We start from the raw sequence: 71,292 nt of genomic DNA, 5'->3' as shown, positions 1-71,292 counted from the left end.
AGTGGGAGTGTTTCCTCTGAATTATCTGGGCTCTGACTCTCAACTTTACTTTACATTGGCTGTACTATTCCATCAGCATTTAAAGACAGTGCTGCATTCCCAAGGAGAGGATTTGTACTCATAGCCAAAGACATTGCAAAGGAAGTGGGAGAAATCAAAAGCAGTTGCAATCGATTTTCATTGAAGGGACTAAAGCCCAGGGACAGTAAGAGTTAGACACAGTCACTTAGGAAATCTATGCCAATGTGATGAAATTGATCTATACCTTCCATTGCCAAGCCAAGCTCTGCCTAAACAAAACTGTAGATTGCATATCAAGCTGGAATGGTCTATCTGTGAATCTAACGGGCGTTCAGTGTAGTTCCCTTACACTCTGTACCTAGGTTTCCCTCTTCTAGAAAGGCTGCAAAGGGTGGAAGTATATGCCTAGGCTGAACTAAGAATCATTCCTTCTCTCCCTCACCCCTTATGTGACAGCACAACAGTGATACAGGGTCTGGCAACCTCAGTTTTGCTAAGATAAACACAGTGGATTTGAGCCAGAGGGGGATGTTACCTCCTTTTGATTCTTTACTCCGCCAGGTCTGGAAGTGTTTGCAGGTTGCTGTAAAACCCCATCAAAAGTAAAATTGTGAAAATTTGTATTTGAAGCACTGAAAGTACTTCCCTCTGTTAATGTGTTGGGCCAGCACTGGAAGAGACAGCCCTTAATTAGAATGTAGTGAAAAATACTACTGACCATGCCTATTTGTGCAGTAACTGGTAAATCTAGAGAGGAGAGTGTTCTCCATAGTGTACGTTCCTTGCATATACAAAAGCTTAAGAGACAATTACTCAACAATTTCTATGTACCTTACAGAAAGCATTCACCAGAAAACAGTGATGGGAACAATCAAGCTCCAGGCATGGAGCCAATATGCAACCGATTTTTACAGAGTGTGGATCAATTGCTGAAAACCCCATCTATAGAAAAAAAGGCTTCTGAGCACATACTAAAAGCTCTTTACATGACTTGACCCATGATCTAACAACAAGCAGAAATGGAAAGTTCTATTGTTTGTATCACAGTAATTACAGAGGCTTGGCCATCTCTGTGCTCTGTATGCAGACAAAGAGACAGCCCTTCCCCCAGTAACTTACCATTTAACAGACATGGTACAAAAAAGGAGTAATGCAACACATCGCTGAAACCAACTCACTGGATAAGGTGCTGTTTACTTATTGCGAACAGGTTGATAAGTTGGCTCCAAAGCAGAAAGCTGTTTTCCAAAACCATTCAGGCAAGAAAAACAGATAGAGTGATTTCAGGGAATGTGGTTTCACTGTGATTTTATTGCCAGCTCTGTCTGTATTTCAAGGTGCACTGCTTGATTTCCAACTCTGCATTAACATTCAGCCAACATCCGTATCTTCAAAGAAAGTATTTCAGCCAAAACCATAAGAGTTAAGGCAACATTTCAAACATTTCTTTGCTCAAGTGTCAATTTACTCTAAAAAAGCTACAAAACCTTCAGAAAAAATGTAAGATTTGTGGGATGTGGATTCTTCCCGCTCTGTTTTGTGTAATACCCTACACAATGGGCTTTGGACTCAGCCAGGCCTTACTGTAACATAAGTATGAGAAAAAATTCTTGCAGAACAGGCACTTACAAAGTTTAACGTGTAGTAGAAGAGTTTATCTTCCCTCAACATTAACATAGTTTGACATCTAGTAGTAGTCCTAATTCTATGTATAAAAGGTGTCTGCTTCAGGTATTGATTTTGCTGGGACTGTTCATATTCATGGCATCTGTGTTGAAATAAAGCATTAGCACAGTGCATTAAAAATAAATACATAAATAAAATCCCCATCCTTCATAGACAGAAGGATTGGCTCCTGTCAACTGGCGTTTGACAGCACCTCAGAGACTTGGAGCTGACATGGAATCTCTGTATAGAAGATCCAAGCATCCATTTATTCATGTTCCTTCCACAGCATTTGGAACAAACAAATCAGCATATCTGTATGTCTTCCCTAACTTTTCTGGAGCTCTGAGGTGTTTGTATCTAGCCAGATCAAGCTTTAAAATTATAATATTCCACCCCTAAATTAAATTCCTGGCATGACAGAACCTGAAAGCCCTTAAGTTGGTGTTGAGAGTCTTGCATTGCAGAGAGTATTTTAACTGGTGGTTTTGATGCAGTGGCACAGTGAGTAGTTCTTGAAATTAACTTCTTATGCTCACTGGTCATTCTTTAAAGTTTTATATTCAAAGTGGGACAGCTTTCTGTAAAGGAGAAGGAAAACATGCTGCATACATGGGTGAACATGTAGTGAGCTCAGTGTGTAGAAGTTCACATTAACCTAATGTGCTTTTGGCTTCAAACTCTATGAGTCAATGAAAATAATTGCTAATCTGGAGACATTTCATTTCTGAGTCACTTCATGGTGCCCTTTTCTTTGCCAGCCATTGAGCCACTGTAATGTGATAATTCCACTGAGCCTAAATGAAGCCAGCCAAGTTATAATGTGCAATATTATTTCCTGGAAGCTTCCTTAGGCTGTCCCCATTTGTAGAGCTAGAAGTCCAGATCTCACAACTTACCAGGTGCCTACAGAAGCAGTTAGGAATCAGTTTTATAAATAATCTAAGGAGGTGCATCATCTTGTTTCTTAACTATCTGAGGCACTTTTCAAGTACTTCTACGGTACCAATTCATCCCATCAAACTTCAGACGCTTCATTGACACTTCAGACACTGGGACAGTGCTTTAGATTCCCTCTGTAACCTCCAGAAAACAGAAAGGCCTCTCCAGGGAGTGCTCCCACCCATCTTATTTTCAGTCACTCCTTAAGGGTGCTGTTACCTGTCTTTGAATAAACAGCCTAGAGTGAGAGTGATCTTTCTTCTAATTTAGGTCTACAAGGGGCCTACGGCTATGTAGAAAACCCCTGGATCTAGGGCTTCTTATTTCATCTTGAAATGTTTTCAAAATGAGGTCCAAGTTGACTTCTTCCTTGGGGAGCACAGGGTGGGGGTGTTCATGCATTCACTTTTACCCAAAGAGAACATTGCACTCACTGTTGCTGACTTGAGGTGATTGCACTGCATGGGAGTAGTCATTTCTCCCAGTCTTGCATAAAGGTCTTCTCTCTTCCCTTGGTGAAGAGGGAAGGGCTCAGAACTATATATAGTAGTCTCATTAATATTGCATTACCTTACAATAGCACAGAGTCTTCCGTCCCCCCCCATACCTAAATAATGCTTGTCCCTATAAAAAGCATAGGTACATTTAAGAACTGATGTAAGGCATTAATATTTATATTACCCTTAAAATGCACAGAAGCAGGTGATGACAGCAAGTGCTCTTTCTTTGTCTGAGTCTAGTATGCTTTGCTTTTGCTGAGCTGAATTCCCTAGCACTTGTGCAGTGTAATAATCCTTTCTGGAAATCTGTGTCCCTGAAGGCTGGCTGGTGTCATTGCCGAAGCGTTCTGCTAATTGACTTGCATGCTAGCCTTTTGTTTTTATCCACTGAATCTCTGTATGTCATTAATGCTCTCACCCCTAGCCTCTGTGCTTTGAGTTCAGGAGCAGATGATGACAGAAAGAGCTGTAAATTAGATGACCTACAGCAGTGCCCTTTCCTCATGAGACAGTAAAAAGCATCCCCAACAATTTACTTAGGAGCTTGCTGGTTTTCTTTTATCTTCGTTCATGGGATACGCATGGGAATAAAACACATCATCCCCACATCTAATACATAACAGAAATACAACACAGATGTCTTGTTTTGCAAATGGATTTTTTCCTATTTACCTCCATAGCTTTCCTTGACCTCCTGAGAACCCTTTGCTTTCACACAAAATGCAGACAAAAATGATGCCAAGTTGAAACAGGACTGCCATTCTATACTTGGGTCAAAAGACTGCCAGCTAGGAAAGAGGAGGGTATCTGGTTCCTGCTGTCATTCTTTATACCAGGATGAAAAAATCACTGCTGGAATCATCTCTGCCAGCCTCAGCTGAGAGGACTGGCAAGAAGTAAGGTACAGACTGAAGAGATGGGGACAGTAGCCTAATTATTTTCATGTCAGTGATACACTGAATGCACCCAGTTTACCACAGAATAAACAGAGCTTTCAAGGGCATGGGGACAGCTAAGGAGAATACTCTTTTGATTTACATCCTTCAGCGCTCTTGTCACATGCTTAAGTGCTGTGAAAGCAGCATGCATATGGAAGGTGCTTACTGCAGCTGAAAAGACATTACTGATTTCTTTAAAAACTCAGTTTCACAGGAAGAATAGATCCAGTGTAACAAAGCCCATCATGACTCACTTGTGCAGAGAAGGGTTCTCACTCTAGGAGCTGTTATTACACTGAGATACAGTTGGTAGGGGTCAGCAATATCTTAAAAATGCCTGACTGCCTAAATAGAAAACTTGTGGAAATACAACTCTCAGAGAATATGGAGTCTACCAATATGTACTTAGCAGCAACTTGTCCATGGTTGCTTTGGACTTGCTTGAAAACAGTTGTTTAGGGGATAACTGATTATATTGTTTATGTGTTCAGGTTCACATTAAAACCTACACCCACTCTAGGCTGTTTCAGCAAAGCCCAGCAAGGTGTCCTGTGTCTGTAACATCAGGGCTGTTTGCATTCTGTTTTCATCTGGGTGTCTGCAGCGGTTTATGCCCTGGCTGTGTCCTGGAGAGAGGGAATGGCTCTGGGGGCACACAGATGGGCAGGGGCAGTGGAAGTGCAGATAACCGCTGTCATGTGGCTTCAGGAACAAGAGATGAGTTAAGCATGAACCAAGAACAGTGCCGCTGTAGCTGCCATGTGTATCATGAGCATCTTGCTTTTGAAGGCTTTGTTTTATTCTTAATCTTTGCTGCTGAATGCTTCTGCATTGGCAGAGAAAAAACTGACACTGAGGTCAGCCAGCTGGATTGGGAGGGAAGTGCAGGGAAAATTCTATAGGACCGATCAGACTTGTACCACAAGGTCATGTACCAGGAGGTTGTTTGGACAGGGTGTATCTGGCATTTTCTGGATACTTGCAGAAATGCAGCAGGGGAAGGAAAACGGAAAGAGAAAGGGAAAGGAAAATGAAAGAATCACAGGATTACATATTCACAATGTTTAAAAAAGCATAAAACTGGTTGATACACAAGCTTCTTGTTGCTGGTCGCAGATTTGACACGTTAGTTATTCACATGAAGCCTGTGGAAAAGCAGTAATGTTCTGTTCTTGTCTTGAAAATGTGACATATTTTACTTGGTAGAATCAGTTGTATTTTAGGCACTTCTTAGATTAATAACTGTAGGAAGAGTTTCTGCTTGAGGTTTTTAAAATATCTGCTAGCAAATGCAGAAATGGAAATGTACAATCCAAGGCACCATGAAGATCTGAAGAAGTCTTAATTTTATATGGTAGTTTAACATCAAGTATCAGAGATCGCAGTTGAAAACATTATTTATATCAAGATAAGCAGTACAGTGGTTTTATTTATGCCTTATGGACTGGGCTGAGTGAAGTGTCACTCTTTGTTTATTCACGAAACAGAGCCACATGCATAATAGCAGATGGTAAATAAAGGTTTCAACTGAGAACTGTATTTTCCTGTGGTAGAGGGCTATGGAACATGAGCTATTTCATTAAATGTAGCCTAACCTCATCATTAAAATGCTGTTTTGGACCTGTTTTTAATGAGGGAGTTAGCCAAAATAGGATTTCATAATTCGCAGCATCAAAATCATGAAAAATATCCCTATTGAATGGAGTTTCAACATATAGTACTTGCCTATATATATTACTCAGAAGTAAGAAACAAGCATGCAGAAAGTGATATGGGGTGAATACACTTACCTGATAAAGGTTTATGTCTAGAACAGATAGCATGAGACTGGTAATTAGAAATGAGAGGAAGGTACCAACTTGGCAGGTCACGCTTCACACTGGAAAGTGAAACGTATTCAGTGTTGTCCAAACCAGACACAGCAAAACTCCATTTCCCTGTGCTTACTCACATCTTCACGGCTGTGGTCAGCCTTGTGGCTAATGTGTAATTAACAATTAAATAATTGACTCTGGTACTTGGGATTGGTGTTACAAGAACAGAGGCTTGTACCTGCAAGTCTCAGTATAGAGGACTAAAGAAAGTTTTAGGTATAGGTGTGAAAGAGGTATCTGTCAGAGCAGAATGTGGAATCGTTGCCATCTGAAAGTGTTTCAGTGCGGTGTCTCGCTATCAGTAATTTCAATAATATGGAATAACTTTAAAAACTCTGTGAAAAGTGACAAAGCCGAAGGACATTCAGCTATCAAACAGCACAGCTTTTGGAAAGGAGTTTGTGCCACAAAAAATTAAAATGAGCAAGTTCAGGAGTTTTGTAAATGTTATCTCCTTCCATAGAACAATAACAACACTTCTTCCCAATGAAATAGGTAAAAATTGCAGCTGATACAAATTGGACTGTCTGTGTTGGTGTAAAATGAACTATTGGCTTATAAGCTGGTGTATATAACAAAAAGGAACAAACTTACTGTATAAAAGATAAAAGTAATATCAAAGAAATGTAAAGACTCAGCATAAAGTTGCAGTGTACACCCACATGCCTGCAGCTCTTGGTCTTCTGCGCTCCTTTGAACACAAGGCTTGGTGGGACAAGTGAATCTGGTCATCAGTTTTCACCCCCTGAGATGGGGACAGTGATAGAGGTCAAAGAGCTGCAATATTTACTGTGGGAACAGGATTTTAACCACATCTTTAATGGGATTTCCATTCTATGGTAATCAGACTGTTCATTCACTGGTTGTCCAGCCTTAGCGCACTGAATGTGCCAGCCCCATTTGTGTCCAGATAACCTGGTGAACCCAGGGGATCCAACACAGCATTGCCAGGTGTAGCATGTGTGTCTGTTAGCAAACACTTCCGTGGCTCTCAGCATCTGTCTCTGAAGGGGTTTTGCAGCCACAGAATGATTCCCTGAAGACAGACAGATGGTACCATCTGTGTAGCCTTCTGATTTCCAGCCTCTGTGCTTGCTGCAGTGTCACTGAGTAGATCTTTTATTTAGGAATAACTTGTTTTCAGTTCATGCTGCCAACTGATTCCCATTTAGAATTTTCCTAAAAATTTCCAGGGCCAGTGGTCATCTCCCTGCCTCTTTTGTGGTTCTCAGGAAGCTTGTTTTGATGGAAATGAGTCACTTCCTTAGAGCATGCTTCTCTCATTATATTGTCAAAGCAGAAACACAGATAAGGAAAAAATGTACTTGAGGAGAATTACTAGGTCATGTACTTAGATGTGACACAAAATCACTTGAAGCGGAGGTATAAGAGAAAATGTTTAACAGTTACGATTTCAGTAAATAGCATAGGAAAACTAATAAATCATATTGTGTTGTGGTTCTTAACAACACAGTATTTATTATCCTGGCCTTATCTTCACTTGGTTGCAGTTCAAACACTTTGCACAGTAGCTAAAAATACAGGGAACGTACTGTGCATTCGTTAAGAGAAGCAATTAGTCTCCTGCTGAAGGAATGTCAGATACTGCTTTCCTCCAAATCAGGGCAGTTTCAAGATGAAGCTAAACTGGCTTTTTATTTTCCATTCCAAGTTTCCATGGTAACAGCATGTAATCATATTTGTAAACAGCAACTACCCATTTAACTTCACACCCACTTTGAACATCCTTGAAACGTCCGACTCTGTCTTCTTACAGTCTTATTGCCAGGATATATAATTATTTGGGGATAATTCTATTTATGAACTCCTCAGTGATGTAGTAGCACTGTAACATGTATGTGAATAAGTGTGTGTGGTGTGTGTGTGTGTACAGGCGTACATGCACAGACACATACTTATGATGAACATTGTCTGGCAATGGCACATCTCATTATAAATCTTTATTTTTAGCTTCTTCGAACTTTGGCCAAGTTGAGGCCACTCAGGTTGAATGCCATTCAGCCCAATTTACATACCAGAGATTTCTTTTGTGCTGATAATTTGAGGTTTCAGCTAACTTCTCTCAATCATAGCCAAGAATGTGACTATAGAACATTTTGCCTTCATGGAGAGGATTCTTACAACTTTTGGGGAAAGCCCTGGAACAGGGCTGTAGAGCACATGGATGCTGCCTTGCTGTCACAGCCACAGCTTTTTGTTGTCCTACTAAGAATTAACCCGAATTTGACCAAGTTTTAGTTGTTTGAAAAATTTCATCTCAGCTATATACAATTTTGCCTTCCTAAATTTCACAGCCTACGTTTGCCGATGTTTCTATCTGCCCAAAGCACAGTTTAGTCACTGGGAACCCCTGTGTCCTGACTGGCTGCATGTGTGCCATCCCCAGTTGACTGAGTGTAGAACTGAGTGTGCAATTCAGCTCCAGGGCTGAATGACACTTGACCTCTAACTGCCTTTACTTGGGTTCAGTGTAGACTGAAAACAGAAGCAGAAAAGCAAAAGGGAGGTCTCTTTTGAGACCTGCACATATGGTTATCATTATACAGGTATTTAAAGGCTTTGCAGAGTAAGGATGCCATGCATGTTTCTAACAAAGCCATTTCCCTGAATCTCTTGAATTACATCCCTTGCAAACTTTCTCATTTCCACCCCATCCACCTTACATCCCCAGAGCACCACTTTACGTGGAATTACAAATCAAGAATTGGTTTTGACCTGAATAAGTGGTCTGTACAGGAATCTTGCCGGCTGCTTTCCATTAGGACAAACTGAGAATGAAGTTGGTTATTACTCTGACATAGTCCTTTCCCAAAGAATATACACAGGTCCATTTCATTTGGCTCAGGAGGAATTAAGCAAAGACGGTTCTTTACTCACAGTATCTGGTCTGTTCCAGTTAGCAGTTAACCAGAGAAGTTCCTTCTGGCCATGATCCTAAAGTTAGTCCTTACGACTGTTTTAGCTTACTCTGGCTCCTCTGTCAAATCCTCTGGTGGAATACCAGAACCTTAGGAATACCAGAAAAATACTCACCTATCCTCTTCCTTTCAGATGCTAGGAAATAATCCTAATTTTGCAGACAGAAGTTTGAACTGAAGCAAATATTTTGGGTGATTTCTGCACTAATACTGTTGCATGGTTTCCAGTAGGCTGGAACATGGGCAAGGTAGTATCTGTCTGCAAAAGACTCTTTAAAGCTGCTAATTTCTTGCTGCTTGATTCAAGTAATTCTTTGTTGTGATGTATGGAGAAATAAATAGAATTAGGAATTGATGACCTTAATAATAAATAAGGTCAAATATACTCTTTCACTTTAGTAAAGAACAAATGAAAAAGAGTGCGTAAATTAATATTTTTACTTTAATATAGCAAAATGCTAGCATTATTTTTCTTTCGTTCTTCACAACGCTGAATTAAAGCTACTTCCCTGTCTTTGGCAAAACACTGGCATCAAGTAAAAAGCAACAGGTCACTGACAGGGGATACAAATTAGCTTCCTTTTCTAAGAGCTATAATTCTTACTCTTGATTCTGGCAAATACAGGACAAAATTGAATGTTGTATTCCATAACTCTCTGGGAATTGTAAAATATTCTACTGATAGCAGTCTGAATGATGTTGAACATTTATGTGTAACAGTTCACTTATCTTGAAGTTGGGGCAACAGGAATCTAATTAGTTCTATGTAGAATTTTTATTGCTAAATTCTAACAAAAGGATTTGGCAGTTTTCTTTGTAGAGGCTCACAGTGACTTAACAGCACTTTAGAAACAGAGCAGGTGCTCACTGCTGGAACAACTGCTGATGGCCTATCCATCTGGGAAGTATCTCCTCTACTTTTGAGAGTAAAGGAGATTATCAGAATGCTTTCAGCAGTATTCAGCAAACCTGTACCTGATCATTTGCATCATTAGAATATGTCACAACAGTAAGGGAATATTTGTAAAGCCACAATGCAGTGGTCCTTGTTCTTAGTAACAGAAACTTAGGAAATACGTGTTTCCTTATTTGTGCTACCTCTGAGTAACTATATACCCTGGTCTACAAAACCAACTCACATGTTTGTCAGTAAGACCCAGAGGCTTAAAATTTGCCTTCATGTAGTGGAAAAGAAATCTAACCAGTAGATTGTCGCAGGGGGTTGGAACTAGATGATCTTAAGGTCCTTTCCAACCCTAACTGTTCTACGATTCTATGATATTACTTCGCAGTTTTTACTACACAGTCTGTGTAATAAGAGAGCAGAATTGAGCTGATTTATGAGACCTTGATATTTACATGCATTCCAAATTCCCGTTTCGTTTCATGTCTGTCTTTAATTTTGTAATTCCTGGCTTTCAGATGATTGTTGGGGATCACTACAAAGTTCCTATCATGTTTTCTGTCACACATTTTCAGTCCCCACTACGATGGAAATAGTATTTTGTCTGGTTATTTAACTACATATGTTTATTTTATCATATTGAGCTTTGGAATTAAGAGCCAAGTTGATTGCCTGAAAAAAACCCCATGCATATCATGGAGAAGGAAATGCTGTGGCATAGTATACCTTCCTTATGTTAGCTATGCATAAAGTAGGTATGCACTGAGTTGTAATAACTTCTGATGCCCATAAAACAGAATCAAAAGCAGTGGTTCTGCTGAGTAATTAATCTTTCATGTCTGAATTTGAGTTAGACCTGTGCTACAGCTGGCACCCACATGGATTATTTTTCTCGGTAGTTTTTGTGTACCTGATGAAGATACCTGTGATGGACTTGTCATTATAGAAAAGCATGTGTCACATACAGAAACTCTCAAGGAATTAAACTCAGCTAAAAAGGGAGTGTGACCACTATCGAGAAACAGAAAGAGTCATGGCTAATAGCATTCTGAGACATTTTCATCTGGTTGATGTGTCAGCAGGGTTCTGGCATATGTCCTAAGAAAATCAGAAGGCATTTGCACACTTCCTCATCTGCATACCACCCTCTGAATTGTGTTTGTCACCCAAAGTATTTGATCAAAAAATACACTTTTGAGGACTTTTAATGATGGAGACAGTGATAAGGCCTGTAGAGATGGCATTCAGATCTTGTGGGAAAAAATAAGGAGAAGCATGAGAAGAGCTCCTGAATGGTGATGAAAGGGGTAGGAACGGAAGAAGCCAAAAATGAGAAATGCTTGTGAATATTTTTGCAGCATTTACCAGTCTTATTGAGGGCAAACAAAACTGTCTGAAATCTACTTTTCAATCAAGATACCAACTGCTAGGGGTATTGTTTACTTACAGGTTCATTTGAGACTGCTGAACAATATAGACAAGCTATTAAAATGTGTCCTTAATTAACATGACCCTCCATACCTCTCCATTGTATGCTCTTACTTGCATGCAAGTAAGTTCTGCTTTCTTTAGCATTTCATCATGGGTTTAAAAGACACAGACAACACAATTCAAAACCACCAAAACCACCAAACAAAGTATTAAGAAGACAATAAATAACTTTCAGTCTGTTCGCGTACAACACTGGAAAACGGACCCAAACCAGTCACAGTATTGCAATACCTTCTAATTGCCACTGGGTGGTGGCTGTCAAGTCAGTTATCCGCCCCGTCGGGGACCAGGTAGGTCTCTCTCCTCTCACCCAAACAAGCCACACTCAGTATTGCATTGTAGTGCTGGAGACAGTATTTCTGAGTCACCATTATACTCATTCCTGTCTAGATATTAATGGTACTATACTTCTTGTAATATAGCTAGTGTCAATGCAACAGCTGCCCGTTTATTGTTGTACTCCTCTGTGCCTGACCAGCATGATTGATGAATGTCAGTTCACATTTCTGGGAAGTGTATTACAATAATAAGAGGGAGAAATCTGAGGATAATGAGAAAAGAGCAAGCTGTCCTACTTGTCAGAAATGTCAGCAAGCTGTGAATCAATTTGCAATTCTGTTACAGAGAACATTATAATTTCTACATTTTACTCTGAAACTATCACATTGTACAAGAGAAATATCAGGTGGTCTTCAGTTTTATTGGGTTTATTTTAAATAACTTCCATCTTTTTGTGATTTTTTTCCAACCACATTTATATGTTTGTATTGTACTTGTTGACAAGGGCTGTGCACCATGTAGCTGATCTATACTTAATATACGAGACTAAGAATTGCACTAACCAGACAGCGGTTGTCTTATGTATGTGCTGCCAGTGTGTGAGTTCAAATTGCTGCTTTGTCGTCTCTTTGTTATCAGGGTTTTCTTCTGGCTGGAGTATTTCCACCATGCTATATGATATGACACCATGAGACAAGTTTCAGCTTAGAATTTAGGCACAGTTTGCAGAATGCTGTCTAGCAGTACCCTGTGGTCTTTAATACTAATGCATGGTGGGATAACGGAACAGGGTGTTAAAGGTGTTGCATATCCCTAAGCAAGGGGAATTTTAGTGAAACTAGTTACCTGAGTTTCTGAGGTGCCCTGTAATACCAGGTAAGCCTATGGACACCAGGCCCGTTTGTGCAGGCTGTGTACTGGCCAGGGCTCAACCTGTTGTCCTGGAGACCTTATTTAAGGAACAGCTGATGTGGCATCTTTTATTGTCATCGCTTTGGGATCTAAGGGGTTATTGGTCCATCAACATTTGTGTCTCCAGACTGGCATTTGTTAAGAGTAGCAGGGCTGCTGGATACCCCTGCAGTGCACGATCACCAGTTCTCACCAGGGACACGGTGCTTGGCTGTTTGCCTCCTGCCTGTTGCGCTTTGCTTGGTTCTGATGTCAGTATCACTGTCTCCAGTAGCACGCTGGCTTGTGTGTTCACATGCAACCTGGGACCAATTAATAATGTATTTGCTGTCATACTGGCTGTCCACTCTATGGTAGCATTAGTCAGGGTGCCTGTCAGGAACACGTCTGAGCCAACAGCAGGGTTTGTACAGAGCTTTCAGAACAAATCCTCTCTGTTCAGGCTGCCTCGGGATGCTTGCAGTTATGTTTCCTGAACAATTGTTGGACATTGCTAAGCGCTGGCTTTACCACAAGCACGTGCAGCTTCATGTGTCAGTATTTTAAGGACCAGCAATATGAATTTTGCATGGCTGTCACTCTGGCCTCCTTTGCTGTTCAGTGTTGTCCACGGTCTCTGAGCAGAATTCACCTGCTACTGTACAATGCTACCTTGTCCCATCTTTGGCAAATACTTGGTGCTTTATCATGAGGTTCTAGATCTTTAGATATGAATTTGAGTGTTTGTCTGAGGATCAAATTGTGACCTTGATGGGTCTGGTTAGGCCTAAGAGTTGCATAGTTGGCTTCCACCCATCCTTTGGAGGATGGAGAATTATTTAGAAAGCTCCCTGACCTAAAATCATAAGATATTTTGTTCCAGTTTTGCACTGAGTTCAGCACACTTCAGATTTACAGACGTTTAATGGGTTTGCCTGCTCTGAGCAAACAAAAACTAGTGAAAAACTAAATACTTTTTCTGTTGCTTTCACGGAGGTGCCTCACTACTGCTGGCACTGCTGGAGGTGCTGTTTGAACCATCTATCCCTGCCCTCCCTAGTTTCAGTTCAGACAGATCTTCAGCTTCTCCGTTCTGCCGCTCGCTCGTTTTCCCGGCGCAGTTCGGTTCGGGCCGGTGTGCCCGGCAGCCCGATACACTGCACTGTGCGAGCCCAGCCTCCCTGCCGGGACCTTCTCACTGCGCACCCACCGCTCGCTGCGGGCTCGGCCCGGCAGCGGCGGGCGGTCAGCGCACACTGCAGGAACAGCGGTCAAACCCGAGGAGGCGGGGGGGTGACCTAGGCCGGAATAGCGGCGGCGAGGCGGGGTCACGCACTGTGCGGCGGGGGGGGGGGGGGGGCACAGCTCCGGGGGCTTCCGTGCACGTAACGGTGGTTTCCTCCCCCGGCTAAGTGCGCGCGCCCCCTCCCCCGCGGAAGTGACGTGAGCCGCGGGGTCGGTGCGCAGTCGTTGGGTGCGGCCGGGCGCAGAGCAGCCGGAGTCGCGCGGCGGCCATTGCTCCCCGCCCTGCTCCCGCACGGCTCCGCCCCGCGCCGCCTCCCGCACCCGCGCACGTACGTACGCACACACGCACGTACGGACGCACAGACGCACGCAGAGAGACAGTCAGCGACGGCCGGGCCGCCACCACGAAGCGCCGCAGCCCGGTGAGTGCGAAGCGTTGAAGCGCGCCGCAGGTGGTGCCGGCGGTTGGGGCCGTTCCTGCTGTCCCGCCGCGCCGTTATGTAATGGAGCCCCGCGCCCGCCGCCTTCTCCGCGGCCTGCGCCGCCGGCCTCTGGGGCGGGCCGCGCCGATCCGCGGCTCCCCCGCCGCCATCCGGGCGACCTCTTCTCTGGCGGCTGCAGCGCCATCGCTGCCCCGGTGCGGGCCGCAGTCTGCGCTGTGGCGCGGGCAGTGCTGCGGGTGATGCCGGGCAGAGCTCTGCCGCCCGGCCGGCACTGCGCTACGCTCCCCGCCAGGCGGGGCAGCGGTAACCTTCAGCTCCGGCCGGGGCTCGAGGGCTCTCCGTAACAGGTGTCGGCAATGGCCTTTCAGTGGCGGCAGGTGATGGGCTTATCATGCAGGGAGTCAGCTTCCCGCGGCACCGGTGTAGCCACAGCCCGCCGGCCCCCTGCGTCTGTCCCTTTCTGCTTTCTGTTGTTGCTGGGAGGTCGGGTTACCGCTGTTGAGTAGGTTAGTTCTGGATGCACGGCACGTCTCTGATGCTGCTTTATTGATGAAGGTTGGAGGTTGGCCAGTTGATAACTTAGTAAAAAGAGTAGTGTCTTGAGGGGCCGGTCTTTTGGATTTTCAGATAAATAGCATCACTAAGCTTCAGTTGCATGCAAAAAACTTAATGTGGCTTGCACGTTGTATCTTTACCTTTAGGTCTGTGGGCTAGAGGAAGGCATGAAATTTTATCCGTCTGTAGTTTCTAGGAAGAGTTGTGAGACAAAAAGAAGAAAAGGCTTGGTGCAAACGGTGCTTTCAGCACTTTTCTGGAAGGTTTGGAGCCAAACTGTAAACACCAGCCAAATGATGAAATCTGTGTTCTGAAAAACATGGAAAGTTAGCTTTTAAGTAAGGGGAAGTATACAGCTCTCAGGAAAAGAAGAGCTGGGCTTAATTTGTCCTTAAATGTCCAGTAATAGTGTGGATGTTACCTGATTTACCTAGACTTTGTCTGCTGTAATGCAGTTTTATTGTAAGGTGTCTAGTTGTTAGTGTCAGAAAACTTTTGTGCTTGTATAATGCATGCTTCCCAACTTGTATGTTTGTGACATACTTTCAGATTAGAAAGCAGGAGAAGCTAAAAGGCATTTGGAGATTTTATCTTAATTTGGGATGTGTGATGGCTCCACTTTATTGCAAAGAGGTTTGTGGAATAAACTGAAAAAGAACTTAATGAAAAGATGCTTTGTGGGATGAAAATTTGCCAGGAGCTTCAGAATTTAACTAAAAAGTTGTGAATATGATTTCTTCATGTAGAAGTTCCAATTTGATTTACACACTCCCCACCCACCCCCTGTTTTTCATAGCTCATTAACTTCCCCAAAATTTGGCTTCTAAAATCCTTACTGTGAGGAACTTGTGATTCTGCTGCACTACTCCACTTCTCTGAAATAAAAAAGTACACCATCTCCAAGCTATGCAGGAGATGCAAGGACTGGAGCTGGCAACTTTTATCCCTTTGTGCAGTAACAACCAGAGAATTGTAGGTTTTGAGAAATGCTGAGCTGTTTGTTTAGTCTTTCCAGAGGTAGTGGGTTTCTTGAAGAAAAGAGGCGTGGTGGTTGTGTTTTGGAAGAGCGGAGCTGTGCCACTCATGTATAAATGAAGTTGGTTCATGAGTGGGTTTTAGGTTGTTGGTATAGTTTTTTCATTCATGTGAATGACTTTTAGAACCAAATCTGAGTTTTTAATGTATTTTTTAATGTATTTTTAATGTATTGTGTCCTCACTGATACTAAGTGATATTGGTGTTACCATATATATATTTGAATGCAAAATCCCCTAATAACAAACCACTAGTAGGATAGGCTTACAAATGGGAATTGTATTAAGTGGAAAGGATTAAGAAGTCTAAACTGCATTATTTCTTTGTAGTCTGAACAAAATAATTGCATGTGCAGAAAATAAAGCTGGTGATTGCTGGTGCCTCATTAATTCTTCTGTAACAAGAACGACTTGCACCTGGAGCAGGGAAGGAAGACTTGCATGTGAATGATGTTTCTAGCTTAGGATTTTACTTTATGGCTTAACTTAGGGCAGAGTTGTTAATAGTCCTTTTTCAGGCTGAGGTGCTGCCACTACCCAGTCTTGCTCCCTTTCTTCCATTGAAGCTGGTTCTGTCTTAGACACTCGGTGATGTTTCTCAACTGTCTTAAACTGGTGGGTAGACAGCATGGCAGCTCCACCCAAAAAACTCCAGCAAAACCCAGAATTCTGCCAACTGACTTAGCTGATCTAACTTCCTGAGGGGTTGGAGTGCCAGTGCTGCCCCAGCCAAAGGAGAGGGATTGCTTGCCGGAAGCATGGCAGTTGTGATTAAGCATTGATTCCAGCTGGCTTCAATCAGGGACTGCCATAAACCCATGCCCTGTTTTGAGCAAGGGTAGTGCTTGCTTCCTGGTAAAGCTCTGTGACCTTTTTGAGGATAAATGCAAGAAATGAAATACATGCAACCGGCAAACACCAGTGCCCCATGGGATGTGTTCTCTTAGACTTTATGAAGTCTTGAATGCCTGCTGATATAAGCCTCCCTCCCCCCCCCCCTTTTTAAAAAAAGTAATCATGACAAAAATGCCTATTATTTGACCTGGAATTTGCATCAAATGGCCTATTTTGGTTGTTGATGCTTTAAGAGAATATAATGCAACAGAGATTTTAATCATTGTCTGTATTTGAAGGACTGTAATGTCCTGAACTATTTTCTTTGTTACTTAGCAGTGGAAATGACTTCTTTTTACTTTACAAACTACCAGGTACTTAGGAAATCTATTTTATTTCTACTAAGCTTTGACTTAGTAAAATTACTAAGGTGGTAATTAACTTTTTTGAGGAGCTGTATTTAAGTGGAAACTGGGTCGTTTGCGTGGTAGCATGTGGCATTCTAAAAGTATTCCAGGGTGGATAGATGTCAAATACTATAATGACTTGGTATGAGACTGCTTAAGTTCCAAGAACAAAAACATTAGTGGAGCACAACATGGGGATTTAGGCAAGGTACTTGGTGATTCTTCCCCGACTGTTGTAATCTAACTAACATAAAATGAGCACAAAGTAGCATTCAGTAGACCTTGTTCTGATAGTGTTTCTGCACAACTTTGAAAATAAATAGTAAGAAAATATGTTACAAAAGAGTATGGAGTTTGTTGTATGGTATTTGCTTTGGTCTATGGGGGGTTTTTGCATGTATCTCTGCAAAATAATTTCTAAAAGCAGGTTTTTGCAGAAATGTGCTCATTTGGAGGGTAGCGAGAAAAGCTGTATGCAAGAGTATATGAGTTGTAGAGCTTCAGCGTGAGCAGTGTTTGGCCTTTGTGCTTAGCTTCCTGAAGCGTGGATTTAAGAGGGAGGTGAATGTCCTCTTATCTGTACCAAGATGAGATTTAACAGGCTTGATCAAAACTGAGTTTGGTTGTTTGGCTTTGGCAAGAATGAAAAATGAAGCATTTGTGCTTCCCAAACATGCTTTAATCACAGGATCTTTAATAAGCATGATTACCTTCATTTCAGCTGAAAGGATTACTTGACTGTAATTTATATACAGTTGACTCTGTGAATTTATATACACATAATGCACAGTAGACACTTATTTACATATACATTTACATGAGAATGCTTTGGAGGGGATGCCAACCAAAAGGTTGAAAGCCATGATTCTTTGGGTTCGCTTTATACTTGTTTCCTTAGTGTTTGATGTGGACTTTAAGCATTACAGGGAAGTGGACTGCAAGGTTCCTTACTTAATTGTCATAGATGCCCTTCCAAGTTAAAGTTACGGTAAGAGTGGGATGGTTGTAACCACTGGGTAATACTGTATAATTATAGTTATGCATGTTGGGTCCTTCAGAGAAGGTCTGAAAAGAATTAATTTTAATTAGAAATTATCTGAAGTTTTGTCTGCATTACAAAAGCTGTAAGCACTTTTTGTAGGCTGGTGGATCTCTACTAGAGTGTGAAGCAGAAGTGGTCAAAGTATATTACTGTTCAACCAAAGTTGAATTAGTGGGGATGTGTGTGTGCACACAAATCTCAAAGTAGGAATGCAATTGAAGTAGAAGTTGACACTGTTCCCAGTAAGAGGCAGCTTGCAGCCTCCCAGTGTCAGTGTTTTTTCCCTTTACTTAAGTGGAACTCCTTTCACTTAATCTGTGTTTCCTATCAAGTATGATGAATTGTCTGACATTTCCTATTAATTTTCTGTATCTTTTCAGCTTTGTATGGCTTCTGTTTAAGTCATCCCCAGAATGTACATGCTTGTGTTCTTCTGCAGTCTTTGACTAATACTTCTAATAGTTTGGTGTTTTAATACATTTTATCCAAGTATTCATAGAATGCTCTTGCTGGATTTTCAGTCCTCTTTCTTTCTTCTCATTGCCATTCAGAATGGTGAGAGGGTTACAGGATTTTCTTTGCTCCTAATTGCTGTAGAGACTGCAAGGAGGAGCAGCACATTTGTAGGGATATGGGGATGTGGGAGAGTGCTGTTTATGTCTGAGTGGAAGGTTTTACTCACCTCCCTTAAGACATACATAAGCTATACCTTCATACCCCACAGTTCAGAAATGCTGAGATTGAAGTGAATCTTGCACCTCTTAAGGGTTTTGTAAGTTTGGAGGCAAAATAGACATTGAAAGAGGAGTTGTAAATGAGAAGGTAATGTAGGAAAGATAGTAAGGGAACAGACTGATAGATTTTAAGTAAATGAGCATCCTTATTTAGAAAGGAGGATGCCCAGAAAAAAGTATGGGAATAAAGAACAGTCTTTTTACAGTGAACTGCCAGACCAGCAAAACATGCCTTTTGATCATGGCAGGGCACAGTTAATGCTGCTAAAACTCCACGGGGCTTCAGCTGAAAATAATGCTTTATGCTTGCAGACAAATAGTTTTCTGCAGAACATTTCCAAAGAGATTTGTGTAAAACTGCCCTTTTTTTTTTTTTTTTTCTTTTAATGTTGGTGAGGTGATTAAAAGATGCTGAACTTCATACTAAGTAATGAATATGGCAGGTTGGTTTTTAACTCCTTCTTACTGAAGTCTGGTACGTAAGAAAGTATGAAGCTGGAAAAAAGAAAAGCAGTTTTATGAAGTTAGTATTATTGCCAAGTGTGTATGTGGGGAAAAAGCAAACTTGGTGAATCCTGCAGTTCTCTTGCATGGAGTTTGGGTGTTTTGTGAAAGGTGAGAATAAACTTTCTGACAGCACTTATTTCTGATTTCCTAATTTTACACAAATTGTTCCTTTGCTTCTGGAGTGTACTAGGTGCTGCTAAAACTCTTGGTACAGAGCTGTTTTTAGTGTTACTTTAAAAAGCAAACCACTTAGGCTTTATACAGTCATTTAACACAGGTTTATCAGTGCAGCTCTACTGAGAAACTTAACTCAGATTCCTGCCATAATGTATTCTGTAACTAAAGTAGTGCATGCTTAATTATTACTGTTTTTTGCTTCATAAACTTTATTTCCAAAACACCTAAACTGTGTTAAATTGTTTAACACACTGTTCATCTAAGCAAGAAAGCATCTTGAGATACGTAGAAGAGAATGTGACTCAAGTATCAGGTATTAACAGTTAATAAGAAAGTCTGGTTTCATAGCGTACCTTCTGTTGTGCTGTCGGAGGCTATTTGTAGTGAAAAATGGGCACTTGCAGGAAGAGAAGTGGTAAATCTGTCAATGCATGCAGAAAATGAGATTATTAAAGATCTTTGGGTTAAAATACAGGGGGTTTTTATCGAAAATATGAGAAAAGTAGTTGCGAACAGTACTCAGGAGGCACATGGCAGGCTTCCTTGTGAGCTGTGGTACAGTGATATATATTCCTAGAAGTACATAGAGAAGTGTCTTCAATGCCATTTTATTATCCTTGGCATTTGCACACCAGATCTTTTTAAAACCAGAGGTTTGATTTTATTCCTGCCAGTGATGCTTCTTGGTGTGTGAATGTGTAATTCAGAAATGACTGGATGCAACTGTCAGCTTGTCATAGGCTCTGTAGAACTTAGCAGCAATTAAAAAAACCACATAGCTGTGAGCTAGTTGGCTAATACAGAACGTCTTCTGCCTCTTTCTTCTGTAATACTTGGGCTATGGATGGTTAATTTAGTGCTGGTAAGGGACTAGAATTCCAGGCTTGAAATGCCAGTAAGTATTTGCATCTCTTGGCTAGACACTTCAAGAAAGAAATGGGAAGAAGATCCTTCAAGACTGATGGATGGTAGGTAGATGAATGATTGATAGATGACATGGGAGAAGAAGTCCACTACGTAGGAACTCCTGCAGTGGATTATGGATTTGCGCACCATGGGGAGCACTTAGGGATGAGAATACTTTGGAAACATGCTCTGCAACAGGGAATGTTTCATTCCTAAGACGTTCTCTAGCAGATTGAGGGTTGTGGTGCTTTGAAGCTTTTTTCTCCAGTGACTCTCCTTTTCTTGTAGCTACAGTTTTAATGATGAGTAGTGGAATTGTTTTTTCCTCTTTTTCTTCTAATATGCTTTTCCCCATTTTCAGTTCCATTTTAGTTGCTGAGATTTCAGGTTTTCTCTATACTTAAATAAACTCTTCTTTCTTCCTTTTTCCCCCCTGATTCAGTTACTGAAATCATGAATCCTGTGTATAGCCCTGGATCTTCTGGGGTTCCCTATGCAAATGCCAAAGGAATTGGTTATCCAGGTAAGTAGCTTTTTTTTTTTTAAATGAGCTTCAGTTACTCTGGTCTTTGTAATCAAGAAGAATGCTCATTTATGAATGACTTCATGTGTGGTAATCAGTTTTGGGATGGGGGAGATGTTAAAATTTAAAAAGTGACATTTCAAGAGTGATGTTACTTGTTCTCTTATATTTCTAACTTCAGTATCTCTTCCAAAGCAGCTTATTTTGGGAGCTCTAATAATTACGCCCTGCAAGAAGAGGAGTCAGTCTATTTTTGCTGCTAGTTGGCTGGTGCTGTTAACCTTTCTATCCTCTAATTCTTGTTCATGCTATCTGTTTTATGACTGCCCACAGCATAGCAGCAAAGGTGGGATCATGAAAAGGGCCCAAAAACATTTTAAAAACAGAAATTAAATATTTCTTGCTTTCTTTGCTTCTTACTTGGATTCAAGTTTCTTTATCAAGGTTTTTTTTTCCTCACCTCCTAATGTGTGTGTGAGCAGGCTTCACTTCTGATGTCCCCGTAGTTCAGAAGTTCATAACTTTCCAGGAAGGCTGAAGAGAAGGGCTGTGCACCTCTGTGAGGTGTTTCAAGCAGTATGTCTTGAATGCAGTCTTTTTTTCCCCCCTGCTGTTTGTGGGGTAGGGGAATTACTCCATCCTGGGAGAGGCTGGAGGGTTTTTTAGCTGGGATTTTGTATTGTAACCAAGTATCCTTTCGTAGCTTTTACAAGGAAGGCTGTTCCCTGATTTAGTTCGTGTCCTTCTTGGGAGCTAAAAGTCACTCTGCACCATTTCTTTTTTTATTCTTTGTAGCTGTACTATATTTTCCTACTGGTATTTACAGGTTTTAAATTTGGTTTTTAGCTTAGGTCCTGGAGTTCCTATTTTCCTGTTCCACTTTACTTCCTACTTCAAAATATTGGTGCATAAATACTGTTTACTTGATTGTCTCAAACCTTTTAACTTCCACTTTTGCTTTTCAGATACTTTTAATTTTTTTTCCTCAGATGAGGGTACTTTTTCTTGATTTCTACAGCATTTATAAGGGGAAAACAAACTGTGTTGCAATGCTTTTAAGTCTCGTGCGTGGCTGACATGGTGCAGAAATAAATTGTCAAGCTGATGCTGTGTAACAATAAGACCCACAGGATGGTTTTATTCTCTGTAACTGTCTTAGTTATATGGGCTACAGTAACTTTATAATAGAGAAGCAGCGGTGCTTTACTAATTAATACCAGTTACAGTACGATTATGTCTATATTCATAATTGCTTTTTCAAGGTTTGCTTTAGAAAATATTACTATGAATTATTAAAAATATTTTTATTATTATCTCTTCATTTTCTAAACACATTTATATTAGCCAGGGTTTCATTTGTACTTACTATCATTTACCCATTGCATTGAAGCTCTCGTTTATACTAAACTAAGTGGAGCCTTAACTTACTGAAGAAGTTAAACTCTCATAGATTCATAAATAACAGTTTAATTAACATTACAGTTTCTTGTCTTTTACTCTGTTATATGCATTAGGCTATGTACTGAATTATTAAAGTACTGTATATTTGCCAGTCTTCACTTGGTTGTAAATTAGCATAAGTAAAATACATGGAATTGAAGCAGAATTGTTATACAAGTGCCTTAAATGTCATAGTACAAGTTGATCACTTGAAATTCTTCCTTCCATCAGTCAGTCAGTTTACACAAATGTGACCCTTTAAGTCAGCTTAGTCATAGAATCATGGAATGGTTTGAGTTGGAAGGGACCTTAAATCTCATCCAGTTCCAACTCCCTGCCACAGGCAGGGACACCTTTCCACTAGAGCAGGCTGCTCCAAGCCCCATCCAACCCGGCCTTGAACACTGCCAGGGATGGGGCAGCCATAGCTTCTCTGGCCACCCCGTGCCAGCGCCTCAGCACCCTCACAGGGAAGAGCTTCTTCCTGATGCATAATCTGAATCTCCCCTCTGTCAGGTTAAAGCCATTTCCCCTTGTCCTGTCACTAAACACCCTTGTCAAAAGTCCTTCTTGAGATTTCTTTTTGGCCCCTTTAGGCACTGGAAGCTGCTCTAAGGTCTTCTGGACCTTTTCTTCAGGCTGAATAAGCCCAGCTCTCTCAGCCTGTGTTCATGGGAGAGGTGCTCCAGCTCTCTGATGACAGATAGTTGGCTGAGCTGCCTGGTTCAGGCTTAAAGATTGTGGGATAAACCTATTCTCTAAAAATAAAAAGTAGACCTGCATTTTAAGATTGGAAGAAAAAACAAAACAAATACGTTTCATGACTGAATCTCCCATCTCTGCTTCTCCTAATTAAAAAGCTATGGATTCTCTATCCAGAATCATGGAATTTACACAACTTGTGTGGTAATCGAAAGTAATGAATATCACTGGGTGGAATGTATTTAGAGGCAGTGTGTTTCTAAAGCTGTTGCATATTTAATAGCTGTTTATATTATACTACACCTATTTGAGGCTGTTGGGTGGGTTTACAGTAGCAAGGAATCAATACCAAAATGTTCATCCATATGGGTGCAAGTTATGAGAAGAAGTTAAAGCTGCTGCTTGTCATAGTTCTATTTTTCACAAAGGACTTGTTTCTTGAGCAGCTCTGTGGTGGAGCTGAACCTGTGAAGGAAGAATAGAGGACTGAAAATGTGTATCGTGTTCCAGATGTGTAGTCAGTCTGAGTAAGGTATAAAGCTGTTCACTAGCAGCTTGTCAATTTGAAAACTTAAGAGCTATTTAAACTCTGAAAAGTTATGAATTGGATATGTTATTTTTACCTTTGATTTGGAAGCTTAATGCTTTTCTTAATCTTATCCATGCTGACCACCTAGTCAGCATGTTGGCCTAGTAGTGCCAAGTGTATGTCACTTCATATGTTTAGAGTGCTTTACAAAACTAGGTTAGCATGTGTAGTCCCGAGTTAAGCATTTTTATCGTTAGGAGTAATTGCTGAGGACTCTGGTATTTATAATGAAATAAAAACCCTGCAAATTTGAATAGCAGTTTAAAACTAGCAGCTTTAAGCCTGTCAGTAAATGTGCAATTAGTACTTGCCTTTTATTTGGAGAAGTTGAAGTCATCTGTTGATAATAATGTTGGTAACAAAATGTAGTAGTAACTCTGTCTTTGTAAATACAGACGTTACTCGGTTTTATAATTTGGAATAATGTAAAGAAGTTCCTGTGAAAATTAATAGCTATGATTAATGTAGAAGTGTCACTTCCTACAGTATGAATAAACTTTGTATCTTCCAAGTAACTGTTGTTTGTGCTAATGCTGGGTTTTGCCTTACGTTGGAGGCCACAGTTGTCATTGTATTGTGGTGCAGAAATGTTCACCTGTCATTTTGCCAATACCTTGTTTGGTACCTGGGTGTAATGACAAATCTGTATTAAATACAGCAAGCATTTGGACTACTCATTGTTGCTTTGTTCTCTTTACTTAGTGTATCTGTGATCTAGAGAGTTAGATTCTCTCTGACCTTTAGGGATTTATTTCTGTGAATAAGTCCGTTCACATAAATATTTCATGTATGTTAGGTCTTAAAACTTGAGGGGAAAACAGTTGGATAGTTACACGAGATTTTAAGGTTTATTTGTTTGAGTTTGAGATTTATTGAAACAGGAATGTAGATGGAATGGCATTTGTGACTCCTTAGCTATTCACTTCATCTAGCATTCCCCTTCAGGTGGCTTGGGAGAAGCCCAGTGTTTTAGTTGAGGAGGTGAGACTGAAAGCCATCTATCAGCTTATCTCAGTTAAAAGACGTAAAGTGAGAATCTTTGAGAGTAAAGTCTGGTTAGACTGTGCAGTCAGCCTAGAAAATAACTTTGATGTGTTCTTTCTTCTAGCTGGTTTCCCCATGGGCTATGCAGCGGCTGCGCCTGCCTATTCCCCTAATATGTATCCTGGAGCAAATCCTACCTTCCAAACAGGTATGTGTAATAGGTATGTCAAAGCAGTAACATGAAGTTTAGAAGTTGTTAGAACCAAGAATGAGGAAGAGCTGTAGAGACTTAACAATAACACGCTGTGTGATAAGTTTTACATTCCTTTGAATATGACTCATAAAGAATCATCTGATAAATTGAGTATAATCTTGTCTTAAGTCATACTGCTTTCACCTTCAGAGAAGGGAAAAGCTGAGGTTTTAGCTGTTGTTTCTGTATTTCAGGCTGACACTTGACAATTGTGTTTCCATTCACTGCTTCCTTTGTCATTCTGCTTGCTCTGTGTTCTACTGTTTTTTTCCAGATCCCTGTTTTTCCTTCTGTGTATTGTCTTCACAATTGTTCTTTCACCCTGTTCTTAAATCATACCTTTCCAAGTTCAGCTTGCTGCCTTCTTTCTGCCCCTGAAATTGTCTTGCCAAACCAATTGTCTGGAAAGCCTGGTTGCCGGATAGAACAGTTTTGTCCATAGTGGATATTGGGGGAGGATTTAAGCAACTGCACTTACATGCTTTTGATTTGAGAGAAAAGCAATCTGAAGAGCCTAGGAAAGGAGAGATGGAAAAACAGGCACAAGAGAAAGCAAGCAATGACAATGGAAGCATCAGAAAAATCATGCAAGTTAATTCCTGTCTCCAGGGCTGGTGTCAACATCAGAATTTTGGGGTCGTTTACACAGCACCAGGCCTGCTGATGGCCAGTGGGGTATGACTGTCCCAAAGTGGGAAAAAGAGTCCTAGCCCAGAAGCTAGCAGGGATCAGAGAGAGGGCTTTAGGCTAGGTTTGAAGGTGAAGGGGATAACACCAGGCTCACTAGAAATGAGCCAGGGGATAGCATGCTGCTGTGTAAGGCCAGATCCTCAGGGCAACTTAAATGCATCAGTGCCAAGAAAGAGCTGGAAGCCAGTATGCAGCAGGGAAGTCTTGACATAGTTGTCATCACAGAAATGTGGTGCCACAATTCGCGTGATTGAAGTGCTGCAATGGATGTCTACAGGCTCTTCAGGAGGGACAGGCAGGGAAAGAGAGGTGATGGGGTTGTGTTGTGTGTCAGGGAGTGTATCAACTGCCTTGAAGTCAGCGTTGTGAGCGAGAAGGTTGAATGTTTGTGGGTGAACATCAGGGGGAAGGCCAACCAAGCAGATATCCTGGTAGGAATCTGTTACAGACCACTGAGCCAAGATGAAGCTGCAGATAAAGTGTTTTTCAAACAACTGGGAGAAGTTTCATGATCACTTGCACTTGTTCTCTTATGGGGGACTTCAGCCTACTAGATATCTGCTGGAAGTGCAACACAGCAAAGAAACAATCCAGGAGGTTCTTTGAGAGTGTGGGAGGTAACTTCCTAACTGTGTAGACAAGGCCCTTAGTGACATGGTTTAGTGGTGGACTTGACAGTGCTGGCGTAGCAGTTGGACTTGATCTTGAAGGTCTTATCAGCATACCCTGGTTGATTCTGTGATTGCACTCACTGAAGTTTTCGTTTAGTTCTGCTTTTGCTATTTGAAGATAATTTTGATCTGCTGATGCTTGAAACAAGAGAAACTGGCAGCATTTAATTTCCACTTCAACCATGAACATGCATCTGGTAGAACAGTATTCTCCTTACGGTTAGTTTGCGTACTAGAGGAATTCCTAACGTTGCTTTCTTAGTGTAGATCTTGGCCATCTGCAGGAACTCTTTCCCTTAGGTGTATTATGCCAGTTTTTCAGAGGTACACGTTGCACATAACCAAGTTTGTTCCTGACTGCCCGTGTGTAACTTACGGGGATAGGAAAGGATGCTGCTTGAAACTGTGAGGCTTATGTTGTGGAAGCCTGCTTTCCATATTGGATTTCTATGTTTGTACCATATGGCATTTCACAAACTACCAGCAAACTTGTCAAAGAGTATGGCAGCTAATACTGAGGCAAGAGAGTAAGTCATCTAAAATGTTTGCCTGCAAGAACCTGTTAAAAGTGTGTAGCTGTGTGGCTTTCCTTGGAACTGAAGTATTCTGTTTGGTACACCCTGTGTCTCTGCTATTCACTAATTAGAGGCATAGCAAGTGCAGGACTGATTTGGGCTTGTCTTTGTTCTTGAATTTAAGGGAGCGAAATGAATGGATGTTTTAAGTTCCAGTAGTTAAAAAAAGTAAATCCTTTGTCTAGGGTACTGCCTCTGTGTAAGTACCATATCGGGGGGTATCAGCTTGCATTTGCACTGGGTTACTTCTGAACTTTCTTGAGAGCGATGATCAAGGGAGAGCAGTTCCCATCAAGGGTGTAACTCTTAGCATGGGAATCAAAACTGTACATGGGCTTTTATCACCAGCTTGTTTTTGTCCAGTTAATTTGGGTTTTCCTGTGTGTCGGTCGTGTTTTAGTAGAAGATTATGGTTTCTGGGAAAGATTCTTTGACTTGTTAGACTCAGTTGTTTACGATTACTTTGCATTGATTAATCTTGGAATATATCTCCTGCTACATAGCAAGGTAAGAAATCTTTACATTTGTGTGAAAAGAAGTCATACACCATCTTCAAATGTCTTTATCTTTTTAAAGGTAGTACTGTGAGAGCCTATTGCTATTGAATAGAAAATAAGCTTTTATTTCACAACTAACAATAACTTTAATTGTTAGCTACTCTTTAAGCTATGAACTAAAGTTTGAAATGTCCAGATCTTCTAATTCAGGCAGGTAACAACTTCAAGTACTTTGTAAATCCACATCATGAAAGGAGTACTTGAATGTGCTGTGATACTGCTGTTCAGAAAGGGCACCTTTTTACAGGTATCTTCCTTAAATTTCTGTGGTTTTGAATAACCATATGGTTTACTTTTAAGGTCTTTGTGCCTTATAAGGGAGACAAAACTTAAATGGGAAGGCACATCTGTATAAGAACTATTCTGCCACTTTGTAAGAATGAAAGTTTAATTGCTTGTGCAACTGTATCATTTTTAGAATGAGAGGGGGCTTAAATGAGGGCATAGTTGTAGCGCTGTTGTGATGCTTTGTGTTCAGCATTTTGTAGCTGAGTTTTTCAACACTTAATAGCGCTCCGTACTAGAAATAGAAGTTACTTCCTCAGCATGCTCTATTTGTGAAGTACTTAGGATCTGTGAAAGTGAGAGTTCACAGTAAGTGCTGTGGTAGCTTGCTTTATTGTCTCAAAGGTGATAGATTCTATTAAAAAACCCCAAACCCCATAGTAAACTTATTTCTTTGTGAATGTAACCATTTTCTGCATGAAGGGTGGAATGAAATTGGAAGGAATCTCAGACTTCTGCAAAACGCATGAAGGTCATCTCTCATCATGCTGTCTGCACAGACAGATCTTTCACAACACAAATGCCAGTGTTATTTCTGCTCTATGGCTTCAGATCTGTTCTCTCTATTGAAGTCAGCACATTCTAGATAGTTTTTGAAGTCAACCTTTTCTCAATTCTGACAGTCTCATTTTTTTTCTATAATTGCCAAGTATTTTTAGTTCCTTGTGTTGCCCTAGTACTAGTTTGTACGATTCCAGCTAAATAGAAATCATAGCTGTGGATGTTGTCTCCTAGAGTGACACACCTGCGTGAGACCCAAGATCTTTACAGCATAGCACAGGCTAGGGCCTTGATGCTTTCCCCAGAACAGGTCATCTCTGTTGTTAAGTACCCTAAATGTAATTACTGGTGGATGCTGCTTGCAAAGGAATTCGTATTGCCACTCTGACTTTGAGCTGTAGTATAATACTGGGAGTGTAGTGTGCAGCAGCAGTGGTGCTTCTAGTAGATCTCCTTCATGCCTTGTCAAGCCCTTGTTCTGTTACCCTGAGACTGCCTGATGAGGGCGGGAGAAATAGGGGAATAAGTGTCTTTAGGCGGATGAGCCAGCAGTTGCTATTTATCCTTGTAAAAATCGGAACAGTTCCCACCTCTTAGACAGCAGACTGATTCTGGGGCCTTTGTAATAGGAATGCAGATTTCTTCCTGATGGCTTCTGAAGTATTGCTGTAATGTATAAAGTAATTCGCAAGTGATGAATAAGGGTATGTGTACATAAGTAATAAACAAAAAGAAGATTTAAAGATATTTAAGTACCTTCAGAGTCAAATTGGCAGTTGTGATGAACTCTACGGTGCTCATGTTTTAAAGGTGTGACTGCTCATATTTATTTTAGCCAGTTATTTTAGCCAGAAAACAAATATGCATAAATAAATGTAGGTTAAAGTAGAGGTTGCAGATTGTGTCTCTCTGTTGAAATTAATCTTGAGCTCTTTACATGATTTGTGACACTTGAAATTATTCTGTGCTGTGTCTTATACAGAATGTAACTGCAGGTTAGGTGACCGTGGCTGTGTTTTGCCAGAACATTTTCATGGTGCATTGGGAACTGGGCTGATACTAATGCCACATACTATGCCAAATATAAATATCTAATTGTTAGCGTCAGGACAAACACATAACCATCGGAATGGTTATATGAGATGCTTTATTAAGGCGCCGAGAACCAGGGGTACGCACCCAAATCTGGTTCTAACCCCGTCACATCGCGTTTGCAATTTATACGTTAGAAGTTTCGCAATAGGTATCAGGGATTATTTCATCAGTCCTTTACGACAGCAGCCTCTCCTACGCTTGCGCGGCCCCCTCTGGTGGTCGTCTGGTGGTCGTCCTGATGAAGTAAGGAGTCTTCCTCACTCTGTCCTCTTTTTACATTTCTGTTCTTTGGACAAATCCCAACCATTATGTGGATACAGCATTCTTTTATCTTCCCTTGGTATGTGGTTCAGGCTTACTTAATCTTTGGTTCTGCTAAGTTGGAGTTTCACAGTATATTCTTTTCTACATTCCCTTTACTTTACAAGGTTATATTTGTTTCTATTCCTAAAGTCACCATTGTAGCGTTTAGTTATAAAGTAGCTAGGATACAAACCAGCGCAATTGCAGTATTCAGTGTATGAAGCTTCTCTATTGATTTATGATTTCTAAACACAATCGCTTACTGGAATAGTGTCTAAAATACAGAACAGAAAGTTACAAAATTTTAACACATGTACAAAGGCTTTCTTCGCAAACTGCAAACTTTTCAAATATAATCACTGCTAGAATGGTTTCAGAAATTTTCACCCTCCTGTAACATAATGATATTGCTACAAAAATCCAAATCCACTTCTTTGATCCCATATCCAGAGATCTGAAAAACAAATAGTGCCAAAATACAGTTAACTGTTGATAACTTAGACACAGTCAAGTGTATTACGTAAATAATAGAACTTGTGCTCAGATATTGAGACTAGTGTACTAAGTACTCGCGTGAAGATTAAGGCATGTGGAAATTAAGAAAATTGTTATCCTTGACTTTAGAAAGCAATGCACTGGCACTTAGTTTTCATGTTTTTAATGCAAATTTACCTTTGTTTCAGGTTATACACCAGGAACCCCATATAAAGTATCTTGTTCACCCACTAGTGGAGCAGTGCCACCATATTCGTCATCACCGAATCCCTATCAGACTGCTGTGTACCCAGTTCGAAGTGCCTATCCACAGCAGAATCCATATGCACAGGTAAATGAATGAAACCCAAAACCTGTCTTGATGGTATTTTGTTTATTACATTAATATCTGCTTGAACTCTAAATTTTACATCATATTTATTTCTTGATGTATGGTGAAAGCTTTAACTACTTGCACGTACTCTGTAAATCACTACTAAGAATTCTAACTGCATGCACTATTACACTCTAGCATGACAGTTACTTTGCGCTTACTGATCATGTGTTCAGCCTATGAAATTACACTAGATTCAGTAGCTTTAAAAACATGTGCTGATGCTCTAACTACCACATTCAGATTTTGTTCTGTCAAAAACTGTCATAAGCTTGCATTGATGTGGTTTTTCTAGGAAGCCTCTGTTGTGAATCAGGGAGTTAAAAAGTCTCATCCTAGGCACACTGTTGAAAACTAGTAGGATAGAATTAAGACACTTAAGTGAGCTTGATATTTTGGAAACGCTGGCCCTCTTTTTGCATAGAAGAATCTTGCCTGGCATGTACGCAGTAGCTGAAGGGAGTTAATAAGGGAATCAAGCTTTATCCAGTCTCTTCAGTGTGCTTGGATTTGTCTAAAACATTTGGTTCTTTAACTAAAAGCAGCTGAATAAAAAGTTGTCAAAGTGAGAGAAGTTCAGTTATGGATTAATATACGAAAAGGTAGGAAACGAAGAGAAAGACAAATGAGTCCATGTTGTTGATGGTACAGTCAGCATCGGAGTTTTACGGAAGGTCTCTGTTTTGAATGTTACCCTAAATGCCTTAAAAAGGGGGCTAAATGTTTAAAAAGTTCGCCAGTGAAACAGAGTAGTTGAAATGAGTGTTTTGGTTTCTGCTCTGTAAATACCTTGCATCTTTAGGATAATGCTTTTATGACACAGTCACAGAATCAACAAGGTGGGAAAAGACATTCAAGATCATCAAGGCCAACTGTTCTCCCAGCACTACCAAGTCCACCACTAAACCATGTCACTGAGTGGTTCCACCACTGCCCTGGGCAGCCCATTCCAGTGCCTGATTATGAAAGAAGACACCATTTATCTTCCCCATTGGAATTACTTAATTTACTTTCTTTTTTCTCCTACAGCAAGGCACTTACTACACACAGCCTTTATATGCAGCACCACCCCACGTAATTCACCACACCACAGTTGTGCAGCCTAATGGCATGCCAGCAACTATGTATCCTGCTCCAATTCCACCACCAAGAGGAAACGGTGTGACTATGGGTATGGTGGCTGGGACTACTATGGCAATGTCAGCAGGTAGGTGAACCTTACGTCTTTTTTGATTCAAACTGTTTCAGTTCAAGACAGAACACAGGTGCATTACGTGATGCCAGGGTGTACTTGGCAGAAATTGTAAGATCATTTAGATTAGAAGGGACTTCTGGAGGTCATCTAGTCCAGGGTCTTCAAATTTGGGTTTGGCTATATCAGGCTATGTACTTGTTCAGTGGTATTTGGATCATCTCTAAGAATGAAGATACCACATCCTTTTTCAAGTATTATAATTTATAGATTATATAAATTATATAATTTACTGTAATCTATTTATTACAGTAAAATAGATTTTTATGCCTTTATGGAATTTCACTTACTCTTGCATCCTTTGCTTCTCATCTTATCACTGTCAAGAGTCTGACTTCCTCTTCTCAATACATTTCTCTCTGCCTAACTGAAAACAGCCACCTCTTAAGACTGAGGAAAATGCAGTATTTTCAGTCCATGCCTCATATCACTGACATTCTTTGTGTGTTGAGATAGAATATTTTACGTGTTTGCACTCCCTGCAGGTCTTCCATGTCTTTTGCAATGGTTAGGAATGCCTGCTTCCTAATGCCACACTCTTTTAATGGTAGTGTTTTTTGAGAGAAAGTGTTAAACCAATAATCTAGGCTCATCTGTGTTTACTGAGGGGGTGTCATGCTTTGTTACTCAGTGGGTGGTAGCTCACGAGGAAATAATTCATATTCTTTTATTTGAGGCATCTCAAAACTAGACAAACGTGTGTCACAAACAGAGCTAACATTGGGGTTTTGTACGCTGGCGAGCTTATCCCAGGAGTTTGTTACTATTTCTGCAAAGTGCTATGGAGTAAGGCTGTTTCAAGATCCTGCTATCTCAGCTTCTTTGTTTCTGAAGCCCCTTAGTCTGTGAAAACCTATCTGTAAAAATGCCAACAAGAATAAATTTTTTCTGATTTATTAGTCAGGTTACTTCTACCATCAAATATTTTTTGGCATGTAAAGCCTGCTGTGGGGATAAATTTTGCAGTGAATAATGCTTATATTGCAGGGTTTCTGCTAGAGCTATTTTTGAGTAATGAATATCTTTGTGTGCATTGGACTAAACATCAGAATGATCCACTTGCATGAATGTTTGCAGGAAGATAGGGGCTGGAGTGCAAAACGGTACTGGTCATTTTGCATTGGAAGATGAGCAAGCTGTAATTGTTTTGACAATTAATTGTAATTGTTTTGTAACTAACTCTTCCTTCCCCTTTATTTTCTTCTTTGCACTAGAGTTTATGTTTACTGAAAAAATATGTTCTCTTCATCCTAGGTACTTTGTTGACAACTCATTCCCCAACTCCAGTAGCCCCTCATCCAGTTACTATGCCCACGTACCGGGCTCCGGGAACGCCAACCTATAGTTATGTGCCCCCACAATGGTGATCATCTGGCAGTCAGTGTAAGTTACTGATTTAGATTGAAAGCAGTTAATCGTTGCTATAAATGCCAGCACTGCAGGTTCTTTCAGGGAGATAGTTTCAGAAGGTAAGCAGTCTGGGGTACTTGTGGACTATTCTAATTGAGTAAGAACACACAGAAAGTACGGCTTATATAACAGCTGTTCCCTGCAAGGTAGAGAAGCCTACTGTGACTTCTTCAGTGGTCTGTATCTTCAGAAATGATGAATCGTTTTCATGGTTAAGTGTTGAATGTGAAAGAATGAGCCTCAGGTTTTCCGTATTAAAATAAATCTGGGATTAAATGTGTTCAGTATTTTGGATTCATTGGTAATTGTTGAATTCGGAAATACTGTGGTTCCTGGATGAAGCAGTGCATGTATATTTGCAGTCCTATTTTTGATGGGCTAGATATGTAGGCAGGGTGTTTTGCCTTGCTCTGGGGCTGAATCTTTCTCACAAACTGCTAAAACAAATACACAACCTTGAGTTAATTTTATATATTCACTCTGTTTCAGGTAAGCATCCGTTCACACTTCTTGCAGGCATGGAAAAATTTTCTAGTGTGGATGAACATGCTAGGGGTTTCATGAAAAGGAGTTAATTTTGATATCTTCTGTAACTTGGTATAGATTTTGGGGGTGTAATGTGTCAAACTGACCAAGTCTGATACTTTGGGGATCCTCACTTCTGTTTCTGGTTTGGTTTTGGGTTTTTTTTAGCATAAATTGTGAATGGTTTCCTTTGAAATAAGGACTTGTCAGACCAAATGAACTTGCAGTTCTCACTGAATCCATTTTAGCTTATGACTAAGTTAACTTTGTTTTAACTCGGGGTTTCTGTTTCAGTAGTTAGGAGTCCAGCGTTGTGGACTGCAGGTGACTGTATTCCCTTTGAGTTAGTAAATGCGACAACCATTTCTTATTTTGCTGTGTTCCTAATTAACTGCAAACCTGAAATGTTTCACTTGTATAATATGACACTCTTGGATGAAATAATGCGAGTATTGAAGTGAGAGTTTTGCTGGGACTAAACTCATGACTGCTGACAATTAAACTTAGTGTAAAATACATTTCTAATATTGCAACTTCAACTTAAGACCGCACCAATGACAGCTGAAACAGAGATGATGTGAGAAAATCAGTGTAGTGAATTCTTAAACTAGAAGCTTTTAGGTTTCAATTGACTGGATAAGTGCTAGGGTAGCATTATTACCATCTGTTGTATGTGCATTATCAATACAGTGCATGCAGTATTTGAATGTTGTTCCACACTCAAAATAGTATTTCACATAATTGAGAATGTTTCCTACTTTCCCCTCCCTCCCCCCCGCCCCCCCTTAACATAGGTTTGAAGATGGGAGATATGCAATCAAGAAATTGAGGTTTAAAAGTTGGTGCTGAAGCCCTCATGCCTCCAACCAGGACTTTCCTTCTGAATGCTTTCAACACTTGGCTAAACACTACTAATTCCTGATCACTGAAGATTTTCCAGTGCTGCATATCTTACATCTTGGAACTCCAGCAGTTAGTCTTAAAGCAAATCCTGTTTTGTGGACTGTCTTGCAATTTTTTAGCTAATTATAAAGATAAAAAGGGAGTATAAATTTATTCTGGTCCATATCTAGTTGAATGCATGTTAAAACACAAAAACGAAGCTTGCTCAATCTACCTGCAGTGACTGATGCAAAAACCATCATATGCAAATCCAAAGGAACCGAAAAGTATTTTACAACTTGTATCACTAATGCACTGTTGTAATGTATGCAGAGTCTTAAGAGACAGAATCTTAAGTTTCTTTGTAGAATACCATAATATGCATTAGATAAGTGCATCAGCCTTTTTCAGGTTAATGGAGTCGCCAGTTTAAAAGGGGCATATTTTCATTTAAGTCATCTTTTCAAATTCAACTACTAAATTGGAGTGACTGGAAAATAAGTCAGACAAGCTGTAGAAATCCCGCACACAGTTAGTTTACTTCATACCTTTTCATTTTCATTGTAAGGATTCAGTGTTATACAGATGTTCTTAAGGATCAGAGTGAAATGACAAAGGTAATGCTGTGTGTGCCAGTAAAATAACGCAAACTTCCTCGAGGCAAAACTGGTTCTTAGGAATAGTAGGGGGTGATGTCACCTGCTTAGTGAATTGCATGTCCTGGGGAGATATATATCCAGTACTATCTTTCATATGATGCGAGATGTGTCAAAGTGAGACTGCCACACAGACTGATAGAAAAACACTTTCTTTTAGTTCTCAGTTCAGGAAATCCGTGCTGTTTTTCCTAAAGGATGTTGTAGTCAGTTGCAAATATATGTGCAGTTGATCCAGCTTGCTTTCCTGGAACCTAAGAAATGTTAGGGCTTTCTACAACCAAGAGGAGCTCAGCTGCATGTTTTTCTGAGGAAAGCTTGTGTGCCTGATGAGTATGTTAAAGGGGAACAAACCATTTTAACACAATTTCCTTGTTAGCTACTTGCAGTAAGGACTATGGCTATGCCGTAGTAGGGCTGCCAGAATATAGAAGTTTCAAATCGTTGTTCTTTTATCTTTTTTATTTTATTTTATTTTATTTTTCCTGAGAATATTTGTAATGGAAGTAGGAGTCACTTGTTGGTTTCAGCATTTTGATGTGTTTTCTTAGTGTTTTGTTTTTTTACTTCCTAAATTGCACTTGGAAGCACGTGAAATAAGACTTGACTGCAGATTAGCATTTCATTGCAATGAGTCATTTGTGATATTCTTTCTTGCAACTTCAATTTTTCAGAGTACCTCAAAGCAAGTGCTGTGGGATAAAGGGCTAGCCTTAGAACCCATTTGTATACCAAAATTGCTGCGGGGGAGATTTTAAATTTTTGAAATTGAATATTGCACATTTAAAATCAAGGGTTTCTTAAACCTCCTTGACTTTATGATTCCACAAAGATGCGATTTTTCTGGTTTTGGATACATTCTGCCTGCAATAAATGACGCAGTAAATGGTTATAAAATGTTGTTCCCTTTTAATCGTTTACACAGAGGTGTGTCAGGCTGTGTTGTTCTTGTAGGTTAACTTCCGTTCAGAAGTCAGGTTTTTTAAAGTTGTGTATGTAGTTACGCTTTGTTCTGGGGTGTTCTGCTCCTATACAGATTTGGCAGCTACTTCAGGGTAGCATCAGTGCTGACTTAATGCTGCCATTCCAGTACTCTGCCCTGTGGGAGGCTTATGTACCTTCATGACCTGTTGGTGGTTAAAGCCTTCAGTAATTTTATTTTATAGTAAGCACTCTCCATGTTTTGTACTTCCTTTTTTTTTTTTTTTGTTGTTGTTGTTTAATAAAGTTTAGGTTTATTTTGCATGAATCACTGTCAGTGGACGGCCCCCTTATTTCTAATGCCTTGAACATAACTACGTTGTTTGAATAAGTACTTTAAACCTTACTCATGAGCACTTAACTGCAGCTTAGGGATTTCCATATGTTTTTATATGGAGCAAAAAATTACCCCAGGCAAACTTAATTGAATCTGTACTGCTTCATTCAAGTCTGTTTAACACTTCCATTTGTGAAGTAGATTTGCAGCTTTGACTAGTTAGGTGTGCCAGAGAGTACAGTAAGCATTAATGCAGGCCATTTGTCCATTTTAGCTAGTAGAGAGTGCCGTTTTGTTGTCTTAGCATGACTTGTAAAAAGAGCTGAGGTATGAAACAGTGCTATATTGGGGAGCAGCTATAAAGAACAAGCTCAAAGCTTTGCTGTCTCCTGTCTTATGACCCATTAAACTAAAGCTTTGAAAATAGGAGAGAACTTTCATGAATGCTGCAATAGATAAATAGTTAAGGAATGACTATAACTTCCTATGTATTTGCTTTAACTTCAGATTCCTAAATGTCATCTTGGAAATGGTCTCTGTATAATATTCCATAACATGCAGGCAGTCTCACTTACTTGAGCACTTTTATTTCTTAAGTTGCATTATGGGATTCATCCACGAGGGGGAAACTGTACCTTCCTTAAAAGGTACCACACCTCCCAGTTTTGATTATAATCTACTGGGAGGATTGATACGGAAAGTAACCAAAAGCACAGTGCAGGGGGACGGGGGGGGAATACATGTGTATATATAACTATCTTAATGGTATTTTGTTGCAAATAGTAGAAAGCATGGATATAAAACTGCAGCAGAGGAAACTGTACATCATTAAATAAGCGTTTACACAGCGAGGGTCTTATGAAACATTCTCTCCTGCTTTTTATATAACATTCCCTATTTAGAATTCCTTTATAAATAAATACACAGTATGTGTTTGCACTAGAGCTCCTCAGCAAAAGACAAGAGCTGGTGCAGTAGAGACATTTCAGATCAAGCTTCTCTTTAAAAAAAAAAAAAAAACCAACAAAAAAAACAATAAAAAAAAATCCTTTTATGGCAGCTTTGTAAGATTAAACCAATAAAAGTACTACTTTAAACCTGGAACTGAAACTAACTGTTGCAGCAATAACAAAGACAAGTCTGAGGAAGTTTTGGGTTGGTTGTTTTTGGTTGGTGTTTTTTAATTCACATTTTAGGTGTTGAATTTAGATCAAGTATTTTTTACAAACTGAGGTATTCCCCAGGTCAGTACGAACCGATTAAAATGTCTTGTAAATGTGGCAGCAGCAAAAACCAGTGGCTGATAATTGGCACCAAAATGATGTAGCCCTTGTCAGTGATGTGGTGGTGAATAATGAAACACTAGGAAGGAGAACAGAGAACCTACTACTAGGTCTTGTTTATGCTTGTTGTAACCATCTCCTGTTTGAAGTTTTTAGGAGACACACAAGGAATGCTGTTCAAGAAAGCTTCGAGTGTACTATGCAAGTTAAGTGCTTAGATGCAGTGATAGATGAAGAAAATCCTTTCTTTTAGCTGAAGTCCTTCCTTGTTTTGCTTCATCCACTGAAAAACAAAAAAATCCCAATCCACCACCCGTAAGTACCACCATGTCTTAGTGTTGTCTGAGAATAGTTCATGGTACAGTTGTATACCAGGGTACTCAACATTGACTACTCTTTACAGAGCGTTCTGCCTTCACTGCTACTTGAGTAGTGAGGTCACTTAAGATATGTGAGCAAGAGCTGGTCAGAACTGACTTGGAATCATCCCCCAGTGCTTAAGCACAGTATTATACACCATTCACCTGGGTTTAAAACCTAATTTTGATTGAACAGGTAAGCAAAGTAATCCAATACCACCACTTTGCTCTAGGCTTAAGCTCCTACCAGAGTGTAGTAAATGCCATGTATGTGAACTCTCTCATCCTAGGAACATGAACAATAGTGATGCTTCAGCTGGAACTTGCGGGAAAGAGGACAGATGCTGTGCTTGTTGAATGGGTGGTTGCAGTTGCCCGGGATGTGGTTTGTGCAGTAGAAATAGGCTTGAGCCATATCCTGCCTTCTCCAGCAGGTGTCACTGGCCGACCTTAGCATGTGCAGAGGGTCAAACGCAGTCCATTAATCCTCCTGTTGAAGTGTTTGTGAATACCTCTCATTATTAAGTATCAGCTTTCTCATCTGTATTTTATCTGCTCAGAGCTTCCTGCAGACCCTCAGATTTGAGGAGGCAGAATGCCAGTTAACAGGAACAGCTGCAGCAAGGCTAGGATAGTTTTGTGGATCAAGCTTTGCCAAGAATCCAGTTCATTTTGAGATCTCTGAAGTAGTGAGGACTCTTTCAGCGGGGTGTGTACACCTCTGGGGAGGTGTTGAGAGAGAATGAGCTGTGGTGGTGTAGACAGAAGGGAGGGAAGAAGGAGCAGGGCTCATCTGGCGACAAGGAAACCTTTTCTTGTGCGGGTTGAATATACTACTGAAACACCTGAATTCCACAGGTAGTAAGGGTCTGTTCCTGATCTTAGTGATTTATGGGCTCTGAAGTTTCAACATCTAGAAGGTAAACGTGGCTTTTCTAAACTGTTGTGACTTTTGGGCACTTAGCAGGCAAACTGGGAAAGCTGTTCAAGCTGGCTGCTGTACGGACTTGTTTTAAGTAGAATGGATTGGTTAGTGGGGTTTTTGTTATCATATTGCTATTATTGGCTGCCCTCCTATCTAAGATTTGAAGCAGTGAGTGCATGCGATGGAAGTACAAGAGGCCCCAGTAATAGTTCTCCATGTTTGTTATGAAATAGACACAGGTTTCCTTTTTATGACTTTTTTTAAAACTGTCCTAGGAACAGTTGTATTGGTACTTTTTTAAGTTTAGGTCAATGTTGTCTTCCAGAATAAGTTTTAAGGCATCACTCACTCCTGCATTGAACTATTGCATCAACACAAAGAGTGGAGATTCCATTCTGAGCCAGTTCAATTGTGAAAAATCATACTTTTTTATTTTTTATGCAATTCAATGAGTAGATGAGCTCAGATTTAAATTCTTAAAGCACGTTTATTGTAACAAGAATTGTTATGTATTAATACTTCCGTTTTCAATAAAGATTGACTTGTGTTGCTTATTGTGGTTTTTTCCTCCTGCCTTTGGTGACATCCTTTTAGATGAGATTCTGTTGCTGGATAGCAGTCTGGTATGTTGAAACTCCTTAAGGTAATGAAATCTGGTGAGTGATTGAAGCAAAGCAAAACATTTAAATTGCTTAAGTGACTTTTCTCAGTAAGGTTTCTTAATGGCTAGCAAAACACAGTAATAAAAGGCTTCCCAGTGAAGGATAAGCTGCCCTAAGTTGTCCTGCTTGAGGGTACAGTAAAGGTGGTGCAACCCTGCCTCATTCCCTTTTGAGGGATTTCCTGGGGTTTGAGGATTTTATTACTTTATAGCTTAAAACAATGTAACATGTAAAGTTTCACAGTGCTTTGATAACAAATCAATGCTGTTTCAGAGGTGACAGTCCCTGAGCAGAAAGCTGTTGTAGATCAGTGTCTTGAGTGTTCTCCAGAAGGAAAATAATTGAGTAGGTGTGAACTGTATGAAATCATCCTATTTCTTTTGAGTGTGGGTGGCTGTAAGTGACACTAATGTTAGAATGGAAGTAGGTATATTTGAGGGGGATGAGGCAGTACTGCTTGAATTAACCAGCTATTTCATCTATTGTAGGTCTCCAAAAATAACAGTAACTTACCTGCTAACATGCCTGTGAAAAGCAACACATGCGGAAGAGGAGGGTCCAGCGTCAGTAACTGCATGGATCTGCAGAAATAGCGTTTGGCTTTTGAGTTTATTGCTACAGGTCTCTTTCATTGTTCAGTCAAATAGCTGAGCTTCTAAAGCAGCCAAGCACCAGGAATCTGTGGACAGATTTTTGCACTTCAAGTGAATGGCTGGTCAGGTATCCTGGGCTCACTTTTATTTTACAGGGAGATAGGTTTGGCTTTTGGTTTCATTTGGTTGGGTTCTTGTGTGTGTTGGTTGGGGATTTTTTTGCACATCACAGGAGCTGATGGAAATTCAGAATCCTGAAGTAGTGGATTGCTGGAATCTGGGAGGACACGAAGGAGTAAAACTGTTCTCCACAATGGTGCTGATGATTCTTGGTTTAGAGGCATTTTGGTGCAGCTGTTGTTGTGGTTGTGTGTTATTGTGAAGAGTTAATTTGCACTGTATCTGCCACTCGGAAGAACATGGTACTGAACAACTTTCAGGTTCTGTATGTGGGATTTCTTTCTAGTTCGTGTCAAATGTATCCATGGAACTATCAAAATGATGGATCATTTATGTTGGTGGGATTTTTTTTTTTTTCCCCTCTCTTCCCAGATTAATTCTGCAATGACATTGTGATGCCTATTGCTCTCCCACTTACTTGCTTATGAGTGGGAGGTGCTGTCAATTGTGCAGATAAGAATTGCCTTCATTTTAGAGGCAGCTTGGAACACTGCGTAACAGCCAGAGCCCCTTCCCAAAACATAACCATTCAGTTGGCTGTTGCCAGAAGTAAGGCAAGAAATTTTGATGAGTCTCAAGTTTTTCTGTAACTGATTATGGGCAAGAAGAGAGTTTGGTTTTCTTATGTCTTGCTTTGATTCTGAACTCCATGGCTCACTGTAGATGAAGTCAGGCAATAGTTGGTGAACTCCACTGGAGTCAGGAGCAGTGTACTGATTGTTATTTAGCTGGGAATTCTCCTTTGCAGGCAATACCAGTGATAGTGCTGAGGTTCAAAGTGGTGCTGCACTGCATGAATAAAACGTCTGACTTAGGTGTGGGAGGCTGAATGCTGTCCTGTATTTTATTTCAAACTCCATCAGTCTATTGGCTACCCAGAATAGAATGGACTGCTCTAACAAAATATAAGCTAAAACCCAAGAGCACTTCCGTAGCTATGGGAAGTTGTATTGTCTGCCTTGGAGAGGATGGCAGACCTACAGGGAAGGCTGTTGGGCCTCATGGGTATGAGTAACTGTGGCTGGAGCTGGGGCTGAAGTTTTTCTTGAGGATGGTGTGATTTAGATAGCAGGTGTATTGTTTCAGGTTGCTGGAGGTTAAAGAAAAAGGAGAACAATTGTCAAGCGCAGGTAAGGTGTATAGACAGGCTGCTGCATCTGAGGAAAGGGATAAGAGCAGGTACAAAAAGACAAAGCTCTCTGAAGGGGGAGTGCTGTTATGTAGCTCCAGTTGATTGTAGCAGATGCAAAGGCTTATTTTATATACTCAGTAGTTAATGTTTTATGGGTGGATTACAGAATTAGACAAGAGTAAAGGTGATAGCTTTTTTATTTCCTATGTTACGAATGTCTGTGTAAACAGTCACACACAAAGGTACACAAGTCTGGGTTGAGTATCACAGGTGTTTCATTTGCATGGGCTGTAAAACAGGGAGCTGCTTTGGTAGCAAAGTTGTGTAAAAGAGAAGCTCACTGCATGCAGAGATGACCTGTGTGGTTGCAGGGGGAAAAAATGACAGGAGTGGTATGCAAAAAGAATAAAGCAGCCTGTATTTTACCTAAAACCAGCAGCACTGACAAAGCTGTGGGATTTTAGTAATAGAGCTTGTTGTTAAGGAAACATTTGGGTGATGTGGTGAGGAATGAAGTGTGGTGTGAGGTGTTAATCCCAAGGCAGGGCAAGCTGTGATTGCTGCGTGGCTGGGCAGGAGCAAGTGCCCTCGGCTTCTCGGGAGCCTGGAGCTGTGCGCGCCACTCTGAATTTAAAGGCAGATGAAATCCAGGTTGCTGGTGTTCTTGAGCATGCGATAGGCTGTCCTCCTGTACCCCCCCTGATCTGTGTAGCACTCAACAGAAAAATGCGGGGTGAGTTCTGGCTTCTGTACCTTCAGTGGGTTAAAATCATCTGAACACACTTCATTTTATTTCAGTTAATTTCTATCCATTGCCAGAGCTCTTATTCTTTAATCCATTACTTACCCAAAGACCTGATCCTACAGCTTTGCTTAGGCTGAGAGCTCTGGGGCAGGGACTTTCCACCGGTGGGCTGGTACAGGATACCACAGACCTTATGACTGTACCAGTGTGGTACTGCTGCTTGACAGTAGCAGCGTCAAGTCCTGCTAACTTGGGTAGAAAACTTGAGTAGCAGCAGGTACAGTAGCGGATGAATGAAGTGTGAACAGCTCCATTCTTAAAGCTTTAGAAATCACTGTGCTACTGTATTCATTGTCCAAACAGGTAATGCAGTGCCATAACCCCATTAGCAGGTACACAGCGAAACCTGACATGAGAATTGAAAACAGTTGAATGATTAACAACAGTAAAACAAGAAATAAGCACTTGTTGGGAGCTGTACCACCTCAACAATGCTGGCAAAGTTCTTAAGCAGTTTATATAGCAAGTAGTACAATATTTCAAAAGACTGATATGTAAAAATCAGTAGCAAAATTGGTATATTTAATTCTGGTGTTACATGAAGATACGCTTGCACTACAGTAAATCTGGAGAGGAGCACAGCTGCAATTTTGACCTATACTGTAAAAAATGAAAGGCCTTTTTATGAAGAAAAGCTAGTTACTGTCATTCTGGCATCCCAAGAAATGTAGCTTTTTCAGTCTGAAGCTGAGAGTAGATTATCCTGAATGTCTGTTACTTGTAGATACGTCAGTTCTCAGTTGTCCCGAGGGATGGCAGGGGGCCTGGCTTTCTCATGTTTTCAGGAAGCTGTTTGGACACACAGGTGCAGGTGGGCTGTGCATCCTGGGCTTCTGGAGGGCAGATGGACATGCTGGAGCAGTGTCCTGGACAGCTGGAATTGCCTGCAGTGTACAGCAGCAGCAAGGTGATGGATGGTGCTGGACAGAACCAGGGCTCCTGCCCACCCTGCAGCCTACAGTTCAGGTAATAAATAGAAGAGATCCTAAAGGCTGCTTTGTTGGGAACTTGAGCTCCATGGGAACTGATTTGGTATTCTGATTTAGTACAAAGACAGTTTGTACTGCTTTGATATTACCGAACTTGAAGCACAGGCATTTTTCTAGTGTGTACACCCACATTTTCTGACTGTTATTTCCAACTCGTAGTTTGAAATAAATATATTTCTTCTTGTCAGAGCAGAAACAAGATAACTTAGCAGCCACTGGTTCTCTTCGTTCTACTGGTAGCTTCAGCAAATCATTCTGCTTGGTTCACATGCTTTACATAAATCCGTCTTATTTGTCCAAGTGCAATGTAGGCAGATTTTACTTATGGCGGTTTTTCAGAAGAAGCTTCCTAAATGGAGAGCTACAAAAGGAGGGGAACAGAGAGAACCAAAACACCTAACAAAGAAAAGCACCAATCCACCCCTGGAACAGGTATTCTTGTCCTGTTTTGTAACTTGGTGCAGAAGTGTGTTTCTGATTAGCTAGGTAGCTTCTAGCTTGAGATCCAGAATGATTGGTGCAGTTGAGACTTGTATCGGGAGCTGAAGTTTGTTTTGCATGAAAACCTGCACTTGTGTCCCTGTGGAAGGTTCATCTCCAGAGGCGTGGGTAGGCGAGTCTCACATCTCCACTTACACGTTTGAAGCGGACTCTTCATGTGACTCCGGTAAGCTTTTGTTCCTGTTAAGCTCAGAGAACTTGACAGCAGTTGTACATGACCTGTTGTTTGTATGCCACAATCCCCTTTATTAAGAGTTTAGCTGATGACCTTGGGAATCTACACAATGTGTACATGGATGCTTGCTTTCCTACGCACAGGTTCTCCCTGATACTTCTCATTGACAGTACAGTGTGAATAACTCCATGCGAAATCCAGATGCCAGGGTGAAGGAAGTTCAGTGTTGGTTTGTCTGTTACCATTGTCTAAACCAAGTACATTGTACCATTTAATCAGTAATTTAGGACATGACTAGTCACTGAAAACCAATGGAGGTTACACATGATCTGATACAGAGTTTCTTCAGGAAATAAGAGGTTCTGTGGTTACAGAATCAGGAAGTAGTGGTGGGTAGAAAACACAGGATGAAAGTCTTCAGCTTTACAAAGTGGTCTGTTAACATGCCGGTTCATGGTAGGTATGTTGAGTGAGCAAAGTGGGTTTGATCCTTACCTGTTTTATCAGTGTCAGTGCTGTCACTCCACCTGCTGTGTTACATGCTTTCTGCCTCTTTCAGTGTGATCAGCTTTTATACCTGATTTCAGTCTTGCATAGGGGGTCAGATCCTAGCTTCAACTGTTCTTGCAAGACTAGAATCTTAACTGAAGACACTTCTTGGGAAGAGGAGTACTGATTGATAGTCAAGTACAGAATGTGTTTCTGTCTGCCAGAATTACTTTTCATCAACTGGGGTAGTGTTTGGCCAGAAGAGTCTGGTTTGGCACTTAGATATTTATGAGAAGCTTCTCTCTGAATCACTTGTATGTGATGATCGGCTATAGAGTAAGTTCTGGAAGAGGCGATAAGTAATCTGATGATGTAAACAATGTGATGGATGTGTATTTACTGTTCAGAGGATTGATACACAGATAGTAGCCAGTTCCTGTGTATGTTTTAGCTGAGAGCGGGGCATTTTTTTTGTGGCCTTTGAAAGCTGCTGTACTGTAGGAAATGGTGCCACTGTCACTCCATCTCATTCAGTGGAATAGGTGAGGATTTGTATGGTAGTGACTTCAATGTACATGTAAAGCTGCGTGTCTAAAGCAGCATGCAAATTGAAAACGAAAGGTGCACTATAGGAAAATCTAAGTAGCTGTAGGAAGTTTGTTTTTCCACAATGTGAGCAGTGAGGTATTGAGCAGGAACACGCAGAGGTTTTGGGAGACTCCATCCTTGAGCACACTGGTAACAGCTGGACGAGACTGTGAGAAACCTGGCGACACTTCATAGCTGGTTTTGCTCTGAGGGTGTGTGCATGTGTTGTGTGGGACATTGTCCCCAGGTCCCTTCCAGCCAGGGGTCACTGGTCCAATTCCCTGTCCCTCCCACCTGACTACAAGGGTGATAAGCCCAGAAAATGGATCACTTCTGTGTCAACAGATTTTCTTCCTGGCCAATCAAAACAAACATGCCAAAGGTAAGAAAAGGAGGGTACATACACTTACTGGGGTAAACACAACAGTGAGCACTGCCTGGTGGTGCTGAGGGTGCAGCAAAGGCTGCTCAGCCCTAGGGATGCTGTGCTGTCTCACTGGAGGATTGCTCTCTCTGGGAAGGAGTAACCACATAATGCTCATGGCATGCAGAGCACTCTTAACCTAGCATGGGGCTGGAAGGTGTCACTGTCAATTTCGGTACTTGCTAAGAGGCAAGTAGTAGAGCCTGATCTCAGTAGCTTCTTTTAAAGTCTGACATTTATTTAGCATTCCCCCCACCCAGCCCTCCCATGTATTGCCACACTGTCTTACCAAGCATGGAGAAATGCTCTGTTGGAGTCTGGTAAGTCCTGTTTTCCTCTGTTACTTGGGGTGATGGGGGCAGGAGAGGAGAAGAGGGAAGAAGGAAATAATAAAGGTTCCACGGTCAAACATCCCTTGTCTGCATGAGGGGGAAGTTTTGGGGACTTGGGTTGAGCGTTGGTCACCAATCTCTATTAAGGACAGATTGAATGGTGATGTCACATCTGGTTCTGCCTAGGAACAAGAAGCTGTGTGTTCTCCCAGGAAGAAGGGCAGGGAGAAGGCTGTGGAGGGGAGCAGGTTCCAAGTAGATACCTTAGTTATGGGTGCTGCTTGGTCCTCTAATTCCATATTGCTCAAAGTGGGCTTGAGCATCCTCTGTAGCTTTTCTCATGTTTCCAAGATGTGGTTTCCATTTAAGGAAAGAGAAGGAATTTTGGGAGCTGGTAGTCACAGTTACTAACCTTGAGAAGTGGTCTGCCTTCTGCTTCCGCAGCCTTCCATCCAAAGGATGGCTGTTTTGAGGATAACCTTCTAGCATTAGTTTTTTAAGCTGCAGGAGCAGAAACTCTGCAGTAACTTAAGAGAGACACGGGTTCACACAGACAGACAGACAGGCTGGACACAAACACAGGCTGAGAGTCACTTTTACAAGTTTCTTTATGAAATTAGATGTTGCCTCTGGTCTGGGAGGGGGAGATAGTGCAAGAATGACTTTGTACATGCTACTGAATTCAGGGATCCCTGGGTGACCAGACTTTGGTCAGCTACAACATCAACAAGCACTGGAGTTCCGAGCTCTGCAGACAGTTAGTGCTCACTCACACTAGCTTCATTTTGGAAAGAAGACACTGTTGGTTGCAGTGTCACAGGCTGTCTCTAAGCTAGGGAATTCAGTCAGTATGGCTTCTAACTCTTGCTGTGGTAAGGCAAATCTTTCCTTTTACTAACCAAGGTTTAAATTCATTCTTTTTGGCCAGTTTGAAACTTGGGTTCTTAGAGGCTCTTAATGCCAAATGTAGGCCTGGCCTTTTTCAAGTGGCTTTTCAGTGTTTAAAGGTGTCAAAAAACCTGTAGTAATATCCCTTGAACTGAGGGTCTATGGGTGTTTGCATACCAATCATCATTCAGAGTTGCACTGTAGACTCTGACTTCAGGGAGCTGGGTTTGCAAATATTGACCTTCTTAAAAACAATAAAACAGACAAAACAGGCCATCAAGTTAACAACAAGTGACAGAACAATTACAGACTTACAAAATACACAGTTCTGATTTTTTTTTACCATAAATAAAGACATTACAAACAATGGGCATTTTCATTGGCCAGGAAATATGGCAAAACAATGGAGAGATGAGAATCTAAGGAATTGAGTATGGTATTAATTTAGGCACATTTGTCTCTAACTTACGGAATTCAAACTCACTAAAGAGATTGTTGGACTTTACTCATGCTGCAGGTGGATTGGCACAGTTTAACGTAGGATACAGTTCATCACTGGTGATCTAAAGGAAAGGAAAAGGTCACAGTGCGATACTCACTGTTGTCTGAGTGCCCCAAAGGCTAACTGAATGAGTTAGATGTGCGCGGGAGGAGGATTGTGTCTCAGAGAAACATCAGGAGTGGGGTGGGCAGAGAGAAGGGTTAATCCCTCCATGGGCAATGTATCATGTCAGTGACTGAGCATGTCAGCAGACACGGTGATGGCCGGTGTATGGGCAGCCATCTCCTCTGACAGCTGCCAGGCAGCAGTAGTGTTCACTGCAGGAGGGAGTGACTCCAGCTACAGCTGACACGAGGATGTGAGCTCTTCCTGGAAGTCTGCCCCTTGGGCACTGTGCAGGGCTGGCTCGATGGGACTGGCACCAACGCACACGTCTCTGCAAGTGTCTCACCCGCGGCAGTCGGTCTGCAGCTTAAATAGGGAAGGCAGGAGTGTGTGTGCCATCCTCTGTAAACAAAGGATTGAAAGGAGCTGGGCTCTGCCTCCCAGGCCTGATGGATAAAGTGCTTTCTCAGAAGGGGTTCAGGCACAAACACGGGCTGCCCTCATTTCCGGAAGGGTGTCAGCCTGCTGATGTTCTGCCAGAAGTTCGAAGGCTTGCGCTTGGGCTCTGCCAGCATGAAGACCTGCTGCTGAGGGACCATAGTGGGCAGGGTGGGATGCTTCTGACGCATCAGGAAGTCATAGTATGGCCTGGTCACAGCTGTGAGAGGAGGAGATGGGAAGCATGTTAATTGAGCACAGCTCCCTTCCCCATTCTCTGTTAGAGCTACTGTTGGGGAGCAAGTTGGTTTGTCTAGGCATTATCTTTGGTTTCAGCACTGCTTTTTTTGATGCTATGGAAGCCCCGGAAATGTGAAGCATAACCAAGAGGTGTGTCTGAGTTGTAATTATCAGAATCTACCTAGCCTGCGCACAGGGCAGGTGTGTGGAGTCTCTTCTACTGCTTTGCCCTTGGGGTTTTGCTCTGTCAGAGAGGTCTGGCCTCCTTCCAGACTGATTGGGTTTGAAGCCAAATCTTACTTTTGACTTACTCATTGTGGAGTTTAGTCAAATAAGGAGGCTGTAAATCTAGGTTCTACAACCAGGTTCTGCCCCTGGTTTGAGCAAGCATGTCTGTGTTCAGGTGTGACTCACCCTTAGGCTTCCCAGTATGGTGCTGCTTGCTGGCATTCAGCATGGCTTGCTTTTTCTGCACCTCTGTGATTGAAAAGCCTTGAAGATAAAAGACAGTTTGTCAGCAGCAGCAGTGCCTCACTTTGTATCTCACGGGAAGACACTGGCATGTAAGTCAGGGGAGTATGGGGACAGGAAATGCCAGGGCTGGGAGGTCACCAACTAAAATTACTCCTAAAGGCGGAAGCGGCACACACTGCTTCCCCCTGCACACCTTTCCCTCCCTTTCATGCAAGGGTTAATGCCTGCACTTGCCCCCATGCTTTGCTAGGTGAAGATGCCAGTCCAGAGCAATTGTGGTTCAGATCTCATTAGATCACACAAGTCTGAATTAAGCAGGATTTGGACAAAACGGTGAGAACCTTTGACAGAACAAGTTTTGTATAGATACGGTAAAGCTGGGCACTTAAACTGTACTGTAAAATAACGGAAGCTGTGTGATGTACTGACAGTTTTGTCAGCCCTGAACTCATTAAAGATGCATCCCCCTCCCTGAGGCCTTACTGCACTGTCTGCGTGTGGGGGTTTGCATTTTTCTTTTGTTTCAATTGCAGAGATTGATTCAGAGTGTGCAGTTCAGCAGCCTGGAGCTGGATGGGAGCATGGGACTGGCTTCCCACCTCTCACTCCTATGCATTGGCTGTGGGCTAAAAAAAGAAGGAAAAATCAAAGGCACAAAAGCCAAACCCCCAGTGTGTCACAGCAGTGTTTTGCCATACCTGTCTCCTGGTCCAGCTGAACCTGTCTCCTTTCATTCTCAAATGCCTTCAGCCAGCGCAGTTTCTGCTCTGGCTTCTTTGCACAGAACAAGTGGACTTCCTCAGTGTCACGGCAGTGCAACTTAAATGCATTTTTGACACTGATATTGAAGTCCTTGTCCTTCCCATCTTCTACATCCAGTATTTCCATGTCATCCATGTTGATCCGACTCTTGTAATACAAGATATCCCGGCGCAGGAGGTCCTGTAACAGAGATCACAAACACTAATACAGATGTTATTGTTTATTGTCCTGTTCCTTCATTAAATGTTTTCTTTGATATAATGGAGTATTTGATCTTCTTAGCAGTTCTGTAAGAATAAAATGATTGTTAAAATTGTAAATAAATTACAAATCATTTAAAATAACAAATAAAATTGTAAGAATAAAATGGAATTGAATGTGGAATTCCAGAGTGCTGAGCTCCTGCTGGCAGTGAGGGGAATCTCACCACTTCTTCTAAGGGTCAGGATAGGCTGGCATCTTCTGTTGTGGGCTACCAGCTGCCCTGCAGAGCTCCGAATGAGAAGTAAGTAAGCTTCTATTACTACACGTGATCCCAATCCTTATTAAGCCCATGTCAGGAAATAGTATTTGAGTCCTACAGGTAAAAGAAAACAGGAGAAAAGAAGAGAGAAAAGAACAGAGAAGATATTTTAAGAGAAAAGAATTTAAGAGAATAGAAGAGATTTGAAAAGAGATTTTTAAGAGAAGATGAGAGAAAGGAGAACAGGGAAAATGAGAAGAGTTTTTTAACAAAGGAGATATTTTAAAATCTCTTCTGTTAAAAAATCTGAGAGCGGTTCTCTTAAGAGATTTTAAGAGAGATTTGAAAAGATTTTAAGCTATTTGAAGAGTAGATTTGGAGAGGACACAGGCAGGTAGATAGCTTTGGAGAGGACACAGACAGGTAGATAGCTTTGGAGAGGACACAGGCAGGTAGATAGCTTTGGAGAGGACACAGGCAGGTAGATAGCTTTGGAGAGGACACAGGCAGGTAGATAGCTTTGGAGAGGACACAGGCAGGTAGATAGCTTTGGAGAGGACACAGGCAGGTAGATAGCTTTGGAGAGGACACAGGCAGGTAGATAGCTTTGGAGAGGACACAGGCAGGTAGATAGCTTTGGAGAGGACACAGGCAGGTAGATAGCTTTGGAGAGGACACAGGCAGGTAGATAGCTTTGGAGACGGAGAGGAGAGAGCTAGCTAGCTAGCTTTGGAGAGGAGAGAGCTAGCTAGCTGGCTTTGGAGAGGAAATAGATAGCTGGCTTTGGAGAGGAGAGAGCTAGCTAGCTGGCTTTGGAGAGGAGAGAGCTAGCTAGCTGGCTTTGGAGAGGAGAGAGCTAGCTAGCTAGCTTTGGAGAGGAGATAACTAGCTAGCTAGCTTTGGAGAGGAGATAACTAGCTAGCTAGCTAGCTTTGGAGAGGAGATAACTAGCTAGCTAGCTAGCTTTGGAGAGGAGATAACTAGCTAGCTAGCTAGCTTTGGAGAGGAGATAACTAGCTAGCTAGCTAGCTTTGGAGAGGAGATAACTAGCTAGCTAGCTAGCTTTGGAGAGGAGATAACTAGCTAGCTAGCTAGCTTTGGAGAGGAGATAACTAGCTAGCTAGCTAGCTTTGGAGAGGAGATAGCTAGCTAGATAGCTTTGGAGAGGAGAGAGCTAGCTAGCTTTGGAGAGGAGAGAGCTAGCTAGATAGCTTTGGAGAGGAGAGAGCTAGCTAGCTAGCTTTGGAGAGGAGAGAGCTAGCTTTGGAGAGGAGATGGATGGGTGGATGGATTTGGAGAGGAGATAGATATAGATAGATGAGGAGAGGACATGGATGGATAGATGCGGGGAGGACATGGATGGATAGATGTGGAGAGGCGATGGATAGATGTGGAGAGGCGATGGATAGATGTGGAGAGGAGATAGATGGATAGATGTGGAGAGGAGATAGATGGATAGATGTAGAGAGGAGACAGATGGATAGAGGTGGAGAGGAGATGGATAGATGTGGAGAGGAGATAGGATGGATGGATGGATTAGATGGATGGATTGGATGGATGGATGGATTAGATGAAGAGATTTGAGGAGATTTGAAGAGATTATAGGAGAGCTGAAGAGATTTGAGGAGATTTGAAGAAAAGATTTGAGGAGATTTGAGGAAATTGGAAGAGATTTGAGCAGATTTGAAGAGATTTGAGGATATCTGAGGAGATTTGAAGAGATCTGAGGAGATCTCAGGAGATTTGAAGAGATTTGAGGAGATTTAAGGAGATTTGAAGAGATTATAGGAGATTTGAGAAGATTTGAAGAGATCTGAAGAGATCTGAGGAGATTTGAAAAAGAGGTTTGAGGAGATTTGAAGAGATCTGAGGAGATTTGAAGAGATTTGAGGAGATTTGAAGAAGAGATTTGAGGAGATTTGAGGAGATCTAAGGAGATTTGAAGAGATTATAGGAGATTTGAGGAGATCTGAAGAGATCTGAGGAGATTTGAAGAGATTTGAGGAGATTTGAAGATATTTGAGGAGATTTGAAGAGATTTCAGGAGATTTGAGCAGATTTGAAGAGATTTGAGCAGATCTGAGGAGATTTGAGGAGATTTGAGGAGATTTGAAGAGATTTCAGGAGATTTGAGGAGATTTGAAGAGATTTGAGCAGATCTGAGGAGATTTGAAGAGATTTGAGCAGATCTGAGGAGATTTGAAGAGATTTGAGGAGATCTGAGGAGATTTGAAGAGATCTGTGGAGATTTGAGGAGATTTGAGGAGATTTGAAGAGATCTGAGGAGATTTGAAGAGATTTCAGGAGATTTGAGCAGATTTGAAGAGATTTGAGCAGATCTGAGGAGATTTGAAGGAGATTTGAAGAGATTTGAGGAGATTTGAAGAGATTTGAGGAGATTTGAAGAGATTTGAGGAGATTTCAAGAGATTTGAGGAGATTTCAAGAGATCTGAGGAGATTTGAGCAGATCTGAGGAGATTTGAAGAGATTTGAGGCGATTTGAAGAGATTTGAAGAGATTTGAGGAGATTTGAAGAGATTTGAGGAGATTTGAGGAGATTTGAGGAGATTTGAGGAGATCTGAAGAGATTTGAGCAGATTTGAAGAGATTTGAGGAGATCTGAAGAGATTTGAGGAGATTTGAAGAGATCTGAAGAGATTTGAAGAGATTTGAAGAGATTTGAAGAGATTTGAAGAGATTTGAGGAGATTTGAGGAGATTTGAGCAGATCTGAGGAGATTTGAAGAGATTTGAGGCGATTTGAGGCGATTTGAAGAGATTTGAAGAGATTTAAGGAGATTTGAGGAGATTTGAAGAGATTTGAAGAGATTTGAGCAGATCTGAGGAGATTTGAAGAGATTTGAGGCGATTTGAGGAGATTTGAAGAGATTTGAGCAGATTTGAAGAGATTTGAAGAGATTATAGGAGATTTGAAGATATTTGAGGAGATTTGAGCAGATCTGAGGAGATTTGAAGAGATTTGAGGCGATTTGAAGAGATTTGAGGAGATCTGAAGAGATTTGAGGAGATTTGAGCAGATCTGAAGAGATTTGAGCAGATTTGAAGAGATTTGAGGAGATTTGAAGAGATTTGAGGAGATTTGAGGAGATTTGAAGAGATTTGAGGAGATTTCAGGAGATTTGAGGAGATTTGAAGAGATTTAAGGAGATTTTAGGAGATTTGAGGAGATTTGAAGAGATTTGAGGAGATTTGAGGAGATTTGAAGAGATTTGAGGAGATTTGAAGAGATTTAAGGAGATTTGAAGAGATTTGAGCAGATCTGAAGAGATGTGAAGAGATCTGAGGAGATTTGAAGATATTTGAGGAGATTTGAGCAGATCTGAGGAGATTTGAAGAGATTTGAGGAGATTTGAAGCGATCTGAAGAGATTTGAGGAGACTTGAAGAGACTTGAAGAGATTTGAGGAGATTTGAGGAGATCTGAAGAGATTTGAAGAGATTTGAGGCGATTTGAAGAGATTTGAAGAGATTTGAGGAGATTTGAGCAGATCTGAAGAGATTTGAGCAGATCTGAGGAGATTTGAAGAGATTTGAGGAGATTTGAGCAGATCTGAAGAGATTTGAAGAGATCTGAGGAGATTTGAAGAGATTTGAGGAGATTTGAAGAGATTTGAGGCGATTTGAGCAGATCTGAAGAGATTTGAAGAGATCTGAGGAGATTTGAAGAGATTTGAGGAGATTTGAAGAGATTTGAGGAGATCTGAAGAGATTTGAGGAGATCTGAAGAGATTTGAGGAGATTTGAAGAGATTTGAGGAGATCTGAAGAGATTTGAGGAGATCTGAAGAGATTTGAGGAGATCTGAGGAGATTTGAGGAGATTTGAGGAGATTTGAAGAGATTTGAGGAGATCTGAGGAGATTTGAAGAAAAGATTTGAAGAGATTTGAAGAAGAGATTTGAGGAGATTTGAAGAGATTTGAGGAGATTTCAGCAGATCTGAGGAGATTTGAAGAGATTTGAGGAGATTTGAAGAGATTTGAGCAGATCTGAGGAGATTTGAAGAAGAGATTTGAGGAGATTTGAAGAGATTTGAGGAGATTTGAAGAGATTTGAGGAGATTTGAAGAGATTTTAGGAGACTTGAAGAGATTTGAGCAGATCTGAGGAGATCTGAGGAGATGTGAAGAAGAGATTTGAGGAGATCTGAGGAGATTTGAAGAGATTATAGGAGATTTGAGGAGACTTGAAGAGATTTGAGGAGATTTGAAGAAGAGAACTGAGGAGATTTGAAGAGATTATAGGAGATTGGAAGAGAGATGAGGAGATTTGAACAGATTTGAGGAGATTTGAAGAGATTTTAGGATATCTGAGGAGATTTTAGGAGATCTGAGGAGATTTGAGCAGATTTGAAGAAGAGATTTGAGGAGATTTGAAAGATTTGATGAAGAGATTTGAAGACATTTGAAGATATTTGAGCAGATTTGAAGAGATTTGAGCAAATCTGAAGAGATTTGGGGAAATTTGAAGAGATTTGAGCATATTTAAGAGCTTTGAGGATATTTGAAGAGATTTGAGGAGATTTGAAGAGATTTTAGGAGAAGAGATTTGAGGAGATTTGAAGTGAAGAGATATGAAGATCTCTGAGGAGACTGGAAGAGACTGGAAGAGAGGAGACTGCAAGAGATCGGAAGACAAGAGAATTGAAGATAAGAGATTTTAAAAGATTTGAAGAGATTTTGAAGAAGAGTTTTGAAGAACAGAACAAGTATTGACGAACAGAATGAGTTTTGAAGAACAGGGAGTTTTGAAGAAAAGAATGAGTTTTGAAGAACAAAGTTTTCAAGAAAAGAAGAAAGTTTTCAAGAAAAGAGTTGAAGGGATTTCAAGAGAAGATTTTAAGAGAATAGATTTTTTGAGACGAGATTTGCAAAGATTTTAAGAGACTAGAAAAGACTTTAAGAGATTTCAAGAGAAGAGATTTTAAGAGAAGGGAAGGGGAGAGAAAAGAGAGAAAGACGGAATTTAAAAAATCCTACTTAGCTTTTGGGTTATGTGTTGGCAATGGAAAGTAAATTTGCCAGCAGTGCTGAAGCAGTGAGAGTCTCGTGCCTCAATTGCCTGGAGAAACCTGTATGCTCTGGAGCATGCAGAACAACCCATAGACGTGTCCAGTTCTGAAATTCCAGTGGGAGACGCCTTTCACTTGCTATTATTTCACTGTTTTCTCAATAAATAGGGTGACAGAAAGAAATAAAATTGGTGGCATTGCCATATTTGAGCTGTATAAAACGAACCCAGCCATTAACCCTACAAGCACTGCAGTGCTGTCTCTCATGCTCTAAGAATTAGGCCAGGAGTTCCTGCAGCTTATTGCCGTTGTCAGATGCACAGAACACACCAAGGCTGTGCAGAGACTGCAGTGCGTACACTTTGTGCCAGGAGCACATGTGATGCCAGGAAGGCTCAGTCAAGTTCTTAAGCATTCTAATAAATAGATAACATTTGGGCCTGGCTGGTGGGGTTACCTTCTTGCAGCAGACAAGCTGGTGATCGAACAGGAAGAACATTCTCTGTTGGCTCTTGGCTTGTGGGTGAGAAAGTTTGGTCAGTTCTCCAGAATAGATGAGTTCTGAGCTCCTGACTAGGACATCTTCACCCTGAGAACAGCACAAAGAACAGGTTGGTGTCAGCCACATGCGCACAGGGGAGAAGAAGTAAGTTCTTGGTGTCATAGGAGAACCCATGTGGCTGTAGGGCCCAAATTCCTGCTAACGCAACTTTTCTGGGCATGAGAAAGAGCCTCTCTGTGCTGGATGACAGCCCTTGTCACATCAGGAAACACTGTGGACTCAGGGAACAGGAACTGAACTGGCTGAGAACAGCAGTGTGTTAAATTCCTTTTCCAGAGAGTCTGCTCAGGGCAGCTGATGCTTCCCCGCTGTTAAAGGAGGCACATAAGCAGAGAACTGAGGATCTAACCTGCCATCCCTGGGGAGGAAGTCTGGTTTTACTGCGCCTAGGGTTTAGGAAATCAGCAGGTTTGTTTCATTTAATTTAGCATTTTTTTTCAATGAGTCTCCAGGGGTCTGTGGCTTCCTTTGTCACTCTGTCAGAGCTTGCAAAATTAGGGTGACTTACTAAGCATTAAGGGGCAATTCTGCTTGTCTTGAGAGTTGGAAATCATTCCAGATAAAATGGGGGGTCAAGAGAAGAAAAATAGGATTCCATTAACCTACACAGTTATTTTATTCTGCAAGGGAAATGGAGAAGCAAAATTCCCAGGGGCTACGTGCTGGGCCTGTTCAGTTGGCTGCGATTGTACTAGAATATCACATCTGTTTAAATGAATACAAATCCAAACCCCACAAACAGTGAGCACTAAATTCATGGGGTAAGGAAATCTCATACCTCCCAGTCCTCTATGGAGCTCTGCCACTGAGCAATCTTGTCAATGTTCTCCAGCCGCCGCTTTCTCTCGTTGATGAGCCGAGCAACGTTCTTCATGGCATTTAAGGCAGCTTCAACGTCTTTAAAATCCCTAGGGTAAGGCAGAGGTGTTTGTTAGACATGATAAAATGACACACATTTATTGGGCCTACATGCCAAAGGAGGGCATGGTAGCATGGCCTAAGGCTAAAGAGCAGAAAACATGAGTCCCACTTGCAGTCCTATCCCAGCTGTTCTGTACTGGAAGTTTGAGGTATGTGTTCCTGTGTGCAGACGCAGGCTGGTTCTGAGGCACAGTTGATCGATAGCCTTGTAACAAATCCAGCCCAATTTGTGGAAGAGAAGGGGGTAAGCAATCCAATTCAGCCACAGAGGTGTAAACACAAGTTCCTGGAACAAAGTTCAAGCCTCATGACTTTCCACAGCATAATACAATATATTCATAATGCCCCTGTCCCATACAGGGACTGATTATGTCACACATAAGTAAGGCAGGGTCAGCAATAACTGGCTTGATTTAAAGTAGAAGCGGGTGGTTTATCTGGAAGGGTGGAACAGAAGCTGATCTACCCTCACCCATACATCAACTGCTCCCACCAGCTATTCCAGCTCAGTTCAGAGCCATGGGGAGGTGTGGAGACATGGTTAGCAAGCAAAGGTCATGTTCCCATGTCTGAGCTTAATTAAGCACAGATTCTGTGAAAGTGAGAAAAAACACCAGTTGTGTACAGTTACCAGCAGTGGAAAAACCCTGGAAGTTAACCAATAGAGATAGAAGACCAGCCGGCTAACCTTGTAGCTAAAATTGTCTGTGAACTAGGAGCAGAGACCTTGAGGGGAGGATGTGTATATGAGCAGGGGAAATCACCGAAATGCACCTGGAATGTACCCAATGCTGTATACGCCAACCAATCACTACGAGAAGCTGTGTGTACGTGGCAGTTTGACACTATATATACCCATTATTTGAGCACAATAAACGGATCACTTTTATCAATCATATTGATTGTGCATGTGTTCCCTCCGTGCGCGACGACAGGGAGGAGCTTTCTGCATGGTAGCACAGTTCACAACATCTGTGAAAATACATGACACACACACATCATGCAAACACATCTGTGTACTGCATTAAAGAGCTTTCTGCTAAGAGGTGCTGGAGCACCTCTGCTCTGGAGACAGGCTGAGCGAGCTGGGGTTGTTAAGACTGGAGAAGAGAAGGTCCAGGGAGACCTTCTAACGGTCTTCCAATAACCTAAAAGAAGCCAACAAGAAATCTGCTGCCGACCTACCTGTGCTGGGGGTTGGTGTACTTGAGCAGCTCCGCCAGTTGCAGTGGGTATTTGCAGATCTTCTGCACGGGAGTCAGCAGGAACCCATCCAGAGAGATGTCAATCATCTTCTGCAGCAGGCGGCAAGCTTCGAAGAAGTAGACGTACTTGTTGACTTTGGTGAGGCGGGACAGCTCCATGCAGGCATTGGGGTGGTTGTTGCAGTATTCAGAGTATATCTGAAACTCTGTTTGCTGCAAGAGAAACAAAAGGATTTACTGTCCCAGTTCTTCAGGGTGGTGGCAGATCCTGTATCACATGGGACTGTTTGGTAATTTGTACCCTCCCCAGGCTTTGAAGCCCCAGAGACCTACAGTTGGGGGTGGGCAGGGAACATTCCAAGTTACAACACATGCAATTTATCCGAGCAACCGAGACCATTCCATGTCTTCCGGCCTGCGCTTAGCTCAATGTTTTTAATGATCTGAAGAAGCCATAGCTGTAAACCGAGGTCCAGCTCCATATTGTGGAACCTTCCCACATTTTTGCCTGACATCTGGCAGGGAGCACAGTGCTCAGAAGCTGAGCTGCTCAGGAAATGTTCTTTCCACAGCCACAAGAGCTAGAGGATGTTTCACTGCAGGGGCTGTATGGGGCAGGGTGGTGGCATTTAATTTGGATGGGGTTTTTGAAACGGAGCATCAGTCCTCTCAGGTCAGTTTCTAAATCCTTTGGCTGAACCCATGCTCAGCTTCCCTTTTTCCCCACAAAGTCAGGTTTACTTACATACTCCAAGAAGCATGAGCCAACCTCACTCAAGTGTGGGTGGTCTTTGTTGAATTTCTTCTCTAGTGCTTTAACAAACTTCTTCTGGCACCTGTAGATGTCCTCGATATTCCCAAAGATTGTCTTCAGCTGTTCTTCTGTAAACATGTCAGCTCTTTTGCGGCACTGCTTGATGTAACCCTAAGAGGAAAACACATTGGAAAGCTTCCTGAGCATTTGCTCTGTGGCTATCAACAGAAACCTCCAAGGAGTACACCAGATTCCTTCACCCACTTCCTGCATAGGTGTATCTATGTTTTAGCTATGATTTCCTCCAGTATCACCCAAATCATGGTAGAAATAGAAACCAAGCCACAGTTACATCACTGCCTTTAACAATACTGTAACCCACACTCAAAGCTGCAGTCTCTCCTGTTAAATCCACCTTTATCTGCCTGCAGGCTATGGGGTGTTCTGACCCCAGCACTGCTCTACTGATAGATTTAGATCAATTAAATGCAGTTGCAGATCTGGTTGGGATGCTTGTGTTAGAAAATGCCTGGCTGCTGACTCAATGGAGGAGGAGTGCTCAAAGGACACTGGGGGACACTGCAGGAGGAAGGGCTTGCTCGGTAAGTGTGTGCTGCTTCACCCCAGCTGGCTCTCCTGAAAGGCTCTACAGGTCTGTGTCACTTGAGTCAAGAACTCTGTTCCTGCAAAACTCATATCCGCTACCTTCATGCACTCCAAGCACATGACAACATATCTCTTCTAGAAGAGGTGTTGCAATATTCAGCATATTTGCAAGTGAAAGACCTAACGGGCTGACCATCCTCGCTTGTTTTGATCTGAGCATGACTTGCCTGAAGGCTAGAATTGCTGCTTATATTACCTCAGAACATATACTAAGGAGGACAGCAATGCTAGACATTTACTCTGGCTTAGGAAACTCAATTAATTCCACTTAATCAGAGCCCAAGTGGATGCTCCAAATAGAGAGGCATTTGTGCAACTGCAGTAATGAATTGGCTTCTGTTTTCTGAGCATGCAGCATCATTTACCAGAGCAGGCTCTGATAGAAATACAGTCTCAGAAGAGTTACCTGCTTAGGATCACTCTCTGGGCAATAATGGGACATAACTCTGCCATCCTTCAAATGAATTCTTACATTCACTTCCCCCTTTATTCTGTTACCTCACAAATGTCCTTCAGATGCTTGATGTAGTCTCTCTCTGTGCTTATAATCTCATTGATGACGTTGGTCCTCATCTGGTCTTTGGTGGTCTGCCCCATCCCAAAGCGGCGGGCGCCACTGCTGGAGTCGTCCTCTTTGCCACCCTCTACCTTCAGGGGATAATCTTCCATGGGTTCATCCTGGTTGACTCGCAGCTGTGTGGACACACAACACATTCACTGTTTGCATTGCTGAATACAACTCCTCCAAGAAGAAGTAGTTTGGGACAGTTGACTGAATGGCAGACACAGACCGAGCTAGGATGAGGAGTGAAGAGGGCTCCTACAGGCCCATTACCTGTAAACATATTTTACCCTTGGGAAGCTAAGGCCAGACAGTCAGTTTTTGGAGGGTACTTTCAAGCTACACGACAGCCTCTCACACTGGTGTGATATGAGTGGTTTTAAGCAGGCATCTCTTGTGGACAGAAGTCACAGGAACCATATGGAGTCCTCCAGGAAGAATACATCCACAAATCAGGACAAAAATGGGTTATCAAGTGAAATCTGCTTAGGTGCTTGGGAGAGGGTGCTTAGGGAAGGAGGAGAGAAACCAGCAAATAGCCGCTTTTAATGTAGGTTTACTGTTCTCATACTAGAAAGACCAGATGGCCTCTCAGTATCTACTGCCCTGAGGTTATTTGAAGGGAATTTACTGTTAATAAAAAGCAGATACAGATGCCAGCGGGCATCAACGTGGTAAGGAATGGCATTACATTCCAGAAGTGTGTGTGAAACTCGTGGTTCAGTGCCCATCAGATGGCAGCATAGCATGAGCAGAGGAAAACACCAGCATCTGAGAGATGCTGTTCTACAGAGTCCGTGTTGTCAACAGCAGCAAAGTGCCTTAGTTAATAGCAGGCAATTACTGGTGCATTTCACTTAGGAGCTTTCTTTTATGTCGCAGTGCTGTAGCTCTCAGAGTGCCCATGGGGATATTTTGTACACAACTCAGATGATCAATCCCAGCACAGAGAAATGAAAACACTGAAGTAGGAACATGCACAAGTATAGGCATTTGTAGTATAATGACACAGAACTGCCTTACATTTCTAATGCCATTTCTCCTAGGCAGGATTACTTACCACTTACAGATGTAGCTACATATAAAAAGTACTGCACACCCATCCCTTGTCAGCATAGGCATAGATGACATTTACTCACTGTTTACAGCAGGTGAAGCCCTCAAGGTGTGCAATCCTGGTTTTCCTTAACTGTGAGCTGAACATTGGCCAGTCTTAAACTCAGACCTCGGCCTGAAACTTGCGTGGAGCAAGAGACCCACAAATGTAGCTGAGTCCTCAAACACAGCAAGCTTCCCAGCAGGAAGCTGGAGACCCAGGGATAATTAGCGGGAAGTTTTCATTCAGATGCTGGTGTTCCTGTGTATCCCTAATGGCTTGTGCTAGTCTGCTTTTCCCTGAAGTATCATCAGGGGTTTTTGCCAGCACAACAGTTTGACTTATCAGTAATGGGAAAGGAAACGATGCCTGTGTTTTCACTGTGAAAAAAGCAGCCCTGTCCCCACCAGTGCTGAGCACTTGGTCCTGGTAACCTTACTTGTAAAAACATCCACCCTCTGCAACAGTCACCCAGCTGAGCCTGTCTCCTGCAATCTGTAAGAAAGCATTTCCAAACTTTTATAGCACTGGCTGCCCCACTTCTCCAAGGACTTTTGCTACAGACACCAGCTCACCTCAGGTCACCTCCTTTCATCCTTCACCTCCTTTGGGGTCACTTGTGATCTGAAGTGACCCAGATAAAGAGCTACAGGGCTGACAATCTCTACCTTTAGGCACCTAATTGCCTTTGCAGTACTGAGGAGCCTGTCCTGAAGTGGTGAAAGCACTGAAAACAGTCCCAGCCCAAAGAAAGGAAAAAAGCCTCTTTCCTTGTAGCAGGAAAAGAGTGCACAGTAGTTCTACCCCCCGCTTGCACAGAGAATTCCCACTGTCTTTCAGAATGCTCTGTGGGAAATAATCCAGCCTCTGCAGTATAGAGCTGGGACTGTCTGGCCTTTTCTATGTAGCTATTTCTATATGGTCTTTGTAGCTGGCTATGAGGGAAAGCCTTGGCCCACAAGCCATATCCTATCTCTCCTCATCAGTTCTCCCACCTGACCTCCAAGGCATTTTCTGTGGGTTTCTCCTCCATTTTTAAATGCCTGGAATACAGCCCAGCAGCCTGATGTTTGTAAAACCCCACGGCTAAGAGAAGGTTCATGTGTGAGTCAGATGGTTACATACTTTAGGGCATGGCATTGCACTGAACCCAGCACCAGATGGAGGAAGCTAAATTTGGTGCCATGGTCATCCATACTCTCTGAAGGGTCAGACCTCACTTGGAGCATTGTGTGCAGTTCTGGTGTCCTCAACACAAAAAGGACATGGAACTGTTGGAACAAGTCCAGAGGAGGGCCATGAGGACGATCACGGGACTGGAGCACCTCCTGTATGGAGACAGGCTGAGAAAGTTGGGGCTGTTCAGCCTGGAGAAGAGAAGCTGTGTGGAGACCTCAGAGCAGCCCTCCAGTATCTGAAGGGGGCCTATAAGGGTGCTGGGGAGGGACTCTTCATCAGGGACTGTAGTGACAGGACAAGGGGTAACGGGTTCAAACTTAAACAGGGGAAGTTTAGATTGGATATAAGGAAGAAATTCTTTACTGAGAGGGTGGTGAGGCACTGGAATGGGTTGCCCAGGGAAGTTGTGAATACTCCATCCCTGGCAGTGTTCAAGGCCAGGTTGGATGAAGCCTTGGGTGCCATGGTTTAGTGTGAGGTGTCCCTGCCCATGGCAGGGGGGGTGGAACTAGATGATCTTAAGGTCCTTTCCAACCCTAGCTATTCTGTGATTCTAAGGGGACACTAAAATGAAGACCTTTGCCAACTGCATCTGGAATTCCTCTAGGAGAGTATCTGTTGCCTGCTCCTGTAGGGAATGCTGTGTGCTTGGGCACAAACTAGCCAGTACACATATGGGTAAGCAGGAGCTCAGGCTGCGAAGCACCATGCACAGCAGCTCCAGAGGTTGGAAATGAACCACCTGATTTACTCATATAAAGAGGGACGTGTCCACACTGGTGGCAGCTCAGGAGGGAGGGCGCAGTATACCACAGTCATGTGTAGAGGAATAGTAACAAGCCAAGTTGAACCAACTATCTCTAGCAGTGAAAGTGCTGAGGAGTCACTACAGAAACACTAAACCTGGAGAAAAAGAACAAACACTTGGTGCTAATGGAAAGGCATAAAGAAACACGAAGCTCTTACCCGTACAAAGCTGGCTGGAAACCAGCCTTCGCTGTCCAGAATCCTCCCCCACCACCACTCCTTGTTGGTAGCATCCATTACTTCAATGACATCACCAGCCTTGAATCCCAGCTCTTGGTCATCCATCGTGACATGGTCCCAGAGGGCTTCTGCATACACCACACTGCCATCGCTGATGAGCTGTGGGCAGAACAAGTCAAACTGTCAGCTCCCTCCATGAAAGCAGCACAGTCCAACAGCATGGCTGCAGCTCAGCTACTGAGCCAAACAAGTGTTGAGAACTGGTTACTCCCCATGAGCAACGTGAACTGGAGTTGGTGTTAGCCTGGCAGTTTCTTCAACTGATCTTGCTCTCAGTAGCATTTACTCAGAATCACCTGGACACAGTACATCTACTGCCAGAAGGAACATGACTTGGATGCTCTGGAATTTCTTACTGGTGACTTTGCCTCAGCCAGTAAGCAAGGCTCAGTGGTACACTGTGGGTGAGGGATGCTCTTGTGCTGCCAGTCTGGAAAGCCTTGGCATGAAACCTTGAGCATCAATGCTCAGAAACGTACTTTTGAGCAGAAAGTGCTCAGAGACTACAGAACGAGTCTAGGATAGAATACAGCCTTAAGTCTTTAAGGTGGTTAAACTTAGCACTTAAGCTTCTTAAAATGAGTCTCCTGGAGAGTTTAATTATACTGAGGGACAAGGGTTATTTACTGCATGTCACATAGGGGCCTACTGTAGGAAAGAAAGAACCCCCAACAATTACAAAACCAAAACAAAACCCCACATGGCTTGAGGCTGTGAGGGAGCTCTCAAACACAGGCATGATTGTGCCTGTGTGCCTGATGCCATTCTCAGCCATTCACACCTTAGCCATGGTGCAGTAAGGAACACTTAGGACCCGTTGTACTGCTGCATTTCTAAGCTGATCCTGTGGGCCCCTACAACAGGAGTGACTGCCTGATGGCCACGGGTTTATCATATCAGAGTCTGCTTTGAATGTCCTCAACTACAGAATACGCACACAGACATCTTGGGGTCTGAGCATGACTGAGAACACCACCATTTCCCCAAGAAAGCAGAGTGCACGCTGGCATCCTGCTATAAAGGACTCAGCCACTGTGGAGTCACAGCAAAGCCCTGTTTTTCTCCAGGAAAGTGGTGCAGTGATAAATTCTGGGAGGACTACAGACAGAGCAGTCGACAAGGCACAAGGGAGAAGGTGAAAACCTGTACAAAGCCCACTGTCCATGGTTTATTGAGCCACATTGCAGCAGCATCGTCACAGCCATATAATGCACATGTCACCTGTGCTGGGCATCTTAGCCTGCTCGGTCACACAGTTATTTATCTACTGCTCTGGGTCACTGTTTTTGCCTCTCCCCTAAGAAGAAAGATGCATGTTGTAAAGGAACATCAGGATAATCGTGCACACGGTAAATCAGGGCAGAGTTAACGAGGCATTTGAAAGAAAATTCAAATACAGTCTGCCTTGGGATAGCAAATGGCCCTCCACTGAACCAGAAACAGCTTAATGCACTGCTTCCATTCTGACAATAACAACAGGATGATGGGGAGGGAGAGGACAAGAGGTTCCCATTTATCTACACAGCCAGTGTCTTGGTGCTCCCCACACTGCCTTTTCTCCCTGCCCTCGTTTCCCCGCGACAGGGCTTGGGTCCACCCTTACCGCAGGTTTCTGCTCTTCACAGAGGTAGGCAGTCACTGTGGAGAGGCCCAGCAAGCAAGGAATGCAGGGGACATGCTGCTGTCACACAGCCAGCCAGTGGCATGACAGGAAAATACTCCAAGGGTCTTATGTGCTGCCTCACTGGTCTAGGTGCAGGAGCAGGCTGACCCCATGTGCGAAAAGATGGGTAAGCCCTACCACCAGGGCATGCCAGAGGTGCTGCCATACTGTGCTGAGTTACGCATCCCTGTGGGTAGGGGATCACTGTTGCTCAGGATATGAGCATAGACTAATAAATCTTTGGGAACAGCAGCATTCAGCAGGCTTTATCAACTTACAAATTGTGACCAGCACATAAAGAATATTCTCTGAGATAAAAATACCTTTCTTGTGTGCTTAAATATGCCACTCTGAAACAGTGCTCTGAGTATGATGTGGTAGCTGGCACACACACCACAACTGTGACCAGAGAGGGACTAAATGGACTCCCTCTGTAGCACTCTGATGATCACACACACAGAGCACTGATGATGTGAAGGCATTAATACCTTACAGTACCAAGCTGTCAGATCTCAGTATCTTGATGAGAAAACAAGAGATAAGTCTGACCTAGCATTAACAGCATGTTAGGGCTGACAGACTCAGCTCACAAGGGGACAGAGCCACATGGTTCATCTCAGAGGCACTGAAAGCTGTGAGGCTGATTAGTGAATCCTCAGCTGGTATTTTAAGCCACCCACTAATATTAATACCTTACATTTTCTCTATTCAGCAACAGCCACACTGTAAACAAGATTTGCCCAATATAGAAAGTCACAACTGACTGATCACCAGCCTGGCCACATGGGCACAGGCAAGCAGCCAGGCCACTACCACAGACAGCTCTTGGGCAAAGGAGCAACCAAAAATACACCTGAAATATAGGCAAGGATTTGATTAACCCAACACCATGTTTGTAGGGAGGAATTATCAATATGGAATAAAGCAAGAAATAAAGGTTACAAAAATACTTTATATACGGTTTGGATTGTCTCAGTTCAATTAGAACAGCAGCACTTGAAAGACCTCCTGCAGGCCACAGGTGCTGTCTGATCTCTCCTGCACTGCTTCAGTCTGCGCTCCTATGCTGGGAGTGGGCAAGGGAGCAGAAACCAGCCCCGAGAGGTGTTTAACACTCACCACGCTCAATGCTCATTCTCCTACCTGCCCTCAATCTACACCAGCCTGTGCCTTACAGTGTTCTTTCTCAGTTGTATCCTGTTCGATTCCCAGGCGGATACAGAAACATCAAATACACTCAGTGTAACAGTCCCCTTCCCAAAGCAAGCACTAAAGGGCAGCTCTGAGCCAGAACTGGCATTCCCATGGCACAGAAGCACCAACGGTACTGCACATGCCCACAGCAAACATTGCTGCTCCAGCAGAGGCACAGCAGGCTGCAGCATCCTCTCTGAGGTGCACATGAGTTGGGACTCTCACTCCCTACCCCAGGAAGGATAAAACATACCAGCAGACAAAAAGAGTTTCTGCAGATGTATTAAAGCATGGCACAAGCAGCCAGCTCTGCACGTGAGAGCTGCTTATTAGCTTATTAGTGTGTATTAAAGCGAATGCTCACCATTTCCAAGCATGGCAGCTCCTCAGCTCAAAAGACTCATCTTACCACAGGTTTTGATCTTTGCAATTAAAACGAAGTTTGAAAAACAACTGTTAATTTCCATATGAAACAACATTTATGTGCTGGCTTTGTAATATCTAGGACAACTCAGGACACATTCTTGAAAAGCCCCAGAACAGTATTTAGAAGACAAACATTAGAAGACAGAGAATGCAGACTCAGATACCCTACAGCTGCCCAGCTACTGCAGCAGTGAAAACAAACAAAAATCGGCTATTTCTCTTTGTTTAGTACAACAGTTAAGCTTGCAGACAGCAGTGTTTGCAACCCAGAGGCAGTACTAACACTGATGCTTTGAAACTGGAAATTGACTGCTCTGGAGCCCCCAGCACAAAGAGGGATGCTCAAATGAGTCCAGAAGATGCCACAGAGATGCTCTGAGCCAGGCTGAAAGAGCTGGGCTGGTTCAGCCTCGAGAAGAGAAGGCTCCTTAAGGGCAGACCTTAGAGCAGCTCCAGTGCCTAAAGGGGCTACAAAAAGTCTGGAGAGCAGCTTTGGACAAGGGCCTGTAGGGACAGGACAAGGGGGAATGGCTTTAACCTGACAGAAGGGAGATTGAGATGAGACATTAGGAAGAAATTCTTCTCTGTGAGGGAGGTCAGGACCTGGCACAGGGTGCCCAGAGAAGCTGCGGCTGTCTCTGCCCATGGAAGGGGGTTGGAACTGGATGAGCTTTAAGGTCCCTCCCAAACCAAACCATTCTGTGAGTCTATGACTGCAGCTCTAACACTGCATTGTGCATTGGCATTCCTGTGCACCTGCAGCTGCTTTCCCTCCTGCCCATGCAGCCACAGCCTCACTGCTCATCTCCAAACACAGCAGGTGCCAAGGGAAAGTGCCAGTACAGCAGAGCTTGTGCAGGTTACTAAAGATGTCACAGGAAGGAGGAGGAGGGAGGATTGCGGCATCGTTCCTCCAAGCAATGTCTATGCACAGGCAAAGAGCAGGCACAGCTGCAGCCTTTGCACATAGTTGTCTATGAGCTTGTTTGTATTCTAGCTATTCAGACCCTGTTTTCTCTCAGGCTGGACACCTTAACATAATTACCTTGTATGTCCCGATCTCATTCTGACAGGAGCTCCAGGCAGTATTAACAGAGATAAAAGATCTTGGCAACTTGCAGAAGGAGAGATGAAGATGCCTCTAGGAAATATTTATCTTTGAGCTACTGGGTTCTATTTGAATAATATTTGAATAGCTTTCTCTCAATAATGCCAAGCACACTGGATTGTATAGAGCTAAAATATGAGCCCAGGAGCATCAGAAGATACTGGGAACAGGGCAGTTCATGGAGAAGGTGCCAACACAATGGAATTTACTTTTCAGCTCTGTGACCCTAAAACAGAAACCTGAACCCAAGCCCTTCCTGGTAAACTACAATGGTTGCTGGGAAGCCTGCATTCATTGCTCAGCCCCTCCCAACTTGTGCGTTACAAACTGAAGCTGAACTGGGTCAGCACATCAAACATTTACACCCTGCAGCAGTCCTGACCCCAGAGGCAAAGCCTCCTGCTCCCAGCTCCAGCTCCTTCACTACTATGCCTCCAGAACTCCTCTTCTGCCTTCGCTCATGCAAAGTGCAGCAGAGGAGGTAAAGAAAAGTTTTACTTGACTCTTGCTCCGAAGTAGTGCTTCATTTGCACACTTATTTTTCCTGAACATGGGTAGAAGCCAACTACCCTCTCCCTTGAACTGAACCCATGGGATAGGTTTCAAATTGTCCTGACAGCTTGTTCTAGCTTCCTCTCAAAACATTTTGCTTCACTGTTTAATGATGGACAACAGAGATTAAATTTATCTCAGAGCTTCTGTCATCTGAACAGCAGGCATTTAGTCTGAATGAGTTATCTTGACTCTCTTTCTGAAGCATCTCCCCTTTGTGGAGAGAGACAGGCACCCCAGGGAAGGGTTCATCTTAGCATGATGAAATAACCAAGCCCCTGGGGGCCCTGGCTCCCTCCACTGCCAGGTTGGAATTTGGGCTAGCCTTGCTAGACAATGCTAGCCTAGACTTGCTGCCTGGCTGCAGGGTGCCAGAACCACTGACACAATGCCTCAGCCACAGCAAACACTTCATGGCTTGTTGCTGCTCCTCTGTCTAAATGCTTCATGATAATGCAGGCTCTCCTTGCCACAGCCTTACACCAACCACGTGTCCCCACATGGGCAGCGGGTTACGCTCACTGTTTCAGAAGCACAGACCTGCACAGCATGCAGTCGATCCACGCCCTCAGCATTCGCTGTCCTCTTGGCTCCCATGTCAGCTGTATGTGTTTTCAGCACGGATTTTAGAACAGCAATTAAGGACAGTGAAGGACTCTCAGGCATTTACCAAACACTGCAGATCCCCATTCAAATATTCTAATTTGACCACGATTCTCCTTAACAAATCTGAGATGTCAGTCAGCCGAGATCTTAATCCAGTTAAGTACGCTATGCTGATAATTCTATAGTGCTGCTTCTTTAATCAGTGCCTGTAGTCAAACTCCTCATGTGACGTCTAGTACAGCTGCCTCCATTCACCAAACATTCAAAATTTGTCATCACATTTATTTGGTAAGAACTATTTTCCACAGAACCATTCTGACTGGCTTTAATTACATTATTCCCTTTTACTGATCTCCTCTCAGTCCTGATTCACCCTCAGAAGTGGTTTAAACAGATGGGAAGAGGAGGAGGGTCCCCCTACAGCAGGCAAGAAGCAGTTCTGAAAGCTCCCTTTACCAAGTGCTACAGGGGGAGAGAAGCAAGCCTTGTAGCAAGCAGAGGAGGCAGAGCAGTGCTCCATGTCATTTCAACCTGCACGTGAAGAGCAAAGTGTGAATGCGTGCCAGGCGCATGTCCCTCTGAGACCAGTTTTCAAACTCCAGAGTGACACAAGAGGTTCTCAGTTCCTTACCTAAGAGCCAATTATTATAATACAAAAGAAATCAAGTGAAATCGCTTTCGATCATTTCACTTCGGGCTGAGATACGCCAGGAAAGTTCTCTAACGAAAGAATGGGGATGGTTACCTGTAGCTGAGGACAATTACTCATCTAGACCCTGTCAGTGCCCTCAGCACCCCAAACAGCACTCTCCCATGACCTGTATTATCAAGGATGTCTGCTGATTTGGGGAACTACCATCCTAAGCTTTGGCATAAAGACAAAACAGGAGTAAAGCCCTTCCCAAACCTGTTAGTACTCTGCAAATGATTGTCTTCACATCATGTTGTACAGTTAAATGCTGCAGTTGAGGGCAGTGCTTACAGTAAGTAAAGCTGTAAACTAGCTTCCATTTTAACCTTTCACACAAGTTCCCAGAGGATACTTACTTAAATCTATGTCTGTCAAACATTTATTTTCTGGTAGAAGTGAAATAGATTTTCACTCCTAAACAAGCAGATACAATGCTGAGTGACAGGCTGACAAAATGGCAAATTAAATGGGAAGCTGACAGATGCAATACCAGCAATATCTGAGACAAATGACTGACTAAATGTGCCGCTCCTCAGCAGCGTCTCTGCAGTCAGATAGAAGAAAACACATGCCTGCTCCATCAAGGTCAGAAAGTCTGAATGTCAGGAATGACTCAGAAAGAAAGAGGTGAGAGAACCAGGTAAGGCAAAAAGAGCAGCAGGCATCAGAAGTGGAAAGTTTCTAACCCACTGGAAGCTAAACAGACTTTGAAGCTGCAATAGAGAAAGGTGGCCATGAGATTCATCTCATGCATCATGCATCTCATTGGCTTTCAAAATGGTTATTTTGTAACGCAAGGCTGATGGGTGCCCCATGAAATCACCATGGGGTAAGTTAAGTACAAGCCCAGTACTTCTTCCCTGAGCTGCATAATTAAGCTGTGCCACGGGATACCACAGAGCCAAACATACAGATGGTTTATAAAGAGACTAAGCAATGTCCTTCAAGGCTATTTAAACTTGTCACATCTGGGTACAGCCCACCGAGGATCTTAAACCTGGGAAAGCACACAAGGCAAAGAGCCAGACCATACTTGCATCTATGCCTGAGCAGCTACTCCAAGTAACAGATAGAAGTGTTACTGGCTGGCCCTAGAGAGCTGGTGTTAGGACATCAGCATAGTGAAGAACACAGAAGAAATGTTGACTATTCATATTGCCCACAAATACTTCTTGAAAGTGATGAGCCCTGAAAATGTTACCTGACAGGGACAGATATGTTCCCTGAGGCACAGCAACACTCCTTCAGGTGGAAAATTAGCAATTGCCAACACAGTAATTACAATGCCATTAAGATGTCCTCTGGGATAGAGCTGTCATCCTCCTGGCTAGGGCTCCTCAAGCAGAGGTAAGAGCAGCACTTCCACACGACCTCAACATTACAGATCTCATGCAATTCATCCTATCCATGCAACACTCCACGCACCTGGAAGAGCCATTCATCCCTACCACATGGGAAGCCCAACTCCCGGCCTTTTCCTTCTTTTGTCCAAAAGGGAGGATGAAAGTGTACACAGGGAACGCTGGGTGTTCAGACATTGCCTGGGAGGCTTACAAGGAGAAAGAGTCCCTGAACACAGGCTACAGGAGTGGGTACCTGCCACATCCTCCCTCCAAATGTTCAGAAGGGTCTTTACAATTTAAGAGCTCAACTGAGACAGTTGGGATTGTTCAGCCTGGAGAAGAAAAGACTCTGGGGACACCTTATTATGACCTTTTCACTCTTAAAATGGGCCTACAAGAAAGATGGGGAGAAACTTTATATCAGGGCCTGTTGTGACAGGACAAGGGGTGATGGTTTTAAACTAAAAGAGGGGAGATTCAGGCTAGACGTGAGGAAAAGATTCTTTATAATGAAGGTTGTAAAGCACTGACACAGGTTGCCCAGAGAGGCAGTGGATGCACCATCCCTGAAGACATTCAAGTCTGGGTTGGATGTGGTTCTGGGCAACCTCATCTAGCTGAAGACGTCCTTGCTCATTGCAGGGGGTTGGACTAGAGGAGCTTTGAAGGTCCCTTCCAACCCAAACTCTTCTATGGTTCTATGACCTCAAAACCTCCTTAAGCACTCAAAGCCAGAGAACTTAAGTCATTTGAAAGCTCTAAATCAGCTTAAAGTCATCTAAGGCCTTTAAGTGTTTTAAGCATTTTAAACCCATCTAAAGCCTTAAAGTGGCTTAAGGAGTATGAAATACTCTAAGGCTTAAAAGTGGTTTAATTATCTTTAACTTTTGGCTAACCTGCTCCTCATACCTCTCCCAGTTGTGTGGCATCTGTCACTCCATGTTCAGGTAGAATTCAAGTGCTGCACTCCTATTTCCCCCCAAGCATCCCAGATCCCAGAGAACCACTCTTTTACCCCCTCTTTCCAGCTGTTT

The 71,292-nt window shown here is 42.4% G+C and overlaps 2 protein-coding genes across 3 annotated transcripts; one reads left to right on the top strand and one right to left on the bottom strand.

The window, feature by feature from the left end:
- The first annotated feature begins 13,967 nt into the window (after window positions 1-13,967).
- FAM168B (family with sequence similarity 168 member B) lies at window positions 13,968-47,730 on the top strand. Of its 2 annotated transcripts, XR_013957445.1 has the most exons (8): window positions 13,968-14,111; window positions 20,771-20,851; window positions 24,691-24,774; window positions 30,180-30,322; window positions 31,394-31,571; window positions 32,871-32,999; window positions 34,346-37,945; window positions 43,098-47,730. XR_013957445.1 is itself a non-coding variant. In XM_080623561.1 (7 exons), exons 2-6 carry the CDS (start codon window positions 20,782-20,784, stop codon window positions 32,981-32,983), a joined length of 588 nt encoding a protein of 195 aa, XP_080479687.1. In that variant the 5' UTR covers window positions 13,968-14,111; window positions 20,771-20,781; the 3' UTR covers window positions 32,984-32,999; window positions 34,346-39,468. The 2 variants fall into 2 exon arrangements, 1 of the variants encoding a protein (XP_080479687.1); XM_080623561.1 differs by lacking the exon at window positions 43,098-47,730 and having other exon boundaries at window positions 34,346-39,468.
- Window positions 47,731-47,762: 32 nt separating this feature from the next.
- ARHGEF4 (Rho guanine nucleotide exchange factor 4) lies at window positions 47,763-62,735 on the bottom strand. The gene is made up of 9 exons (XM_080623560.1): window positions 62,595-62,735; window positions 59,290-59,484; window positions 58,117-58,296; window positions 57,352-57,584; window positions 56,024-56,153; window positions 55,141-55,272; window positions 49,130-49,373; window positions 48,372-48,449; window positions 47,763-47,937 (listed from the first exon to the last, which is right to left on the bottom strand). Exons 1-9 carry the CDS (start codon window positions 62,718-62,720, stop codon window positions 47,780-47,782), a joined length of 1,476 nt encoding a protein of 491 aa, XP_080479686.1. The 5' UTR covers window positions 62,721-62,735; the 3' UTR covers window positions 47,763-47,779.
- Between the last annotated feature and the right edge of the window lie 8,557 nt (window positions 62,736-71,292).

Source organism: Psittacula echo, assembly GCF_963264785.1.
Source record: "Psittacula echo genome assembly, chromosome: 7".
Lineage (NCBI taxonomy): Eukaryota > Metazoa > Chordata > Aves > Psittaciformes > Psittacidae > Psittacula > Psittacula echo.
Note: the sequence above shows the minus strand (reverse complement) of the source record. Positions and strands in the feature narration are given on the sequence as shown.

Coding starts and splice junctions, on each gene's coding strand:
- ARHGEF4 (XM_080623560.1), bottom strand. CDS start 62,720: ATGGATGACCAAGAGCTGGGATTCAAGGCTGGTGATGTCATTGAAGTA. Junction 57,585..58,116: donor GCTCATGCTTCTTGGAGTAT/GTAAGTAAACCT, acceptor TTTCTCTTGCAG/CAAACAGAGTTTCAGATATA. Junction 56,154..57,351: donor TACACCAACCCCCAGCACAG/GTAGGTCGGCAG, acceptor GCCTTACCCTAG/GGATTTTAAAGACGTTGAAG.
- FAM168B (XM_080623561.1), top strand. CDS start 20,782: ATGAATCCTGTGTATAGCCCTGGATCTTCTGGGGTTCCCTATGCAAAT. Junction 24,775..30,179: donor AAATCCTACCTTCCAAACAG/GTATGTGTAATA, acceptor CCTTTGTTTCAG/GTTATACACCAGGAACCCCA. Junction 30,323..31,393: donor AGCAGAATCCATATGCACAG/GTAAATGAATGA, acceptor TTTCTCCTACAG/CAAGGCACTTACTACACACA.